This window comes from Ziziphus jujuba, chromosome 12 (assembly GCF_031755915.1).
Source record: "Ziziphus jujuba cultivar Dongzao chromosome 12, ASM3175591v1".
NCBI classification, from domain to species: Eukaryota; Viridiplantae; Streptophyta; class Magnoliopsida; order Rosales; family Rhamnaceae; genus Ziziphus; species Ziziphus jujuba.
The window spans coordinates 4,520,634-4,592,722 of NC_083390.1; the positions used below are offsets into that span (position 1 = coordinate 4,520,634).

Here is a 72,089-nt window from a genome sequence, read left to right on the forward strand (position 1 = left end):
AACTGAATATAAATATTGAAACAATATATATATATATATATATATATTGTATTTGTTTTATCTTAATGAAGTGTTTATTATTATTACTATTATTTTTTTTTTGGGTAAACTTACACTATATTTTACATTTATAGTTCTTTATTTATTTATTTATTTTCTTGAACTCCATATGTTCGCTTGGCTTCGCCTTAATCTTTCAAAACAAACAATTAATAAGTAATTAATCTCTCCCAAAAATGTGTCTTTTTTTTTGTTGTGGGGGTTTTGGGGGGCCGGTGGGCGGTTGTAATATCTCCCTAAAACGTGCTGGTTGCCAATAATGTGAATATCTGTACACTTAGCCCAAATGCCCTTGCAGGCCGCATACTGTGCTTTAAACTGCCCAATTTACTTAATCTTAAGCCCAGAGGAGTTAGCCCGATCATTTACAAGAGGAGAAAACAAGCTGGCTTGTTGTTGTCAATTTATACCTAATAACAAAAAAATTAAAATAGTAAATAATAATAATTATTATTATTTTTTTAAAAAAAAAGTGCTTATTTTATTTTGTATTTCCAGCTGAAAACCTGGTCTATTTGAGGTTGGAGCTCAGAAGGAGAATATCTCTGATCTGATATACACTATATTATTGCTTGTATAAATTATATTATACCATTGAAAATTTGGAATAGCACATTAAACTAAAGTAAGACATAGGATAGGATATTGAACTTTTCTTAGTCAACGCTCAACCAAAGTTGAGTAAGGTGAATTTTCTCCATGTAGATGTTTGAAACTTTAATACAAAACAAAAAATAAATAAAAACATAAAAATAATGTTTCATTTGACAGCCTACACAGAAAATTAAAAATTGAACATGTATCATCGGATACTAAATTAAAGTCAAAAGTTAAAAATATATAGATTTTCCTTTTATATATATATATATATATATATATATTTTATTGGTAAGCAGCTCACAATCAGGATAAAAACTAGCTGGGGAGGATTAAATGAGAATGGTCCAAGGGGCGTAACAATATATATAAAGTTGATAAGCAGCTCACAATCAGGATAAAAACTGGTTGGGGAGGATTAAATGAGAATAGTCCAAGGGGCGTAACAATATATATAAAGTTGACCTCCTGCTTCTGAACCTATAGGCGGTTCAGATCGACTACAACTAATGTATTTGACGATTTAGCTGGCTGAATTAAAGAACAATAACGAATATGCATAAATTATTCCCACAAAAAAAGAAAAAAGAAAAAAGAAAAAAGAAAAAGAAAGACCAATATGCATAATGGTCCATTTGGAGAGTGTCAAAGTTGAGAGGGAAAATGATTCTCGTGATTTAGTTTTCCGGGATTCAGTTTCCTGAAAATTAATTTTTCTCTTGGTTTGTTTGGTAAGTAATAAAAAAGTTGAGATTTATAAGTAATTAAATTTAAGATTATATGATAAATTAAGGGTAAATATGTACTTTAAAAAAATTTCAAAACTAATTTTTTTGGAATTCTCAAAATGACACCTATATATGTGGGAACAACTTTCCCACATATTTTCCTATATTGGTGGGAATCTAATTATCTGGACCCATACTTGTCTATCTTACAATAAACATTCAAATAAAAGAAAGTTATCACTTTTCTAAAAAAATTATATTCCCACTAACTTTATCTCTATCCAAACATGCCATAAAAGTCTAAGTTTTTTGATTGAGAGTTGGAAGAGCATATAAATGAATTATATATGGGAGATAAATAGTAGTAATAAATAACTGAAATTTCAAAACTATGTATAATAATATATGGTTTTTTTATTCATTAATAGAATGCTTAGATAGTAATTTCCATGCTGCATGTATAATGATAACAATTTATTATTAATTTTTCTCTCTTGACACTTCAAAAATTGCCTATGAACAAATTGTCACTTTATATGTTGGCTTTCCATCGGGCATTCGGTTTCCTATGGACAATGGAATAGCAATTCAAAAAGAGTTTGATGATTGTTTTTGGACAAAGAATTGCATTCGTTAGCTTTATTTTGGAGAGCAAGCACTCCGATGGTAGCAAAGAAGTTCAACCTCTAAATTTAAAAAGATGTGAAACTTTTAAAAATTGCTTTTTACCCTCGATGGTTCGCATACCTTGGTAGCCAAGGCTTGTAACAGCAGAGGATATTGTCAAATTCTGTTGGGCGCCATATTTCAAAGGTTTATAAGACTATAATGCTGCCCTATGTATATATGAAATGGCAGTTTTGGTGTCAAATAACGGCAAACAGACTTTTTTCCAGGACTCCATCCCATTCTCGATGCAATTTGCATGCACAACTAAAGCGTTACTTGAAGGCGGTTCCATAAATACCGGAAATCTTTCTCTCCCACTACATTATCTCATTTTCAAAATTTTCAAATTTTTCCAAACATAAATAGTTATAGCTCTCTCTCTCTCTCATCTCTCTAATCTCTCTCTAGTTGAGAATTGTAAAATGGCTGAAATATCCATTACTAGGTCATAATCTTCTTTTCTTCCGGCATACCATGAAGAAATAAAGAATATTTAATAAAACTTGTAAATTCTTATCTGTATCCTTCATTGAGAAAACTATGGTATTTGTACAAGAGAGAAGACCACTTCATAAGGCAATTTGAGAAGTGTCTTTAAGAAATTTCTATATACAAAAGAAAGATAAAAAATAACTCTTTGATAGAAAGCAAAAAATCCTAACGGGTATAAGTTGCCTTGCACAGGAAGTCAACCAACAGATTCTTAGAGAAAGTTTCCTTTTAGACAGAAACTTCCTTAATGTATTTTGCAATATCACTTCTTCCCTTGTTTGTTGATTTGAGTGTTTTCTTCCTCTCTAGACGTAGATTTGGTATTGATGGTGTGAGTGTTAGCTTATCTGGTGTAAGCCGATCTGATGTAGGCTGCGTATAAGACAGCTTTTTATCTGGTGCTGGTGTGAGCTGTAGATCTAGCTTCGTTTCCTTATCTACATTCTTGTCATACCGATTATCCGTTTGATTTCTTCGAGTTGTTGTTCTGGAAGTGAAGGAAGTAGAAATCACTTAGCAGGCCCTTCTTCTTCTGGTATAATCTGTGTTCAATTTTCTTGATGTTGTTATAGCGGATCGTTTAATGATGTATATGTAAAAGTTCGAATTGAAATCTCGTCCTTCTATTTCATATTCAAAAGAGGAATTAGATTATCTTATCACCACCATTTTAGATTTCTAATAGTTATATTTGTTTCTTATTCTGACACCGTTTTTTAGTCTGTGGTTTCAATTTTTGTTCAAAAATCAAACTCTTAGAACGCTCTGGCCGATACATTTTTCGATGTTCTCTAGTGATTACGCCGTAAGCAAGGTAAGAATAGGAAAGTAGCTCACGGATTATCCCTTATTAGCTCGTGATTGTCATTAATTTCTCTATAATTACAGATCGTTCATATGTTTTTTCAGGTTATTGTGCAGAAATAGGCAGAAACCACGAGTAGTACTCTTTTTCTTTTGGTAATCAGCTTTCCATTGATCATCTGATTTTTTTTTTTTTTGGTGCTATTGTTGTTATTGCGGCTGAATTTTCTAGCGGATTGTATTTCATGCAAACTTGATCTGTTTTAAGTTAATGTTTCTAATCCGTTCGTAACTCTTTGATTTCTCCGATTATCAAAGTTAATTTTCAAAATTTTGAGTGTGATCGTTTTTGAGTGTTTTGCGTTCTTTCTCATCGGTTTGTAACTCTTGAATTTTATGATCATCGCAGTGAAAAACAAATTTTTAGAAGACAAAAAAAACTCTCTTCTCCTATCTCTCTGTCTCTAATACCATTGCCGAAACCATGGTGAGAATTGGAACTCGCTAAATCATTTGTTTCTTCGAATGTACCATTTGTTGGTCATCTCTTGTCTTTTTCAGGTTACTGTTGAGAAAGTGATGGAAACAGAATCACCAAGCACCGCTTTCTTGTTCTGGTAATCAGCTTTCGCTCATCTGAGTTTTCAATTTTTTTTTTATTTTTTTTTTGGCTATTTTACTAGGTAATTTGGTAGGGAGTTCTAGTTGTCGTTATTGCCTCAATTTTCTTTTCTGGTTTGCAAAATGTTTTTCATGATCATATTAACTGTGAATGTGAATTTCATCCATTTTGAGGTTTTTTTTATTTTTTTTATTTTTTTCTTCTAAATTTTGAATTTTTACCATGTTAGTTGGTAGTGAGTCCTAGTTTTTGTTATTGCCATGCCTTTTCTTATCTAACTTGCTGAATTTTCTAGGTGATCTATCATATTTTATGTGAGTATTTTTTTGTTGGTTTGAAAATCTCATCCTTCAAAAATACAAAGTATATTATCTTATTATTACCATCATATATAGCTTGATATTAGATCCTTTTCAATGATCTCAGACGAGGAAACATTGCTGACCCAACCATGGAAGGTTTCAGGAATGATATTGTTGAAATAGTTGACAGAGACACTATAAAACCGTCTCCTCCAATCCCATCAGACCTGAAAATCTACAATATTTCTTGGTTCAACCAATCCTCCTCAAGAATATATATTCCAATTATCTTATTCTACCATAAAAGCCCCGCTGTCCACTGTCCAATCTTCTAGTCTTATGGTCAAGTGGATGAGTTGTGTCCACTATGTTACAGGTTCAAGAAGAGGTAGGCACAAAACAACCAGAAAAGCCCCGCTGTCACTGATATTCAACAATACTCCTTTTGCCCAAAAAAATCTCTGGCTGAAACCTTAAACAAGTTCTATTTGAAACAAGTTCTATTTGTTTGCTGGTGCAATGATAGAATCAAAATCAGAAGGACCTGATGGTGATGGTTTCAACCGATCAATAGAATGTAATACTGTTGATGTCATTGTCATTGAAGCCAAACTGAAATGGACAATGTCAAAACTTCTTAAGAACCCTAGAGCAACCTTAGACATATTATTTCCTAATAATTTGCAGTGTGTTAGATATAAAAAGCTTGATATACATAATAAACCCACATCCTACTAGCTTACGTTTTTATATCAGTGGTGTGTTAAATATAAAAAGCTTGATATACATAATAAACCCACATCCTATTAGTTTAAGTTTTTGGGATCAATAGTAATTCAACATGATATCATAGTGCAAAATCCTAGAAGCCTAGTTAAGAAGTTGACACTCATAAGTACCACCCATTTAAAACCCACATCCTACTAACTTAATTAGAGTACCACCCATTTAAGAAGTTGACACTTGTAAGTACCAACCATTTAAAACGCACATCCTACTAGCTTAATTAGCTTAATATACCACCCATCTATGACATCCTACTAGCTTAATTAGGTTAATTATAATCCATTTAAGAAGTTGACACTAATATGTATGACCAATTTAAAACCTACATCCTACTAGTTTAATTAGCTTAATTACCGCCCATTTAAGACATCCTACTAGCTTAATTAGCTGAATTACCACCCATTTAAGATGTTGACACTTGTAAGGATTAAAAATGGTCAGTTGACCAATTTAAACCTAGCTTAATTCGCTTACCACTCATTTAAGAATTTGACACTTGCAAGTACCACCATTTAAAACCCATTTAAGAAGTTGACATTTGTAAGGACTAAAAATGGCCAGTTGACTCATTTAAACCCACATCCTACTAGCTTAATTAGTTTACCACTCTATTTAAGAAGTTTACTAGCTTAATTAGTTTACCACTTTATTTAAGAAATTGACACTTGTAAGTACCATAATTTAAAACACATTTAAAAAGTTGACACTTGTAAGTACCAACATTTAAAACATATTTAAGAAGTTGACACATGTAAGTATCACCCATTTAAAACCCACATCCTACTGGCCTAATTAGCTTAAGTACCACCTAATTAAGAAACTGACACTTGTAAGGACTAAAAATTGCCAGTTGACACTTGTAAGGATAAAAAATGGCCTACAAGTCCCATTTAAAAAGTTGATATTTGTAAGGACAAAAATGGCCTATAAGTGAGCGGGAATGTTAGACACAAAAAGTTCAAAGACATCTTACTAGCTTAATTAGCTTAATTACCACCCATTTAAGAATTTGACACTTGTAAAAATAAAAAATGGCCAGTTGACACTTGTAAGGATAAAAAATGACCTACAAGTCCCATTTAAGAAGTTGACATTTGTAAAAACAAAAAATGATCTATAAGTGAGGGAAAGTATTAGACACAAAAAGTTTTAAGAAGTTTACACTTGTAAACATAAAAAATGGTGTATAAGTTACATTAAAGAAGTTGATACTTATAAGGACAAAAAATGGCCTATAAGTGAAGAAAATGTTAGACACAAAAGGCTTGATATAAATAATAAACCTACATTCTACTAGCTTAAGTTTTTTAGATCAGTATAATTCAACACAATGAAATGCTATGAATGGGGATGCTTTACTGGCTGTTCAGATTACCTGTTTTGATTATGGTGGGTTTTCACCGAGTCTGTGCTTATCTCACAAAGTTGCTTATTTAGCAACCACAGTAAATTTCTTACAGTATTGGGCGACAAACTTCCAAGTCTGGTATTGATCACCAACTGACTCTTCTTAATTTGTTCAAGGTAGAATTTCTTCTTCCTATGTATTACTTGATGCTTGTTGATGTTGGACCTGGTGATAAAAAATGTGTAACAAGGAGGTTTGTATTTGAAGCTTCAAAGATCTCTGTGTTGAAGAACTCCATAGCTTGTGAAGTTAAAAGCCCTTCTCGTGTAGAAGTTGTCATGGCTCTTTTGTATAAATGTGCCATCTCTGCTTCAACTAAAGGAAGTCCCATCATTCAGCTCCAAACGATGAATCTTAGACGAAGAATAGAACCGCCATTGCCAAACAATATTGTAGGGAATTTTATACAGCATTTTAAGATACCAACAAAGTATATTCAAAGGAATGAGGAGAAAATAGGTTGTCTGTATCTAATTTGTATTATGCATGCACTAAAATAGCAGTTGGACTCATATTAGTTTCATAGGCACATTACAAAATTACATACACATAATAAAAATTTAAACTACTCGTTTTATTTTTATTTTCCTCTTCTAGTAGATATATATTATTTCTATTCTTTTTTGCTTTAACTAAGTTTTATTACTGGTTCCTTTTCTTTTCAAATCGCTTATATCCATGCATAATTTGTGTGTGTATATATATAAATACAATTATGATCTAGTCAGAATATAGTTTCCATTTTATATTAGTACTTAATAATATGGCAAATGCTAAAGGTTATTACTTATTAAATTAAAATTTTAATATATAATTATATATTGAGATGACACCTTTAATATTTGACATGTTAACATATTTCCCTTATAATTGGAAGGATGTTTGCAATTGATCAGATCATTAATAATATGTACTAATATATATAGATATTTTTCTTTTTCAAACACGTTTGATGATGCTAAATGCTACTAATAGTGCGTACTATATCTCACTTGATTCTAGGCCTTAATCTACGTATCTTTATAAAGCTATTTTCTTTTTATATGATGACTCTACATAATCTTTAACATACTATTTTTCTAGTCTCCAAAAACTAATTTGGAATTTGTTAAATCCAATTTAATTATTTATTTTTAACATTGTTTATATATATTGACTTTTTTTTCTCATGTTGTTATTAATTAACTAGTTAAATGCAAAAAAGTTCTTTTCTTTTTTTTCAATATAATTAAGCAAAAAAATTATATTAATTTATTAGAGACAATTATTTAAGGGGATGTGTTCCTTTGACATAAGGACGGATATAAACTAATTCAAATCAACTTAACAAAACTAGTTATATTCAGTTTGGTTTTATTTTTTTTTATTTTTTTTATTTTATCTATAATCGGTTTGATTCGATTTGGATAATTTTTAATCCAGACCAAACTAAACTAAATCAATTATACATATGTATAATCTTTTAATATGTTAATTATAATTAATTATACTTTCATTATATAATTAAAAAAAATAACAATATTAATCTATTGGAGACAATTATCAAGAGGATTGTGTTCTTGTTATAGGTGTGGACATAAACCAATTTGGTTTTGGATCCATAATGGGTTTGATTCAATTTAGATAATTTTTAATCCAAATCAAACCAAACTAAACCAATCATATACATGTATAATTTTTTAATAAGTTAATTATAATTAATTATACTTTCAATGTATTTTTATGTTTTAAAAATATATAGTTTAAAATATTAGTAATACTAAATCCAAATTATTGAAAAATAATAATAACAATAAAAACCAAAACCACCAAATCTACCGAATCAATGCTGGTTTCGGTCATTTGGTTTGGTTTCTTCCTATGGTTTGATTCGGTTAAAAAATAAAAACAAAACCAATGATTTTAATGGTTATATATATATATACATATATAAAATGAGATTTTCGATAAGGTCAACCTGATAATTTTACAAACAAAGCTTCTTTTTCACACTATTGAATCGGTTCAATGGATGATATTAAAAAATTTGTTTATGATCATTTACTATTTTTCAAATTTTAACCTTTAAAGGGGATCAAAAGAATTTTAAAAATTATTACTACTATTATTATTAAGTGAGTTATCCCTGGTATAAAAAAATAACAAATAAAAGTGAGTTTTCCCTGCTTATGGACAACTATTTATTAAGTCAATTAAACAAATGGGTAACCAAAAATAAACAAGACAGACTTGACTGACCAATGAGAGGATGGATATATTGGGCAGCATCCGGTTTCGTGTATATGCATACATTACCTCATTATTCAATTGGGTTGGTTGAGTAGAAGCAATCTTCTAGTTGACAAAAATTATTATTATTATTATTATAATCAAATAATGTTTATGTGATAAGAGTTAAAAATTGTCACTATCTCATTTAAATTTAAAGAGTAGTATTTATATATATATATATATATATATATAAATTTTATAGTGTGAACATTTATAATATAGAAAAACTATATATATATATATATATATATATAAATATATAGATTTGTGCGATATGGGTGTGTAGCTATTTGCCTAAATAGATATATGGATTTCAGTGGCAGCTCCATTTTATTTGGATAATAGATAATAAATAAAATTAATTTGCTTTAATAATAGCTTACTCTTTTGAAAATAATGATAATTCAATATGCTATTAAAGTGCCCAAAGATACATAAAGGATAATAAAAATTTATGAAATTTGAAGGTGAAAATAAAAAGATATTTCTATTGCTAAAGATAATGTAATTTTTTTTACTGGTAAAATATATATTTTAATTGATGGAAATACCCAATTGAAAATGCCAAAGGAAAAATAAGCTACGAGAGAACTTTTTAAGCTGGACTAGATGTTTTTGTGTAATTTATTGAAAATATAATAAAAAAGGATGATGTTATTGGTGAAGCAATTAAAGAAGTGGTTATTATTTAAAAAGAAAATTTTAATTAAATATTACTACTTGTCACCATTATGGATGATGACCATGGATGAGCTGTAAAATAAAACAACAAAAAGTTAAAGTCAACGGTCAGTCGGTCACCATATTTTACGTTACAAGTAAGCTAGAGTTGAAGCTTTCTATGGCTTTGAATTATAAACAATTAACATATGAAAAACGAAATTTAAAGTACACAAGTCCTATAAAAAATACACAGATTTGATCTACGGAAATATTCATTTAATATTAGATAAATAATTTTTTTTTTCTGTCATATATGAATTTATTTTAATATTTATCAATTATTAGTCAATAATATACCCACATATTTGGAAAGTAGGTAATATCAAAACTGCATTTGTGTATAATATTGTATATAAAAGCTAGGCTAAATAGTTGCAAATACCATATCGTAAGTCTTCTCTGCCATCCAAATAAGGCACTAAAATGGCTAGAGATATGGAGATTGAGATCATTAGAAGAGAAACCATAAAACCATCAACTCCAACTCCTCATCACCTTAAAAGCTACAACCTATCCCTTTTAGATCAGTTTGGTCATCCAATTTATGGTCCTCTTGTTCTTTTCTATCCCAAAAATGAAATTTCACCTCAACAAAGATCCCAGAAGCTCAAGAAATCACTATCCCAAGTCTTGACTCTTTTCTACCCTCTTGCTGGAAGAACCAACAATAACTTCACCGTCGAATGCAACGACGACGGTGTTCATTTCATCGAAGCTCGAGTCCACGGTCTTCTCTCAAACTTTCTCCAAAAACCCGATTCCGATTTACTACATCAATTCCTTCCGATGGAGATGGAATCAAGAAAAGCCGGCACGGGGCCCTTTTTTCTTGTTCAAGCAAGTTTCTTCGACTGTGGTGGATTGGCAATTGGTACTTGCTTGTCGCACAAGTTAGGTGACGCAACCACAGTGCGCTTAATCCTAAAATACTGGTCTGCCATAGCTCTTGGCCACCATGACCATGCTGATATACCATGCTTGGATTCGGCGTCCCAATTCCCTCCAAGAGATTTCTCGATGCCGCATAGTTCTGCGGTGTTGGAAAGGACAAGGACCGTAACAAGGAGATTCGTGTTGGATGCATGGAAGATTGCAGCTCTTAAGGCTAAAGTTTCCAGCGCAAGCGTGCCCAAGCCTACTCGGGTTGAAGCCGTGTCCGCTCTAATTTGGAGATCAGCAATGGCTGCATGGAGATCATCAAACAAAGGGATAGCGAAAAAATCTGTACTAACACACACAGTGAACATTAGGAAATTGGCGGAGCCGCCGTTACCTGAGAATTCAATGGGAAACCTGATTGCGTTCTGGTCGGCACGAACAGATGAAAAGTTGGAGAGTCAAAGAGACATGAAAGGTTTAGTTGTTGAATTGAGGAAAGGAAAGAAGAAATTCAGTGAAAATGAAGCAAGAAGACTTGGAATATTGGAAGTGATATCTGGGTTAATCAAAGAGGCAGGAGAGACAAGGGGACGAGATGATACAAACAGCTTAATATTTACCAGTCTGTGCAACTTTGGATTATATGAGACAGATTTTGGGTGGGGAAAACCTATGTGGGTTACTGTTCCTAATCCTTCACATAAGAACTTAGTGACAATGATGGACACAAGGGATGGTGATGGTGGAGTAGAGTTTTGGTTATGTTTGAGTGAGGAAGATATGGCATTGTTTGAACGTGATCCTCAGCTTCTTGAATTTGCTTCACCAAATCCAAGTCTCTTACCCTTTGAGCCCCTCAAATGGAGCTCTGCTCTTTAAATTTCAAACAAATTGATTGTTCTGCTGCTGCTGCTTAGGATACATAAAGTATATCCTCTCTATATATGTGTCTCACCTCATTTGAGATCAGGCTGCTTATAATTGGGTTTGTGTTATATATATATATATATATATATATACATATAAATTTGGGCTAATCTATATATGAACAGATCAGGCTGCTTATAATTGGGTTTGTGATATATATATATATATATATATATATATATATATTTGGGCTAATCTATATGAACAGAATTATTTTTCATATGTGGTGAATGTATATTATTTCCCATATTCCAACGAGTAAAATGTTAATTAAGATTTTTTACTTTAGCTACTTTGTTTTGTCGTTTTTATTTATTTATTTTTTATTAATTTTTTGAATATATGTTTATACATTAATCTTTTCAGACATCAATTTAATTGATTAGTTCGAATAATAAATGAGAATTTCAATTGACAAAAAGTATATGACTTGCCAGTCGACGCTCTGATGATAGATTTACTATTTCTTTTAGACAATAATTTTGAATTTAAATATCCAATCTTCATTATCAAAAATTAAAAAATAAAAATAAAAACAGCTAATCCCCCTGCAAGTAATCATAAAAGTAATAATAGAGATGATCAAAATATATATATCAAATTTTATGTATCAATTTTTTATTAATTAACATATTAATTTAATCAAAAGACAAATAAGTAAATCAGCTAACTGAATATAAATATTGAAATATATATATATATATATATATATTTGTTTTTGTTTTATCTTAATGAAGTGTTTTATTATTATTATTATTATTATTCTTTTTTTATTTATTTATTATTATTATTATTATTCTTTTTTGGGTAAACTTACACTATATTTTACATTTATAGTTCTTTCTTTATTTATTTTCTTGAACTCCAAATGTTCGCTTGACTTCGCCTTAATCTTTCAAAACAAACAATGAATAAGTAATTGTCCAAAAATAACAATTAATAAGTAATTAATCTCTCCCAAAAATGTGTTTTTTTTTTTAATCTATTTATTTATTTTGGGAGGTACTATCTCCCTAAAACGTGTTGGTTGCCAATAATGTGTATATGTGTACACTAAGCCCAAATGCACTTGCCGGCCGCATAATGTGCCTCAAACAGCCCAATTTTGTTTATCTTGAGCCCAAAGTAGTTAGCCCGATCACTTAATAGCCTAACAAATTGAAATAGTAAATAATAATAATAATTATTATTATTTTTTAAAAAAAGTGTATATTTTATTTTGTATTTCCAGCTGAAAACCTGGTCTATTTGAGGTTGGAGCTCAGAAGGATAATATCTCTGATCTGATATACGCTATATGATTGCTTGTATAAATTATATTATATCATTGAAAATTCGAAATAGCATATTAACTAAAGTAATACATAGGATAGGATATTGAACTTTCTTAATGAAAGCTCAACCAAAGTTGAGATGAGCTGAATTTTCTCCATCTAGATGTTTGAAACTTTCATACAAAACAAAAAATGAATAAAAACATAAAAACAATGTTTCATTTGACAGCCCACGCAGAAAATTAAAAATTGAACATGTATCATCAGATACTAAATTAAAGTCAAAAGTCAACAATATAGAGATTTTCCTTATATAAATATATATATATATATATATTATTGGTAAGCAGCTCACAATCAGGATAAAAAATGGTTGGGGAGGATTAAATGAGAATAGTCCAAGGGGCGTAACAATATATATAAAGTTGACCTCCTGCAGTTCATGATCGACTACAACTAATGTATTTGACGATTTAGCTGGCTCAATTAAGGAACAATAACGAATATGCATAAATTATTCCCAAAAAAAGAAAAAGAAAAACCAATATGCATAAAAGTCTTAAGTTTTTTTTTTTTTAATTCTAAGTTGAAAGAGCATATATATAAATTATATGTGGGAGATAAATAGAGACATTTTCCTACTACCACCAGAGGAAGAAAGTTCCGTTTATTTGGTGACAATTCCTTTTATTATTATTATTATTTTATTTCAAAATTGAAAGTCCAACTTTGAAAGAATAAATATTAAATAAACTATCATCAACAAAATATAAATAAAGTTCCTATTTGATGTGATCCCGAGGGACCCAGAGCCGATTTTTAGTGACCCATAATTAATTCATTGAAACCCCAACTTGAACTTTGACAAATAAAATTGATATTCAAGAACTCCATATATTCACATTCAGTGGTTTGTATATGCACATTCAGTAGTTAGTCTTCCCCTCCCAATAAATAGCATTAAAAGCTATTGATTTCAACTCTAAATTATTACCTTTAGGATTCCAAACACAGCAGCGAAGATGAAGGTTGAGATCATCAAAACAGAGATCATAAAACCATCTTCACCAACTCCTCCCCACCTCAAAACCTTTAAGCTCTGCCTTATGGATCAACTTGCACCAGTAGTTTATGGTTCTCTGGTTTTTTTCTACCAAGCCAAGAACAACATCACAGTTCAACAGACATCCCAACATCTGAAGAAATCATTGTCCGAAACCTTAACTCGATTCTACCCTCTCGCCGGAACAATCAAAGGCAACAGTATCGTCGAATGCAACGATGATGGAGCTCATTTTATTCAAGCTCGAGTTCATGGTTTGCTCTCAACATATCTCCAAAAACCCAATTCCGAGCTACTTCACAGACTCCTTCCAATGGAGGTTGAATCTCCTAAAGCAGCCACAGGTCCTATCTTACTTATTCAAGCTAATTTCTTCGACTGCGGTGGATTCGCAATTGCTATATTCTTCTCACACAAGTTAGCAGACGCATCCACCGTAGGCATATTCCTCAAAGGCTGGTCTGCCACTGCTCTTGGCCATGGTGATAAAGTAGTTCCGGTTTTCAACGCCGCGTCGGAATTCCCACCGAGAGAATTCTCAACCCAACGGCCTGCGGTGGTGTTGGAAAAGGCTAAACCTGTTGTGAAGAGGTTCGTGTTTGATGGATCAAAGATGGCGATGCTTAAGTCCAAAGCTGCAAGTTTAAGCGTGCCACAACCTACTCGGGTTGAAGCTGTATTTGCCGTGATATGGAGATCTATAATTGCTGCATGGAAATCAAACTCAGGGGTTTCAAAGCACTCTGTTTTGACACAATCTGTGAACATTCGCAAACGGATTGACCCGCCATTGGAAGAGAATTGTACTGGAAATCTTGTAGGTTACTTGGCTGCAAAAACAGAAAAGGAGAGCGAGACAGAGGTGAGAAATTTGGTTGCTCAAATTAGGAAAAGCAAAAAAGAATTTGCTGAAAACCAAGTAAAGATTTTTAGAGACAAAAATGCATTTGAAATGTTATGCGAGTATTTTAAAGCAGCAGGGGAGATGATCAGAAGAGATGATATAAATTTCTTGATCACCACCAGTTTATGCAACTTGGGATTATATGAGACAGATTTTGGGTTGGGAAAGCCTTTGTGGGTTTCTATTCCTACCGGTTCGTCGAAGAACATAGTGGCGTTGATAGATACAAGTGGTGGTGGTGGTGGAATAGAGGCTTGGGTTTGTTTGAGTGAGGAAGACATGGCAGTGTTTGAACGTGATCCTGAGCTTCTTGGATTTGCCACACCAAATCCAAGTGTTTTAGACCCTGTCAAGTGGAGATCTGCCCTTTAAATTTTTATTAGTGGTGTTGTCAATTTGTGATGTTTCTCATTAGGTTAAAGTTCTGTTGTTGCTTTTTTTTTGGTTGGATAATAAAGATTTTAGGGGCAAGTTGCAGATCAAATTATGTACAAATATGGTAATTTCATATGTACAATATGGTAATTTCGTCTAATCTGTACCAAGGAAACAACTTGTTCATGTGTAAATTATTATTATTATTTTGTTTTGGGTAATTTGTTCCTGTGTAATTCAGATTCAATTTGTTGATGTACAAGGGATTTGTGTTGAGGAGTTATTCAATAGCCCAATCCATTCTAGACCCCTCTTTTCATATACGTGCCTTTTATGTCGAAGCTTCCAAAAGTCCAAATTAATTGAGAATCTAAAAAGTCCTAATTCGATATGTCTCAACTCCAAGTTGTGGGATGCCAATGGACCTGAATCATCCATCCCTTTTTAAGTCCCAATTCAATATATCTAAACTACAAATTCTATTTCAGTAAAGTTAGCTTCTTATATGTGGGATGCCTAGTAATGACAATGGGCCGGACCGGGCCGGTTTTTGAATTCCCATGTGGCTTAATGACAAAGTCTCAGCTGCTTGAATCGAGAGAGTGAGTGATACTTACCCAAAAAGGGCAAAAAAAAAAAAAAAAAAAAAAAAAGAAAGACAAGGGTGAATGGCCAGAATGCATATCTGGCTTTGAATGGAGCTGAGAAAAATGTCAATCGATCTGGCTTGAATAAGACAAAATAGAGAGCATTGGCCGGTGTGAATCCATCGATTGTTAACGCCCGGCGATCTATGTAGGTCGACTGGGTGGAGGCGGCGACGATTGGTTTTTGCTGGTCTGTGTATGGACCTTGTAGAAATCTTTTTTTTTTTTTGGGACAACTGTAGCAGTATATTAAAATAAAATGTAATATTTTTTTGAAAAATAATATATCTACATATACGGGCAGGGACCAAATTCCCCAGTTCCGCCCCGTTTCCATATAATTTTGCTTCGAATCTGCCTCAATATCTTTGATTTACCAGGAAAAACCGTTCTATTAGGGTTGGGGCACTTGGGTATCGATTTAAGCGGGGCAAATTGCCATTTTTAGGGATACCAATAGACCTGAATTTCTTATAACTTTTTAATTGATCTTATCCTTATAAACCATTTATATAATATCATCTCGTTTAAAAATATCAAAACATATATGATAAGTGTAATTTTATGTACATTAATTAAATATCTTTTACTTTACATTTTATGAATTTTTTGGAGTATTTTATGATTAATTGTTTGTTTTGAAAGAAATGTTAAAAGCACAAAGTTAGGAGTAGAATTTAAGCTTGTAAGGATGAGTTTTTGGTTTGCAAAGATAGTGGAAGTTAGCATAAGATTGTAGTAAAGAAGCCTTATGTTTCTGGAGCTGCGGCATTGCACATTGCATACCTGGTCCTGTGCACTGGCTGTGCTTCTTAAGACTCTTCTTTGGCGTTACAGCACCACAAAAGGCAGGGTTGTGGCGCTACGATTGGAATTTTAGCGTACTTTCTATGAAAACATAAGCCTAACTTGAGAATATTATAAATAGAGATGTCATTATGGAGAACTTTTGGATGACTAGAGACTGAAGAAGACAATGCAAGGAAGCAAGGAAAGAAGAGGAGATGAAGCCCAGAGATGGAATTCATTCATTATTCTTCATAATTTTCTAGATCTTTTTCTCTTTCTCTATGCTTAACAATATCTTCAGGGTTTTAATTTACTTCTGATGTTCTCAATTTCTTTTGTAGCACTACAATGTAGAATCATGACTATTTGGATTCTAGTTTTAATGAAATTGATGTTTGTTCCATATATGTGTTAAGTATTTTATTATGTTCTTAATGCTTGTAATTGTTTGACCGTCAATTAGAAGATTTATTATTTGATTTAAGACTGAAAGGTGAAAATTTAATTTGATTCTACTAAAAAGGATTGTCATAAGATAGGTATATTTTTAAGATGCTATGCAACATAATTGATTTCTTGTGCTTAATGTGTTCTAATAAATTCATAGTAACATAGAGTGTCTTACTAACTTATTAGAATATGTTGTTAATGCTTGAGAGAGATTAATAACCAACTTAGAGAAATTTGTTGTCAACATAGGGAAAAAAAATTAGTTCATTAATCTAAAGGATTCAAGTTGAATTAATCTTGGTTAATTAGAAACCCTAAAATTTTTAAACATTGGACTACTTTTAAATTTTAATTTCGTAGTTTGATTGGTTTTAGTTTAAGCAACTCCTTATTTTAGATTATTCAAATAAAATTAGTGTTAGATTAATTATGGTAGTTAATAATCACAGTCCTTAAGGGAACAATATCCTATTTATCATTATATTACTTGTTGAGATTCAGGTAGTTGTGATTTTGAGCAACAATTAATAAAATAAATTTGAAGGAAGAAATAATTGTTTGCAAATTAAGGTGGAATCCTATTTATGGTTAAACATAGGGACGAAAGATTTCCTCCCCATGCTGATATAGGGTCGGTTGGATTTTCGCCATTTTCCCACCACTGTTACTTACACGTGTTGGCCACCGTGATAGAACATAGAACAACAACCAAAACGATCAAATTTCACGGTCTAACTCCGCTAGATTTGTGACATCCCGTTCCAAAGTGTATCGGCATTTTCTTCACGTTGACCGAGATTGATCCGGTTTGACCGCCTTTGACCAAGGAGGGATAAAATCTTGAATTTTTGTTTCGGATGGAATTTTATATTGGCCAAGGCACCGTTGCAAATTAGGTGTCATCTCGAGTTCGTAGACTAGTAGCATGTCAAAATTAAAGCTACCATTTGAAAGTTATGAGCAAGACAACGTGCTGGCCAAATGGTCCAAGGGTGATAAGTTTGACTTTTTTATTTATGTAGAATTTTGATTTTACTCTTATATGGTTGTAAAGTACTATTCGATACGAGTCCATAGACTAGCGGCACAGTTAATTTGGATATTTCATTGAAAAGTTATGGATCTGCAAAATTTTTCAAATACTGTATTATTTTAATAATATTTTAAACTTGTATACATAGTGTGTGCCGTGGGTCACTCTCTCAGCCAATACCGTGAGTGAACCGTGTCACCCACGGGTGGCCTTTATTTAGCCAAAACCCATGTGGGCAGTGGGGAGAGACGAGAGAGGGAGGAGAGAGCCAAAAACTAGCCATCGCCGTTTCAACCCTTTCCAGTCATTTTTACCCTACATGCGACTGACCACCTTGTAGCCCATTCCATTTCTGGCCAGCCATCCAAAATCTACAGCCAATCGGCCATCCACGCGCCGGGATTGGGGTTTTTTTGTAGACAGCACGATCAATTGTTCCGGTGATTTCTCCCAAACTAATAACCCATTTTTGTCACCGCTGGTCCCATTAGAATATTCATCTTCCGATCTACTTCCCCACCAAATTTCAATGCCATTGGCCACCGAACACGCCACTGGCGGTGAGCTTTTCTGGTGGGGCACGGCGGCTCGTCGGAAAACACCATTCCAGTGAGTTTTTGGTGATCCCACCTACCTTTTCCCACTAATTCGACCTCCCTGAATCCAAATTTGAGGTCGGTTTCCTTCATTTCTCAACGGTTTGTGAGATTTGAAGACTTGAAATCTAAGAGCTTTCCGGTGAGATTCCGGCCATCACGGGTCCAATATCTGAAAGGTGAGACTCGATTCTTAGTCCTTGTGTTATAAGCTTCGTTTCAATATATTATTTGCAAATTTTGCATACCGCTTCTGTTAGCTCCCTGGGTACCGTTTATTATTTATCCGAATAAAATATTAATTTATTTGATCATTATAATTTTGATATTTTAGGAGCATGTGTGGGTCGTGAGACTAATCCTGTGAAAGATCTTGATTGGTATGAGTGCTCGAGGTGAGTGATCCACCTTTAAAAATTATTTTCGGGTATTAAATTATGAATTTTTGTGTTAATTAGATATTTAAATATTACATTCATGTATTAAATATTTATCTAAATTCTATTTGGAATTTTTATGCCAATTTGGGTGAAATAATTAGATGTGATTTTAAAAAAAATTATAATTTTTGACATTTAAATAATTATGAATTTAATTTTATTAAATTAATGCAGAAGTAAATTGTGGATTAATTACATTTGATAAAATGTTTTTATGTGGAATTATGCATTGTGAGTTTTATTGCGATTTTAATGTAATTTTATTTAAATTGATTTCTTTGAGAAATTGAGGAAATATATTATTTGGAATTATTATGCTTTAAAAATATTTTATCTAAGTATTTGATTATTGATGGAGTTTCAATCACTGGTTTTAAGTGATAAATTTTTACGGATGATTAAAAGAGAAATGTGAAAATATTATGGGTTTAAAAGGTGATGTGAACCAACGGATTTGAAAAGTAGAATTTATGAGATTTTGATATTTAAAAATATATTGATTTTATGATCTTTAGACGCACTCATACAACACTGGTGTTATGTACTGTATTTACATGGATATGATTAGCGTGCATGATTAGGCCAATAGACCTGATGGCTAGCAAGGTATAATGTACAGTGAGCATCAGCTGCCCCCTACATGGCCAGGATGACTGTTGATAGTATCGACCCGGTGGGACGCCACGGTGACAGAATGCAGGTTCTCTTTTAGCCTCCCGTCAGGCAATGCTTTAGGACACTGGACACCGTTGGGCATCACTGGTATATAGTATGGTGCGTCAGAATATTTTGATACGATTTCTTAAACAAAATCTGTTTTAAAATCATATTTTAGATTTTAATGACTTTATTGTTTTTTATCATACCTATAGTAATTGATGGTCTAAATTCTATTTTATTTTATTTACTTTTACTTCCTTTAAATTTATGTTTTGAATTGTGCTTATCATGCTTCTATTATTTATCCCAATTTGCAATTTAATTATAATTGTATTTATTTACCTACTTTTAGGAAACGTTTAAATTTAATTAATTAGCTCCTTCTATTATTGTTGATTTATTTGATTAATTGTACAACTATTCATTGTAATTAATTTTGCTTTCATTTAAATTTCTTAGTATAAGTTTAAATTATTGTACTTTCTTTATTTGCAATTTACTTAATTTATTATTTCTTGATTCTGGGATACAAATTATGGGGTTTTGCGAAATGTTTTAAAAGGGAAACATTTCTAACGGAGTGGATCGTAAGTGTTTCGAGTACAAATATTATTTTCAAATATTATTATTATTATTATTACTAGTTAGTAGACCGAGTTGCTCACTGAGATGATTAGCATCTTATATTTTTAAATTTCATTCCCTTAGGCTTAGGTGGTAGATATTGTTCAATCGGAGTGAGCTCGATGGCTTGATCATTTCTGAAAGTTTGAGAAGTTCCCTTTTCCTCATTTCCTCATTTCCTATCTTGTAATATTTCTTTCTATTTCGTGTTGTAATGATTATCATACTTAGAATTTTAGTAATGCTCTGTATATTGTATTTGATGTACTATTTAATTAATCATGCACTAAATCCCTGTTGTTTATTTGAAGTGCTGCAAATTTGTGGATAGAAGTTGTAGTAAGGTGAGAAGAATAAAGTGGTATATATAGAAGTATATTTTCAGTGCAGAAAATTTTGTAGTAAGTCCAACCCTTATGGGAGATGCTGCCGGATTTTCCATTGGAGGGTTCGGTAGAGTTTTCCATTGGGATTAGGGCTTGTCTAGGATTCTGATGAGGAATCTTGATTGGATCCTAAAAAGATCCTCCTAGATTGGGCCCGCGAAGTCGCAGGGGAGCCTTTGCCCCGTCGTCGATAGGTTGGCTGGATTTTTAGTCATTTTAGCTCAACTTGTATACCCTCCCCCTTCATTTTAGACCATCTGAATTCATTGATAACTTCCGTTTATCAAAATTCTTGATGATTTGAGAGATCCATCAACATTAAATTTGGTTAAGTTTTCTGACGTGTTTTCAGGGTACAAGTGACGTTTTTGGACCAAGATGAGTCTAGATTCTTGTTACCTATTCCATATAAGCTTTTACTAATATAAAGTTTGTAAATTTTGGATATCATTTGGTAATTTTTATTTTATTTTTGGATTAATTAGTTTAATAATAGATAAATTTGGACTGTCTTTAGATGTAATTTGACAAATTAGACAAAATTGACGTTGGATTAGTGAAATTAGGTGTTAATGGGATCCAGTAGAATATTTAATTTCAATAAATTTATTTCCGGATGAAAAATCCTAATTTTTGGATATCAGATATTTAGGATTCACAGTAGAATTAGACTGTTTTGTATCCAATTTAAAAAATTTTAGAGTTGTTAAAGTTATTTTGGAACATTGGTATACATTTAATATTTTTGGTTTAATTGTTAGAGCATATGAAATATTTTATTATTATTTTAGACACTCAGACTAATATTGAATGTGATCTAGCGGAGGAGCTAATGTGAGTGTTATCTATGAGTGAACTTTATTTTTCTTAAATGGTTTTTGGGAATGATGTGCTAGATTATATATATTATTTTTTATTTATTATTATTTTTAGAATTATTTAAAGTTGTATGCTTTATTTCATACTGTTAAAGAATTATTTTGATTTATTATACTATGGTATATTACAAGGAATGGGTTAGCATAAATAAATTTGGATATATGACTATATTAATTTATATGCATATGTGGATATTTGATGGAGTATTTTGATATGAAGAACATAAGTATTATTTAATAAATTATGTATATATATATATATATACTGGGTTATGAAATGTATACAAGATTGTGGATTATTGTGTATATTGTACCATGGTTATGGATTTATTAGATAATAATTACACGTACTTATTTGATAATTTCCTCCTTGATCATGTGTTTTTTAAAATTGGATGAAAGGTAGTAGTCTGCAACACTTATGGGATGCTGATGATCGCATTGACAGTTTCTCTCTCCCTAAGTAGTCAACGACATACTAAGATCCTAGTGTGGTCGGGCGATAGGTTATGCTAATAGATCTGATACACAGAGTTATTGTTGTTATATATGTTACAATATATAGTTTTTTATATTTTTTATGATCGATAATTATAATTCATAACTCATAAAAATATGATTTTATTATAAAGCGGAGGATACTATCTAGTATTAAATTTTTTTATCCTACGATTTATGAAATTGCGATGCCAAGAGAAATTAAGAGTTTTGTGAAAACTGTTTGACAAAACAAGAAAACTTTTAAAGAGCAAAAGTGAGATCTTGAGAGAAATGATTTTTAAGAATAATATTTATTTTCATAATATTGTAACTATTCACTCATTAAACTTGTCTCATAATTTTGTAATTTTTTTAAAACTATTTACCTTAGACCTCGACTAATAGTTGGTGCATACTATATTTGGGCACAGTTCCATCATCATCACCTTCATCGATTCTACCATTATAGCATCTTCATATTCTGCACCTTTCACTGCTAATGTACTCTTTATTTTCTACTTTCTTATGAGACCATTATATTTTGTGTTATTTATTCTTAGACTCATTTATTTTTCTTTGGTATGCTATGATGGATTGACTTAATATATATACTTAATTTATTTTTTATTTTTTATTTTTAAATTGGAACCTTTGATAGGTGTGGCTATGATTTTTAGAATTCCTATTAACAATGATTTTTTTTTTTCTTTTATGCTATTGGGTAATATTCAATTTATGGAAGATCCCAATGAATTCTTGATACCGATTTAATGGGATTCTCATAGGTAGGACTATCTTGGATGTCCGGAAAGGACCTCAGCAGCAATCCAGTCATTATCCTTTTGATATATTTATTTAAACATAACATCAAATGCCCCCATACACGATGTGCTTAGAGCGTCATGTAAGGGTTTCTTACATTAATATACTTATTCATTATAGTAAAATTATATATATATATATATATATACACATACAGTTTTCTATAATGGATGAATAATTATCAGCTTATAGTTATCAATATTTTTTTTTAAAAAAAGTATGTTTATTTAAAATTTATTTTAAAACAAAAATTGGTTTTATATATATTTGGGTACAACCATAAAAAGGTAAAAAATCTTATACTTTTTTAATCATTTATCTAACATTATAATAATAAAAATGTACATTTTTGAATACAACTAATAAAGGTAATTTCATACTTTTAAATATCTATTCCATTTGGTATTAATTAATAATTTGATAGGATCATAAATAATAAATAATTACAAAAAGAGAGATTTTTTTTTATTGATAATTTTGAAGAGAATTTGAAATGATAATATGATGACACGTGGCGCAAACTCTTCCTTTTTTATATATATTATATAGATGGGAATACTTTCACTTTTTTTTTTTTTTGGGTTACTTTTTTTATACAACAGTATTGCTAGGTCCACCATATTTTTCCATCAAATTTATTTTACCAAATAGTGTAATAAAAGATTAATTGAAAAAAAAAAAACCTTGGATTTATGGAAAGTTAATCCAATAAAATCTTGGTAAACAACAATATTTTACAATTGAATGCTTATTTTAATCTTTTTTTTTTTTTTGGGTAAAACAGCCCAAATAATAATGATAGTAATATCTCCTTAGTCCTATGTTCAAGATCTAATACTAAAATCTTCGTTTTCGGTTTATGAAAAAGAATATTTATTCTAAAAGCTGCTGTTATGATCATAAATCAGGTATTAAATGACAATATTTTATGTATATTTACTAATTCCAATGCCAGAGAGTGGCAGCATTTTAGTTAAAAAAAAATTGCCCTAATTACTTTATAGTGGCAAAATTAATAGAAAAAGGTCTCCAAGGAAAACTCATACCTTGCAGTTAGTGATCTTTAGTTACAATCTTACAGGGGCAACCCATGCCCAGATATTTGCTAAAATGTTTTAGTAGTAAAAATAAATGAATCAGTGACGATTCTAGCTACCACTAATTATGTTTTGTCTTGTAGTGGATGAGAAATCCTATTGAGATTTTTGTCGTTCAGGCAACCTTCACAATTTAATGGTAACAATAATATTAATGTTATCTAAATAAATATATCGAATTTAATTTATTTAATTTTTCAATTTATTTATTCATTTAAAAGAAATTATTTGAATATATTATATCAACTAATAATATATTAACATGTGTTATTTGTTAAAAATTTTTGTTAATATTTTAGCATTGTAACATTAGTGTAAGCATAAACATGTCATTACCAATTTAGATAACACACTTTCTTTTTTTTTTCTTTTTTTTCTTTTTTTTTTTTCAATCATTGGTGGTAATGGGAATTTGAACTTTGGAAACAATATTGTCCAAGGCTTTCCCCCATATAGATGCTATTAGATACCGCACCTTGGTATACGTGGTCTAAGGAATAAGTTTTCCAATAGAAACTAAGCACGTATAGAAAAGCATGTGGGAAAAATAGAATGTGAGAGAAAGAGAGAGAGACCGGGGGACGAAGGAAGAATTACCATTCCAGTTCTTCTATAAATACTTGTGAAAATCTGCTTAGTAAGTAACAACTAGTAAAGCTGAGAGAGTAGAAAGTTATGGAGGTGCCAATGATGGCTGTGAGAGTGGAATTCAAACTTTTGCCTTCCTAGGCGTTGTGAGAATGGTGATCAGAGCGTGTGATGCTCTAATTCTGAAGCCAAAGAGGCTGCGCTCCATTCTCGGAAAGCAAGGGATTAGAGGACCCCTCCCTTCCTTTTTACTTGGAAACATCCCTGACATGCAGAAGATACAAAATTCTAGCCAACCTTCAGATCAGTCGACTCCGCAAGTATCTGAACAAGGGATAACCCACAGCTGTGCTTCTGTAGTCTTTCCACACTTCCACCAATGGAGTAAAGAATATGGTACATATAATATATATAATATATATAATATATAGATAGATCTGTAAAATCAATTTTAATCATAGACGACAGGATACACACACATACACACATATGTACTTGGTTGAACTCTACTTATCATTATTATTATTCAATCTACACAGGTTCAACGTTCATGTTCTCGGTTTTGAACATGCAATTTTTGTACATGAACGATCCTAAAGTGTTGAAGGAGTTCAGCACTTATACTTCTTCAAACATTGGAAAGTCACCCTTGATAATGGAAATGTTTGATCCTCCCAAGGCATTGCCAACTGGAATGGGGAAGTTTGGGCTCGCCAAAGGAAAATCATCGCTCCTGAATTTTTTATGGATAAGGTCAAGGTAACCAATATTACAACTTTTATTCTATAATCTCTCTTTTCTTTTTTCTTTTCTTTTTATTTTAATTTTATCCTAGCTAACCAAAAAAGAAAAAAAAAAGAAAAAGAGTTATATTCTGTCCTTTTAGATTTTAGTGTTCCTGACCAAGCTCCCTAATATTGGAGTATTTCTGGTTCTCTGTTCCCTTGTTCATTTTTAATCTTGTATTCTAGTTTGTTTAAAAAAAAAAAAAAATCAAAATCTTGTGTGCTAATAATAATATTTTCCACATATATATATATATATATATGATTTAAAGGGTATGACAAAGTTGATGGTGGAATCGGTGGAAAATACAGTTGTAAAGCCACTGATTAGTTTGATTGATGGAGAAGGTGGAGTTGCTGATGTTAACGTTGATGAACACATGACCAACTTCGCAAGAGATGTAATCTCAAGGCTATGTTTCGGGAGCAATCATTCCGAAGGAGAGGGACATTTTCTTAAAGCTTGATGCTCTTGAAGAAATTACGTCGATGCAGGGCCCGATCAATTCAGCTTTACCTTTACTCAGATTGGTATAGTATACATTATATGCCATTTAAAAACTACAAAAATTATGCACAATCAATTTTAAATAAAATTCATCCTACTTTATTAAAACTTTTTTTAATAATTATTAATTTTTTATTCAAAAAATATGACTATAAATATTTGAAAGAAGTTTTATATATATATTTATAGAGTAATTTTAATTTATTAGAACAAGCGGATCGAATTACGTAGCATTCACTCTTGTACGATGTATAACATATATAATTATAATAGATGATTTAAAAAATAATCTATAATAATTAATTATATTTGAAAATTTATTTAAAAATTTTATTGTTAATAAGTATATTTGGATTTTTTTTTTTAATCTACACTATAAAAGTTTGTTAATACTATAAATTTGACATGCATATATAATACTATTCAATCATTAAATTCAAATTCAAATGTATTTTTTGATTTCTTGCAAATAATTAATTTTCATATATTAAATACTTATTTATTTATTTATCCTATAAATATCTTTTTACCTTATAATTAATTATTTATTTATTTATCCTATAAATATCTTTTTACCTTATAAGATAAATTATTCATGAAATTCAAACTAAAAAATATTTACATATTTAATTTTTTTAATCTATAAAATTCAAATTTAAACATATTTATATAATTTAATTTAAATTCAAATCTATTTATATAATATTTTTTATCTATGGAATTCAAATTCAAATTTAAATGTTTTTTTTATTCTTTGTAAATAATTAATTTTTGTATGTTAAATCCTTTTAATATAATTTAATAGTCCATTTTATATATACCATTTTAAGAAAAATACAAAAGTTATTGTCAGTTTATATATATTTATATAACAATTTACATCTATTAAAAACATTTTTTTTTGGCTTGAAATATTAAAAACATTATTTATGCTTTATGTTTAAAACCTATTAATTTGATGTGTAAAGTCAATTATTTGTCCACTAGATTTTTAATTTTAAATCACTAATGAGCTAACGCATTTAAAACTTGAACGTACATCATCAAGGTTCCTACCTTACCAAAGAAACAAAAATCCATATTATCAACATATTCTAACTCGTATAGTTTTTTTAGAACATTACAATTCCTGGCAATAATATTCATATATGTACCTAGCTTGCTTGAAAAATTGGAAATATTTTTTTATTTATAAGTTATTTATTTAATTATAAGTTAAATATGAAAATTCTATCTCCTGTATTAATTTATACACTTTACTTTAGTCTCTCGTTTTGGTTGATATCAAAAATGGGTGTGGGAATGTATATGAAATTATTTTGAGAAAAAAACATTTTCTATATTGAAGACCTGTACATTTTATAAAACTCGTGAATTGGAAATTGCACTTATGGGGTGTTTAGGTAGTGGTAAAATTAGTGGGAATCTAAAAGTTTCTAGGAAAGTAAAATTTTATCTTGTTTGGATAATTTTTAAGAGAAAGAATTTATGGGTCCTAGTGGAAACTAAATATCATAATATAGGAAACTAAAAAGGAAAGTGGATCCTACTAAAGAGGTGTCATTCTAAAATTTTCTGAGAAACTGATTTATATATTTTTTAAAATACAATTTTACCCTTTAATTTTAATATATTAATTTATTTTATTACTTGTAAGTCCTATTTTACTCTATAATTAACCAAACAGTATAAGAAGAATCCAAAAAAAACTCATCCTAAAAAAATTGAATCCTAAAAAACTGATCTTTGGGAGTCCGTTTCTTCCAATACTTTCCTTTTTATTAAACACCCTATTAGATGATAGTACTTTATATAATATTTTAATTTCAGTGCTTGTCTATCTGGTGCAAATTATATATATATATATATATATATATGGGAGGAGGTTATGGTGCGGTCTGTTCACATGCAGACTCGCACCAAAGCCGATGTTTTTTAGAAAAACATCAGCTTTGCTATATATGTGTACGCAACAAAATTGATTTTTTTTTTTTTTAAAAAGCATCTGTTTTGATGCGGATTTGTATGCGGATGGATCGTACCATAACCTTTCTCTCTGTGTATATATATATATATATATTGAAAAATTATATATATATATATATATATCTCCAGGTATATTCCAACCAAACGCAATAGAGAAATAATGAGATTAAGAAAAGAGATTCGAGCTTAATTCTTAAGATTGTGAAAGAAAGAAAAAAAGCGACTACAACACAAAAGGACATGCTACAAATGATCTTTGAGGCAGCTGCAAATAGCGGTTTAAGTCAAAATGCAATGGACACCTTCATTGTTGACAACTGCAAGAGCATGTACTTGGCTGGCTATGATACCACTGCCTCTTCCACAATGTGGACCTTGATGTTGCTGGCAATAAATCCCCAGTGGCAAGCTAAATCTCGAGCAGAAGTTCTCGAAATTTGTGGGGGACAAATGCCAGAAGTTAACATGCTACGCAACTTTAAAATTGTGAGTTTTTACTACAATTTCTTTATTTTCTTTCTTTATTTTTATTATATGTTGTTGTATACTTTTGAACCGTTGCTAACATAGTTTCTATTTGTACAAAAAAACAATGCTCTAAAAAAAAATTTTGTTCAAATCGACAAAATATTTTTGACAGTATATATTGCAGACAGATTCCATTTTCAATTTTTCAACAACTAAGAAAGAATAAAATATTACTATTTATTACATGATGCAATGATGATGAACACCATTAATAGTGACATATATCATAATTATTAATATTGACTTTATTATATTAGAAATTTTAAGTTCCCAAGAAAAAAACCAATATATATATATATATAGAGAGAGAGAGAGAGAGAGAGAACGACAATTACTAATGCCCATGCATAGTATCATGCCTGTCATATAATTGCTTATTACGAAAAGAACTGCAATTTATTATCAAACATGACCATGAGATCTACACTGATGTTTCGATTATATCAATCGGCTGTGCCGAAGTGGGTTGGCCTGGTGGTCAGCAAGCCACTACTTGCGCCCGTGGCGCGCGAGTTCGAGGCACCATGGGTGGGGGTGGAGGGCATAGGGGTTAGCAAAAAAATATCAATTGGCTGTATTTTAAATTATTTTTGAGCAAATAAATAAATACAACAGCAAAGATTTCGTCATCGATACGTGATACGTGATTCAGTGGCAAAACCAATAAAGATTTGGTTATGGATATGTGATTTAATGGTAAAATCGATAAAAATATTTAGTGATAAAATTATTAAAAATACACTTCCAGATTTAATTGAAATTACTAACATAAATGTGCTTTTATTTATTTATTTATTTATATATTTTTCTCATTCCTAAACTCTTTTCAATTGTATAGTTGACAATGGTAATTCAAGAGTCTTTGCGCCTTTACCCTCCGGCTCCGATTCTATCGAGGGAGGCATTGGAAGATTTAAAATTTGGAGGAATTGATGTGCCTAAAGGAGTCAACATTTGAACATCAGCGGTAGCACTGCACTATGATGAGGAAATATGGGGATCTGATGCTAATATCTTTAACCCTGAAAGGTTCGCTAATGGTGTGAATGGCTCATGCAAGAGCCCTCATGTTTATGTTCCTTTCGGTTCAGGATTTCGGATATGTCTGGGACAGCACTTTTCCATGATGGAACTCAAAATTCTTCTGGCTCTAATGCTATCCAACTTCTCATTTTCCTTGTCACCTAAATATAACCATTCCCCACGTTTGAAGGTGGTTATGGAGCCTAAAGACGGAGTGAATTTGATTATCAGTAAGCTTTAATTAATTAGAGTTTTTATGATGTAGGAGCTTTCAATTAAACAAGAAAAAATTAAATTTACCATTCACAAAACAACCAACAAAAGAAGCTGTTGGAAACTTAGCTTGATCACCAAGCTATTTCATATGTTGGAGAAGATCAAAAATTGTTTACCCGAAAGGTGGCAAACTATTACCGATCTGCCGAACTATGTTACCGATCTGCTGAACTATGTTGCTATTGTTCCTCTATCAATTCCTCCCCGATGTCAGGAAACTCATCCTCAAGTTGTAAAGAAAGAGTAGGTGAGTTATCTGGTGGAAGGTATGGGCTGAGGTCTGAAACATTAAACACAAGAGATATATGAAGGTCATCAGGGAGTTCCACATGGTATGCATTGTCTCCCACATGTTTGGTGATAGTAAAAGGAACAAGCTTGCGAGGTTGTAGCTTGTTATAGGTACCAGCTGGGAATCGTTATTTCCTCAAGTAAACCATAACCAGATCACCTTCTTTATATGTTTTGTGGCCACGATAAGCATTTGCAGCAGCTTTATACCGAAGGTTGGCTTGTTCAATTCAGTTTTGAACATCCCCGTGAAACGGAACATAGTTTTCGGCGAAGGTAGCAACTCTTTGGTGATGGGGAAGTGGGACAGACACAAGATCAATGGTGTTATTGGGCAACTTTATGTAGATAATAGCAAAAGGTTGAAGACCAGTAGAAAGGTTGACCATACTGTTATAGGCAAATTCCACTTGTGGTAACATGGAATCGCATTGTTTTGGCTTGTCTGAGGCCAGGCTATGAAGCATGTTGCCAAGAGTACAGTTGATTACTTCAGTTTGGCCATCAATCTGTGGGTGTTATGGACTGCTGAATTGAAGCTTCGTGTCAAATTTCTTCCAGAGAACCCTCTAGAAATGGGTAACAAATTTAACATCACAGTAAGATGTTATTGATTTTGGAATGCCATACAGACGGACTACTTCACGAAAGAACAAGTGGGCAACGTAACTTGCATCAGATGCTTTCTTGCAAGGAAGAAAATGAGCCATCTTGGAGAAACGGTCAACCATAATAAAAATGGAGCCAACACGGCGGACCATCATTGGAAGGCCCAGAACAAAATCCATGGAGAGGTCTTCCTAGATGGTGGCAGGGGCTGGCAAAGGGGTGTACAGACCTGTATTTTGAGATTGGCCTTTGGCAATTTGACACACAGGGCAATGGGCAACATAGGAGGCAATTTGAGCTTTCATCTTTGGCCAAAAGAAACGGTAAGTGACAGTTGCAATTGTTTTGTCACAACCGGCATGGGCAGCTAGACTGCCAGAATGAAGGTCATGTATAATGAAATCACGAAGAGAAGTTCTGGAAATGTAAAGTTGGTCTCCCTTAAACAGAAATCCCTCGGTGATGTGATAATCCTCCATGGCATTATGTAATTGACACTTTTCCCAGATGAAAGAGAAATCTTCATATGTTAAATACAAGTCTTTGAGATGAGCAAAATCTTTCAAATTGAACTTAAGAATAGTGAGTAAGGTATATCTACGACTAAAAGCATCAGCAACTATGTTTCAATGGCCTGCTTTATGGTGAAAAGCATAGTGGAATTTTTGAAGAAATTCAAGCCAACAGGCATGTAAATCATTGAGCTTCTTTTAGGAGTTGAGATACTTGAGGGGATGGTGATCATTATGTAAAATAAAGTCTTTTTGAATCAAGTAATTTTCCCAGTGATCAAAAGCTCTAATGATAGTATATAATTCTTGCTCATAAGTGGACCATTTGTGTCTGGCAGAGCAAAGCTTCTCACTAAAGAATTCAAATGGGCGTCCCTCTTAAGTTAGGACCGCTCCAATGCCCATTTTAGAAGCATCGGTTTCAACCTCAAAGACTTTATGAAAGTTTGGAAATGACAAAACAGGAGCATTAGTGAGCTTTTTTTTTTAGCAAATTGAAATTGTCTTGCTGGAGCTGCTCCCATCGAAAGTCATTGTTCTTGAGGCTAGCTGTTAGATGAGCTACTATGTCATTAAAATTTCGGATGAACCTCCTATAGAAAGTGGAAAGGCCATGGAAGCTGCGAAGTTCGGTGATATTTTGGGATTGAGGCGAATCAAGAATAGCTTGAATCTTTTTTGGATCGGTGTGTATGCCTTCTTTACTTATAATGAAACCCAAAAAAAGGAGTTTGTCAGTGAAGAATTCAAATTTTTGTATACTAAGGTACAGGCTATTATCTTTTAGTATTTGGAAAACTGGCTTCAGCTGAGATAAATGATCTTCCTCAGAGCGGCTATAGATTAGGACATTATCAAAGTAGACAACCACAAAATGACCAATGAAAGGGTTTAGGACTTTATTCATGAAGTGCATAAAAGTGCTTGGGGCATTACAAATACCAAATGGCATGACCTGCCATTCATATAAGCCTTCCTTAGTTTTGAAGGCTGTCTTCCATTCATCCCTTGGACGTATCCTTATTTGATGGTAGCCACTTTTGAGGTCAAGCCGAGAGAAAATTGTGGAGCCCTCAAGCTTGTCTAACATATCTTCCAACCTTGGGATGGGAAACCTGTATTTGATGGTAATTTTATTGATTGCTCTGCTATCCACACACATCAGCCATGTTTTGTCTTTCTTTGGGACCAAAAGGGTTGGAACAGCACATGGACTAAGGCTAGGCTTGATCAAGTTCTTAGTGAGCAGATCATCCACAATTTCTTGAAGAATAGCATTCTCTTTGGAACTCATATGATAGTGTGATAGATTTGGTGATCTAGCTCCTGGTATGAGATCAATATTATGTTGAATATCTCTTAAGGGTGGCAGCTCATTTGGTAATTCATGAGGAGATATATCACTATACTCTGTTAAAAGAGCTTGAACAGCCGGAGGAACCAGGTTAGTATTTGGAGTATGGCTATCTTTGAGGATGAGGACTAGGATTAGGGTAGTGTGGTTGGTGTGGCTTGGAAAATGGTCAACACCAGTAGTGAGGATGTGGTCTCGGAAAAGGTAGTTGGATGGTTGTTTGGCATTGTGTTTCTTTGTAGAATTCTCAGCTTGGGAAGAAGGTGGCAAGAGAACAATCTTTTTATTATGCCAAATAAAAGAGTAAGTATTTTTCCTCCCATTGTAACACCCCGTCCCGAACCATGTCGGAATTTTTGCACGTTGACCGAGGTTGACTGTTGACCGTTGACCGAAAGGGTCAAAAGTTGACTTTTTGATCCGATTGGAATTCTAGGTTGACTGAGGTACTGTTACGAAGTACACGTTGGCACGAGTTCGTAGACTGGTAGCACGTTGAAAACGGAGCTACGATTTGAAAGTTTTGAGCAAAACAAGTTGAGGTCCAAACTGTCCAAGGGGTGCCGGAGTTGACTTTTTATTCATGCAAGGTTGAGCTTTGACTCATGTATGGTTGTGAAGTGCTCGTCGATACGAGTCCGTAGACTAGCGGCACGTCCGATTTGGACATGTGGTTTGAAAGTTATGGACCTGTAAAGTTTTTCAAATACTGTATTATTTTAATATTATTTTTACACGCATAACGAGGTGCCACGTGTGACTCAATGAAGGTGGCCATGTGTCACCATGGTGAAATGCCACATGTCAACCATGTGAAAAAAAAAAAAAAAAATTCAAATTATTTTATTATTTTTGAATAATAATATTATTATTAATATTATTTAATTATTTCTTTTTCTTTTCCTTTTTCTTTCTCTTTTTCGTTTTCTTTTTCTTTTTCTTTTTCTTTTCTTTTCCCCACGTGGGAAAACACCACCATTTCTTTTTCTTTTTCTTTTTCTTTTTTTTCTTTTTTCCCTTCTTCTTCCCCGAAACACACACGACACACACAGTTATTTTTCTTCCCTCCGGCCGTCCCTCTCTCTCTCCCGTGTTTTTGAATTCCGGCCACCCATAGCCCTCACGCGCCAGCCACCAAGGAAGCCCGCCACCTCGCGAGCTTGGCCGCCAAGTTTCACGACCAGCCGCCGCCGGACGCGCGCCGATCGGGCCGGAGAAGCCGCCGGCCGGCCAAGTTTCTCTCTCCTCTTTTCTTGTGTTTTCCGGCCAGCCCACTCCCAATTGAGCCTCCTATCCCCCTATTTTGGGTCCTCTGAATCCAAAAATGGCCTCCAATCCCAGAAATTCGAAGCGGTTTGCGAGATATGGGGAAGTGAACACCGGCCGAACCTTTCCGACCAAATTCCGGCCACCTCCGGCGGAATTGGGGTCGACGGAGACCGGATTGGTGATCCTCGTTCCACGAGCTTCGATTCGGTATATCATTCGACCATTTTGGTTAACGTTTGCGTTTAAGCCCCCGGGTACCGGGTATTATTTACCCGAATAAAATATTAATTTATTTGACTGTCTGTGAATTTTGTTCTAGGAGCACCGGTGAGTCGTAGAATTGATCCCGTGGTGGATCATGGGTTAATTGCGTGCTCCAGGTGAGTGACCCACCTTTAAAAATATTTTTGGGGTAATTAATTGTATTTATGTGGTATTAATTTGGTATCTGTAAAATTGTGCTCATGTGGTGTATTTTAAATATAATCGGGAAAAATATTATTTTATATATATGTATACCCATTGGTGCTAAATAAATTTTTGGGGTCATTAGAAAATTCTCGATTATTATTTTATTGTAATTAAACGGTATTTATTACACATGAGTAAGTATTTTCAGTAATTGTTTGTGTCTGGGTTTTATATCATTTTTGGTCAATTAATTATGTTTAAATTGGTATTTCAATTATGCTCATGTGGTGTGATTTAATTATGAATCATATTGTGGTTTAATTTATTATGCATGAGCAAAGTGAATTTTGGTGGTATCTGTACGTGGTTTTAAATTTGATTTTCCGGGCATAATTGGGTTAAATATTTTACGAAAATATTTGGTTATATTTTATAAATTATGCCCGCGGTATTTTTATGGTTGCATCTCGTATTTCGAGGAAAATTGTGGTTTGTTGATTATCGCTGTTTCGTACCGGGTTATTGGATAAAATATGTGGGATGGTGTTTTGTGAAATTTTGGTATACTTCCCACGGTGGTTTTTGGAAAAACGGTACGGTTGGTTATTATTATTTATTTTTAGACGCACTCATACAGTATTGGTGTTCTGGTGTATGGTGTATGGACACGTGGTAGTGCGCGGTTATTATTTGGTTTAGCGCACGGTTATTACTTCACCCGTGAGTTGCCATTGGACCGTGGGCAGGCAAGGTTATTGTTGTGCACAGCCGCCCCCCTCCTTGGCCGGGTTGATGGTTTTTAGCAGTCGGTACTGTCGGGACGCCGAAGTGACCACTGCAGGTTTCTCTCTTTAACCTCCCGCCAGTCGGTGCTCGGGACGCTGGGTATCGGAGGGCATCACCGGTATATGGTGTGGTGCGTCAGGTGTAATTGTCGGTGTAAATTGCAATTAAAGTTTAAAACCCCAAAGGTGTTCAAAAAATTATTTATTATAATTTATTGCAGTTATTTATATTTGGGGTATTTATGTATTTATTTGTTTATTTGTTGTTTATTAATTTGTTTGGTTCCTTGGTTTTTGGGAAGTACGTACAAGGGTTTTGTGAAAATGTTTTAAAAGGGGAACATTTCAAACAGAGTGAATAGTGAGAGTTTTGAGAGAAATTATTACTTTAAATATTTATTTATTTATTTATTTAATTGTTCGGTATTGCTTAATTAAATTCCTTTATTTTTATATTATTAATATTAAAGGTGTATAGTAGTTATGGTCACTCACTGAGATGATTAGCATCTCACACTCTTAAATTCCGTTCCCCTAGGTCCAGGTTGGAGACGTTGATTGTCCGGGGCGAGCCCAACGTCTCAGTTCGTTGCCGAAGGTTCAAGAAGTTTTTCTTCCCTTTTTCCTCTCTATCCTGTATTGCTTCTTTATCTGTCGTTTTATAAATTCCTCATGTATCTGTATAATGCTCTGTATACTGTATTGGACGTGTGGTTGTTATTTATGCACTGGGTTGCTGCTGTTGTTTTATTTTTGAAGTGCTGCAATTTGTGGAACAACTTGTAGTTTGTGGGAGGAATAAGGGGATGTTTTTAGAAGTGTGTTTTCAGTGCAGGTAAATTTGTGGTAAGTAAATCCCTTAGGGGAGGCTCTGTCGGATTTTCCGTTGGAGGGTCCGGTAGGGTTTCCCTGAGATCAGGGCTGTCTAGAGTTCCGGGGAAGGAATTCTGGACGGGTCCTGACACCCATTATGTTGTACATCTCTATCAAACAACCATGGTTTTCCTAACAGCAAGTGACAAGCATCCATCTTAATCACATCACAATCTAGGGTGTCCACGTAGTTGTTTCCAATAGACAAAGTCAAATTGCACATTTCTTGAACCTTAATGTCTGAATCTTTCTTGGCCCATCCAATTTTGTATGGCTCTGGATGTGGTTTTGCTTTAATTGGATTTTGAAGACCATGTATGTACCTAGCTACTTGCTGCCTCTATGTTTCCTGTAAATTATTATGTGAGCTAAGCCGAAAGAGCTCTATTGTATATTCATTCATTGTTCTAGTGCCTTGTTGACAACTATGATATTGCTCATAAAGTATTTGATCATAGTCCTCAGGTAAGAAACAAGCCTTCAAGAGTTGTTTCATCTTGTGCCAAGATCTAATGGGTTCCTTCCTATCTTTCCTTCGATTAGCTTGTAATTGCTTCCACCAAGCAGAGGCACCTCCCTTGAGCTTCTAAGCCACCAATTTGACCTGTTGTGTTTTTGAGATATTCATGTAATTTAAGAAGGACTCAACATTGTGGATCCAATTCAAGAAACTTTCTATTTCAACTTGCCTACCAAACGATGGCAGATCAATTTTAATTTTATAATCTGTTTCTTGGTTGAAATTGTACTTGGGTGGTTATGGTGGTCCTAGATGACCGAAATGGTGGTTTGGAAGGAAGTCTCCAGGTCGTCGATGAGGATTGTAAAAAAGAGTGGCTTCAATATCATCATCGGAGTCAGCATTTTCTAGAGGCAACTGAAAGTGATGATAATTTGGTGGAGAGTGAGGTGGTGGTGGCAGATCTGTGACTAAGGGAAATTCTAGTCGCAGTGGTGGGTGTTGTGTGGTTGGAGTTTGATGAGCCACTAAAGGGTGATGAGCTAACTCTCTGTCCCTCGATCCAATGATGGGTGGAGTCATGGATGGTGGTGTTGAATGTTAGAGCAGGGTTTGTTGAATTACCTTTGTCAGATTTTCGATCTGTTGTTTAACACCCCGTATCCCTGTCAATACAGCTTTGGTATTTTGATCTTCATAGGTGGTCCGACTACTTCCTTCTTCAGAATTGGCCATGGCAGATTTCTTGGCGATCTCCGAGCTCTGATACCAATTTGATGTAGGAGCTTTCAATTAAATAAGAAAAAAATGGTAAATTCAATTAATTTTTACCTTTGTAGTAGAACTGCAAGTAATAACCCAAACCATGAATTTCATGGGGTTGGGCTGACAAGTTCTGTTTCTTTCATAATATGATTTGAGTTGCTAGTTTCTTTTCGTTGGACACATTTTGATCCCTTTTATTTTTTTATGTATTTATAATTTAGACTCTTAATTAGCATGTTCCCGTTATCATAAGTTTTAGATCAGTGGGATTTGATAGAGTAAGTTAAAAACAAGGTTATCATTGTATGGGCATTCTCTATGGCAAATAAGGACAAAGTAACATTGGAAACAAGTGATTTCTTATATGGTAACCTTGTTAAATCTGATATTCAAATTCTGGACTCAATTACGCGATTACATGTGGAGTTTAAGGATGCTATATAGAGGGAGAGTCTACACCGTCCACACCAAGTACACAAACACTGGCAACCACCTCAGGAAAACAATTTTAAAATAAATGTGGATGCCTCTGTCAAGGATGGTACAAACAAAGTAGGTATTGGTGTGGTGGTGCGAAATTCTTCTGGTGAGTTAATGGGAGCCTTGGCAAAACCTTTTGAAGCTTGCTGGTCGGTCCTATATTCGGAACTCACAGCCATTCGTGTGGCACTAGATTTCTGTTTGGAGGCAGGTTTCTCTCATGGTGAAATTGTCAGTGAATTGTATTGTGGCTGCTCATGCTGTGAATGATGTTACACCGGGTGTTAATTTGGACCAGCACTGTTTTTTCGTAGAGAGCTTAAAAGAGCTGCTCTCGTCTTGTCCAGGCTTTACAGTTTCTTTTGAGTCCAGAGAGTTAAATAACGTGGCCCATGGTCTAGCACAATATGCCATAAGTCTGTCTGGCTATGAATCTTGGCTTGAGGATGGCCCACAATGGCTTACTAATTTGCTTTATACTGATATATGTAATATTTTGTCGTAATATATGAAATTTCTTCTCCAAAAAAAAGAAAAAAAAAAACATTGGAAACAAGTGCAAAAACAAAATAAAATATTTTTTTTAAAAAAAAATGGAAACCATCGAATCTTGTCATTGAATTCAGTGAGAGTAATTGCTAATTTTTTTTTTTTTTAATAATTGAATACTAAAATTTGGATGAGAGAAAAACAGTGGTTGCTGAATAAATGCTAAACTTTATTTTCCATTTTACGAGAAAATTAGTAAAAGAAATCGAAAATTACATTCTCAACCTTTAGTCAAACTAAACACTTTTTTAAGTGTGGCCGCAAACATAGGAAAAGCCTTTTTTTTTTTTTTTAAATGTGAAAATGATAATCTCATAGTCTATTCGGAGGTGTTTGGCAGGTGAGACAAAGTGGGACAGGAAAACTTTTGGACAACACGTTTCTCAACTACCTTTGTTGTTTATTTCTTTGTTCCCTTGTTCATTTTTAATCTTGTATTCTAATTTGTTTTTTTTTTTTAAAAAATCTTGTGTGCTAATAATAATATTTTCCATGTGTATACATATATATAAATGATTTGAAGGGTATGACAAAGTTGATGATGGAATCGGTGGAAAGGTCAGTTGTGAAGCCACTGATTAATTTGATTGATGGAGGAGGTGGAGTTGCTGATGTTAACGTTGATGAACATATGACCAACTTCACAAGAGGTGCAATGTCAAGGCTATGTTTCGGGAGCAATAGTTCTGAAGGGGAGGACATTTTCTTAAAGCTTGAAGCTCTTGCAGAAATCATATCGAAGCTAGGCCCAATCTATTCGGCTTTACCTTTGCTCAGGTTTGGTTTGCGTATTTCGATGGTCCAGTATATTATATATCATATGCCATCTAAAAACACACACAATCAGCTTCCAATAACGTTCAGATTATTTAAATAAAATTCTTTTTGATAATTATTGAATTTTTCTTTATAATAAGGCTATAAATATTTGAAAGAAGCTCTAAACATATTTATATAGTAATTTTAATTTATTAGCACAAGCGGATCGAGTTAAGAAAGGCTCAAAGGGGCACGTGCCCTCCTTTTTGATTTTTTTTTTAATATGATTTCTGCTTTTTAAATTTTTTTTTTATCTAGTTTAAATTATTCCTTTGCCTTTTTTAATCAAAAAAATGCTTCTTCCCATCCAATTACTTTTTTCGTTATTAAAAAAGTTGCGAATTTCAATAGTCCAGTTTATATATGGCATTTAAAAAAAAATTACAAAAATTATCGTCAGTTTATATATATTTATATAGCAATTTTAATCTATTAGAAACATTGTTTACGTATTATGTTTAAAATCTATTAATGTAATTTGTACTAAAATTCATTATTTATCCATTAGATTTTTTTTTTTTTTGGTTGTGTTCAAATCATTGATGAGCTGACACAATTTAAACTTGACATGTACATCATCAAGATTCATACCTTACCTAAACAACAAAAAACCTTATTATCAGCATAGTCTTTACTCGTATATTTTTTTAGAACATTACAATTCCTCACAATAATATTTATATATGTATCTGACTTGCTTGAAAAATTGGAAATATCTTTTATTTGCAAGTTACTTATTTATTTATAAGTCAAATATGCAAATTCTGTCTTCTGTATTAATTTATACATTTTACTGTAGTCTCTCGTTTTGGTTGATATCAAAATGAATGGGAATATATATGAAATTATTTTGAGAAAAAAGCATTTTCCATATTGAAGACCCGTATGCTTTATCAATATATCTTTGTCACATCACAATAACAATTTCTATAACAGTTTTGTAGTTTCACATATGACATTTTCTTTCTTATCTTACAGTTTTCTCGTCGGGAAGCAGGGGTAACTCATGTCTTAAGGACACTAAACAACAAAAAAGAGCATCACTAGGGTCTCGGAGACATCAAAATCCAAATACAGACAGGAAGTGGAATCAAAGGAAAAAAGAAACAAAAGGCCCAGATCAGAGAGTTAGTTACACGTCCGTTTGGTCAACAAGAAACAAGCAAAAGAGAGAGAGAGTATTGGGAATGAAGAATTACCTGTTAGATACGGTCACTGGCCTTGGGGATCAGCAGGGTGGAAGAGTGGGCAATGAGGGATTGGGGAAAGGCAAGGGAAAAAGAAATGAAATGCTGGAATTTCGGAGTTGGGAGAGAAGGCCGGTTGCTGAAATGCTGAAATACGCAAAGATATACGATTACAAATTTAATAATTCAAAAATAAATAAAAAAATAAACCACAAATCAAGCAAAGATATCGGCCACTCATAGTGACAAAAAAAAAACCAAACGATGCCGTTTCACGAGGTTTGAGCTCTTGAGGAGTTTGGCGATGATAGAAAGGGCGTGGAGTCCAGATTGGAGCTCGTCAGCCAAGGCGTCATAGACCAAACGATGCCGTTTCACGAGGTTCAGGCCTTCGAATTTCGGGGAGACAATCTTGAGGTGCAAATGGGTTTCGCCGGCGGCAGAGTTAGGGTTAGCTTTGATAGCTGCGTGGCTGGCGTGCTGGTAGGAAACGTCTTCGAGGTCAAGAATTGTGGCTTCAAACCGAAAAGAAGTGGCGAACGGGTGTGAGAGGCTAAGAGGTTGAACTCATCGAAAGAGGGCAGGACAAAAGTGACCCAGGTGTTTTGATGGGTCAGTTTTGTCCCCTTCGTTTCGGATAATTTGATTAACGGGATAAATGTGTCCCGTCCTTCGTTTTCCTTCCCAAACACCAGATTAGGACTCTATCCCATCCGGTCCTGGCCAGTCCCATGTAACAAACACCACCTATGAGTTGGAAATTGCATTTAGATGGCAGTACTTTATATAATATTTTAATTTCCGTATTTTTTTACTTGGTGCAAATTATATATATATATATATATGTACCTTTTTCGTTTTTGAAGAATTATATATATGTGTGTAATATATATCTTCAGGTATATTCCAACTAAAAGCAATAGAGAAATAAAGAGACTGAAAAAAGAGATTCAAGGCTTAATTCTGAAGATTGTGAAAGAAAGAAAAAAAGCGATGACAACAGAAAAGGACTTGCTATAAATAAGCAGCCGCAAATAGCTGTTCAAGTCAAAATGCAATGGACACCTTCATTGTTGACAACTGCAAGAACATATACTTCGCTGGCTATGAAACCACTGTCTCTTCCGCAATGTGGACCTTGCTGGCAATAAATTCCCAGTGGCAAGGTAAAGCTCGAGCAGAAGTTCTCGAAATTTGTGGGGGACAGATGCCAGATGCTAACATGCTTCGCAACATGAAAATTGTGAGTTTTTACTATAATTCCTTTTTTTTTTCTTTCTTTTTTTTATTATATGTTGTAGTTATATAACTTTGAACTGTTGCTAGAATAGTTTCTATTTGTACAACAAAAACAATTCTCTAAACAAAAATTTTGTTCAAATTGACCAAATATTTTTGACAGTATATATTGCAGATAAAGTACATTTTTCAATTTTTGAACGAACTAAAATACTATTTGTTACATATGAATACCACTGTTCATATATGTCATAATTATTTATATTGACTTCACTATATTAGAAATTTTAAGGCCAAATAGACAAACCAATACATACATATATATATATATATATATAAAGAGAAAGAGATAAAATGACAATTACTGATGTCCATGCATAGTGTCATACCTGCTCCGATAATTGATTATTACATAAAGAATTGCAATTTGTTATCGCACATCATCATCATCATAGAGATCCACACTGACGTATCTACATTGATGTATCGATAATATTATTTGGTTGTATTTTAAATTATTTTTTAATTTTTTAAATTAGAAACTTGAAAATGAACCGTTAAATGCGGCTAATTTAATAAATACAACATAAGTAAAGATTTTGCTATTGGTGTTTGATTCAATGGTAAAATTATTAAAATACATCAAAATACATCTCCAGATTTAATTGATGTCAATAACATAAATGTATTTATTTTTATTTATTTATTTATAACTTTTTCTCATTCCTAAGCTCCTTTCTACCGTATAGTTGACAATGGTAATTCAAGAGTCTCAGCGCCTTTACCCTCCGGCTCCAGTTCTATCGAGGGAGGCATTCGAAGGTGTAAAATTTCAAGGAATTGATGTGCCTAAAGGAATCAACATTTGGATATCAACGATAGCACTGCACTATGATGAGGAAATATGGGGATCTGATGCTAATACCTTTAACCCTAAAAGGTTCGCTAATGGTGTGAATGGCTCATGCAAGAGCCCTCATGTTTATGTTCCTTTCGGTTCGGGACCCCGGATATGTGTGGGACAGCACCTTGCCATGTTTGAACTCAAAATTCTTCTGGCTCTAATGCTATCCAACTTCTCATTTTCCTTGTCACCTAAATATAACCATTCCCCATGTTTGAAGGCGGCTATGGAGCCTAAAGATGGAGTGAATTTGATCATCAGGAAGCTTTAATTAATTAGAGTTTTTAATATTTACCTTTGTAGTAGTACTGGGAGTAATAACCCAAGCCATGAATTTCATGGGGTTGGGCTGACAAGCTTCTGTTTGTCTCATAATATGATTTAGAGTTACTAGTTTCTTTTCGTTGGACACATTTTGATTCCTTTTATTTTTAATGTATTTATAATTTAGATTCTTAATTAGCATGTTCCACTATGCGAAAATTGATATATAACAACACTCACTTTGCAAGGCTACGAAACAAACGCATCTGAAAAAAATAAAAGTGCGACTTTAAGGTTAACGAGTCAGTAAAAATTCAATAAATATATGATGCATCCCAAAACAGTCCATGTCAAACAGTCGCTAAAAACAACAACATGCGACACATCCATTAAGAATCGCTAAACATGCGGCTGAACAGAGTCACCTTTAATACTGTACGTATATTTTATCTGAATTGTATTGTTTAAATGCTAGACTTATGAAAAATGATTAACCATCCATTTATCTATGTTCACATAATAACAAAATTTAATTATATGAGATTGTTGTTCAATTATATGATTTTTCATGTACAGTTTATTCTTACAAATCTCTTAAATAATATTCTTTTTTTTTTTAAAGCTATTGGTAACAGGCGACGCACAAAAATCATTTCGAGTCGCCTGTTCGCCTTTTATTTATTTATTTTTAATTAACTTGATTTTCTTTAAAACTTCAAATAATCAGTGAAAATATTTAAGCAACATAATTGAGCTGGTTTTTTTTTTTTTTTTTAATATAGCAACAGGCGAGGCATAATCTTCTTTATGGGTCATCTGTTCTCCTCTTCTTCTTCTTTTCTTGTTATTTTAATCAATCTAATATTATTTCAACTTCAAATAACCAGTGAAAATATTAGAGCAGCATAAATGAACTGTTTTTTTTTTTTTTTAAAAAGATATTGGTAACAGGAGATGCACAGGCTTCATTGTGGGTCCCCTCTTTTTTTTCTTTTTCTTTTTTCTTTTAATCAATCTAATTTTATTTCAACTTCAAATAACCAGTGAAAATATTTAAGCAACATAACTGAGCTGGTTTTTTTTTTTTTTAATATAGGTAATAGACGACCCACAGTCTTCTTTATGTGTCGCCTGTTCCTTTTTTTTTTTTTTGGTTATTTTAATCAATTTTATTTTATTTCAGCTACAAATAACTAATGAAAATATTAAAGCAATATAACCGAGCTGTTTTTTTTTTTTTTTTTAAGATTTTGGTAACAGGCGACACATAATGAAGATTGTGTGTCGCTTGATCTCCTTTTTTTTTTTCTTGATTCTTTTAGTCAATGTAATTTTATTTCAACTACAAGTAACCAGTGAAAATATTAGAGCAATATAACTGAGCTGATTTTTTTTTTTTTTTTAAGATTTTGGTAACAGGCGATGCACAATGAGGTAATAGGCTATGCACATTGTGCGTCTCCAGTTAGTAATAGGCGACGCATATTGTGCTTCTCCAGTTACCAATATCTTAAAAAAAAAAAAAAAAAAAGAAGCTCAGTTATGTTTTTCTAATATTTTCACTAGTTATTTGTAGTTGAAATAAAATTAAATTGATTAAAAGAACAAAAAAAAAAAAAAAAAAAAAGAGAACAGGCGACGCATAAAGAAGACTGTGGGTCGCCTGTTACCTATATTAAAAAAAAAAAAAAAAAACAGCTCAGTTATGTTGCTTAAATATTTTCACTGGTTATTTGAAGTTAAAATAAAATTAGATTGATTAGAAGAAAAAAAAAAAAAAAAAAAAGGAGACCCACAATGAAGCCTGTGCGTCGCCTGTTACCAATATCTTAAAGAAAAAATCATCTCAGTTATGTTGTTCTAATATTTTCATTGGTTATTTGAAGTTGAAATAACATTACCCATCTCAACAATTGCATCGCCTTTTATTTTTTTCAATTTTTTTATTTACAAATATACAAACCCATAAAAAAAAAAAATCAAATAGGGCCATGCCAACAATTGAACCCAGGATCTCTTACACTCTTAAGGAATCACCACATTACTAGACCAAATAACTTTGATGTAATAATACAACAAGAAATAGTTAATATAGTTTTAGGCGACTCATTCTTTTACCGAATAGTTGCCAAATAGATTAAAATATGATGCATTTTTCAACAACTGCATACCTTTTTTTTATTATTTTTTATTTACACATGTACAAATCTATAAAAAAAAAAAAAAGAAATCAGATAAGGCTATGTCAAGAATTGAACCTGGGACCTCTTACACTCTGAAGGAATCACCACACCACCAGGCCAAATGACTTGGATGTAATAATATAATAAGAACTAACTAATATAGTTTTAGGCAATGCATTCTTTTAACAAATAGTATCAAAATAAATGAAAATGTGACGCATTTATCAATAACTGCATCGTCTTTTTTTTTTAATTTTTTATTTAAACATGCATTTGTCAACAACTGCATCACCTTTTCTTTTTTAAAAAAAAAAAATTTATTTAAACATGTACGGTGACGCATTTATCAACAACTGCATCGCCTTTTTTTTTTTTAATTTTTTATTTAAACATGCATTTGTCAACAATTGCATCACCTTTTCTTTCTTTTTTTTAAAAAAAAATTTTATTTAAACATGTACAAACCCATAAAAAAAATAAAATCAGATAGGACCATGTTAAAAATTGAACACAGGACCTCTTACACTCTTAAATAATCACCACAACACCAGACCAAATGACTTTGATATAATAATACAATAAGAAATAGCTAATATAGATTTAGGCAATGCATTCTTTTAACAAAGATCGCCAAATAGATGAAAAGGTGACTCATTTTTTCAACAATTGCATCGCCTTTTTTTTTTATTTTTTTTTAAACATGTACAAACCCATAAAAAAAAAATTAGATTGGGCCATGTCTAGAATTAAACCCAAGATCTCTTACACTCTCAAAAAAGCACCACACCACCAGACCAAATGGCTTGTATGTAATAATACAACAAGAACGAATTAATATAGTTTTAGACGATGCATTCTTTTAACAAAGAGTGGCCGAATAGATGAAAAGGCGACGCATTTATCAACAACTGTGTCGCCTTTTCACTCAACCAACTTTGAACTTTTTTGAATTTGAAAAATTTTTTTCGTAATTTTTTTTAATTTTGCAAATATGCTTTTTTTTTAAAAAATTTATAGATGAGCAATCAACAAAACTAATTAAAGATTAAGAAAAAAAATAGAACATGGAATAGGTGACGCATTTTAATGGAATTTTTTTATTATTTTTTATTTAAGAAAAAGCAATTTAATAGACTTTCAATTTTTAAAAATAAGTAAGCTATCATTGACCACAAATACATGAAAGTTAAGCTCTTTTAACATACTTATGTAGATAAATTGGTCAATAAATACCTGTTGAATTAGAATTCTATATTCGGTACCCTATCTCAAATTAGATCTTGAGATATTTTGTGTCTCGTCTATACACATATATATGAATAATTGAGAAAAACATTGACAAAACTATTTTGCATTTTTAGATCAATAGAATTTATGTTCATTGGATTGCTACATGAATATATTTATAGATGAACAATTAAAAAACTATTTAAAGACTATAAAGAAAATATAAAAATTGGAACATGCGACATTTTTCGACCATAATGCGTCGCTTGATCCTACAATTCAAGAACAGGCGATCCTTCTTGAAGATAATGCATCGCCTGTTCTCTCAATTAAAAAAAAACAAAAATTTTAAAAGACATGCAAATTTTATAAACAATAAAGGTACACTTGAAAAATAGAAAAATAAACAGCAATCTTCGATATTTTGCTTTGCAGTTTTAAGAAATATTTTCAATTTTTATTTGTAGATGAAAACTAAAAAATTAATCAAAGAAAAAAAAATGAAAGTGAGAGAAAAAGTGTGTTTTTGCCATTTTTTGAAAAATTTTGGTGCGTTTTAAAATTTTTACACGCGCCTTTGAATCTCTTTTTTTTTTTAAAATTACATCAAGTGCACTATCTAATAGATATTAGATTTGGAAGCAATCTAAGAGAGACTCGAAGAGTGAGATATTTCAGGTTTCATTTTTTATTTGCCTATGTTGTTGTTGGCCGGGAAGCTGGATTTCTCTGTGTTGCATGATTTTCTGGGTTTCTTCTTTCTTCGTCTCCATCGTTTAGGTGAGTTTCTTTTTTCTTTGTGGTTGGCAGAGACATGTGGTAAGTTGAAGTTTTTTTTTTTTTTTTTTTTTTTCATTTTAACCGCAGGTTAGGTTCGTTGGGTTTTATTAATCTTGCTTTTGTAGAAAATTTGTTTGTAATATTGCTTGATATTGTTTTGCTAAGTTCAACAAGTATTTTATGTTGAAGATCAACTTGATTTGAGATGGTTTGTTGTCTTAACTTCACCACAACATCATATTTTTGTTGAAGAAGATGTTCTTGGAGATACTACGATGGCCCACAATCCATTTGTGATATACTTGTCAAGTATCAATGAAAATGATAATGAGGATGAATGTGAGAGTAACTATGTTTGTAATGACTATAAGGGGATATGGATAAACAATATCTTTTAAATAAATTGGTACGTATATTTATTAACTTAGGTTTTAAGTAATATATAGAACATTTATTATTATTCATTTAATTATTTTTTTGATCCGCTTCATTATGTGTTTTTCACTTTTAATTAGGAGAAATGCGCCTCACTAAATCTTAAGAATGATGGTAATATTCTTTAAATTTTCATTTACTAAATTACAAATTTAATAATGATTAATATTTTATTTATTTTGCATAAGTGTTAATAACTTTTTTAATTTTTCCATATGCAGTATGAGGGTGTAATATCGTCAACAGGAGGACGTCAACATCCATCTCAATGAGTGTACATTCATGGAAGTTTAATTAATATTAAATTTGTTATGAAAAAATACAATAGTTTACAAATTATGTAAAAATATGTCGATGAGATAATATTTAATTTGTTTGATAATTAATTTGTTATAAAAAAATATTTATTTTAAATTTTTGTATTCTAATTATTTTAGATGAAGCTAGTTTTAGTTTTTCTGTATTTTAATTATTTTTATATTTTTACTATTTTAATCACTTTTCACAAAATAAAAAAAAAATTTATAAAAAAAAAAAAAAGAAGGGGCAACGCATTAACACATAACAACGTCGTCTAACATATTTTTAACGACTCATATATTTACCGATGCTTTAAAATAAATCGCTAATAGCTTTTTTAGCAACTCTCTCGAATAGCGTCGCTATAAGTGGACCATCAAATCTGACACATTGCTGAGAGGGTTGCTAAAAGCGTCAATGCATCGCTAAATAGGTGACTCATTAGCGACGAATATATTTAACGACACTATATGAAACAGTCGCTAATATATTTTTTGCGACATTGTGATAAAGCGTCGCTAAATAATGAGTCGCTATAAGTGGATTGAAAGAATGCGTCGACAAAAGTCAATATGCGTTGCTAAATACTCAAAGATAGGTGACTCTCATACTGCATCGCCTGTTGTCTTATGGCTCTAGCGACAAGACGTCAATCAATTTAAATATAGTACGATGCATTTATTGCATCATTTATCAATGCGATTTTAGTAGTGTTCCCTTTATAATCAGTTTTAGTTCAATGGGATTTGATACAGTAAGTTAAAACACGGTTATCATTGTATGGGCATATTTCTCGTACCGCCAAAATACGTCAATCAATTTAAATATATCAGCATTTAATACCATAAAACCAAATCTATAATTATCTGAACGCATGAATATAATTGTTGAGCATAAACAATATTCTTATAAAATTTGTCAAGATCAATTTATATCAAAAATAACATTAAAATCACATAGATTGATATATAATTAAATTCATATAAATACATTCATTATGCGTTATAAATTCAACAATAAATTTAACAATAATTTAAAATCCATAATTTTTGTAAACCCAAAGTTATAAATTCCATACAAAACATATACAATTCAACATAATTTTTGACATCATAAAAAAAAATTAACAATTTTAATTACATATAAATATTGTGTTATTGGAATTTATGAAAAATATATATATTTATATATTCACAAAGTATATATATAGATATCAATCTAGCACATCAATAATGTACACACTTACACACACACACACACACACACACACACACACACACACACATATATATGAAATGTATATATTTACAAACATACACATTCATATGTATACATAAATATGTATACATACAATCTATCTCAATTTTTCACATTTAATATAATAATTTATTCAAAGATGGTAACTTTTTAAATACACCATCATAATTCAAAAACAAGATACCAATAGAAAGCTAAAGAGGTGAAGAATATGTTACTAACTTTCATTGACCTCAATTTCGCTTGCGGTGGTTGAAAAATGGCCAAAACGTTTAAGCTAAACTTTCCTTCTGTGTATCTCACAAACGACTTAGAATTTGGACGAATCTAGGTCATTTTTTAGATCAGAAAATTGAAAACTAAGGAAAGGGATTGGTCTCACGGCCAAGAATTGCCGAAAAACTGGCCAACCAAGGAAATGTTGGTTGTCGATGTTGGGTTGCCGATCCTGGTACCTCCGTAGGCCAAACAGCCAAAAATCAGATGGTCAGGGTCACCCTGCAGTGGATCACCATGCCAATCGGTGCATGTGGCTATCCAGCGGCCAGAAAAGGAAAATACATGGGACCCAAGAGAGAGAGAGCAAGAGAGCAAGTGAGAGAGAGAGAGAGAGAGAAGGGTGTTTTTCTCACGTGGGGGAGGAGGAAAAGAAAAAGAAAAAGAAAAAAATAAAATAAAATAATAGTATAATATAATATTATAATAATATAATATAATATAATATTTTACTAAGGATGATACGTGGTACTTTCTTATCAGAACATGAGGCATCTTTGTAAATGTGACACATGGTGCATCCCAATTGGAGACACATGGCACAATCAAAAACTCCTTTAAATATTCCAGTACCTGGTAAAATCAGTATTAAAAAAATAAATACAACTTTACAGATTCATAACTTTTCAACCATAGATCCAAATTAAACACTAATCTACATATTCGTATTGAGGAGCACTACCATATAGTACAGCAATCAACATCAAAATCCATATAAATAAAAAGTTAACTCTGAGCTCGGCGATTAGTCTGGATTGTATCTTGTTTTGACTTTAACTTTCTACTCTTAGCTTTGATTTAGGTGTACTACTAACTTATGAACTCATGTCGACAAGTACTTTGTCATGGTATCTCAATCAACATGAAATTTCTTTCACGGTAAAAAATCAACAATGGGACACACTTGGTGAAACGACTAATAAGTTTTGTTATCTATCCGTATAAATTTTTAATATTTAATTATTAAGTAAGGTGACATCCTCAATTTTTTATATGTAAGCATTTTTTTTCTTCTTTTTTTTTTTTTTAATTCCAGTTAAGATTATAATATTATTATATTCTAAAGGAGAAGAAGCATGAGTCAAACCACAAACTCCAAGATTGGGATGTGGGTGAGAGACACACCACAAAAATTTAGGACATTCTTAGTATACAGAATAAGCATTCCCTTAAAACTAGGAATAACTATTCATATAAATAGAAAATGAGAAAAGAATTAATAATTTCAATTTCTATGTTTAGTAATATTAATTAAAAATCAAGGTTTAGCATTCATAAATATTTTTTTTCAAAAGTATTCAAATTTTGGTAAAAATTAATTAAAAATTAAATTTTGTATTTATTTATATATTTTTAATATGTGATAATCAATTTAAATTTAAATATGATAAGTATAATTTAAAATTTATCCATATTAAAAACATAAAATATAAATTTTGAGATTTTAAAAAAGAATGGATATTCCTTCAAATGGAAGTATATCTATTATTATAAAATAGCTATTGTCAAATTCAAAATGTTAGGACCCATCCAAGATCCCTCACCAGAACTCTAGACAAGCCTTGATCCCAAGGAAACCCTACCGGACCTTCCAATGGAAAATCCGGTAGAACCTCCCCTAAGAGTTGGACTAACCACAAATTTTCTGCACTAAAAACACACTTCTATATATATACCGTGTTATTCCTCCACCTTACTACAATTTAATTCCACAATAATCAGCACTTCCATAAATTAAATAAGGAACTAATGCAGTATTTAATAAAATATATCCAATACAGTATACGGAGCATCATAGGGCACAATTAAGTATGGAAGTTATACAACAAAAGATGGAAAGAAATATTACAATAGAAATAAATGAAAAGAAAGAGAAATCCTCAAAATATGACAGCAACGAAGGTCAAGCTTGCTCCGGATGAACGTCTACCAATCCTTGTACCTACGGGAATGGATTTAAAAATATGAGATGCTAATCATCCAGTGAGTGATCCTATCTACTATACAATTATAATAGCAATGATAGTCATAGTACACTTGAATAATTAAGAATAAATAAGTAAATAATTAATAATTAATTGAAAATAATATTTTGCTCTCAAAACCCTCACCATTCACTCCGTTTGAAAGGTTCCCCTTTTAAAACATTTTCACAAAACCCAATCTTTTAGGACCAAAAAATCAAGTAATAATTAATTTAATAAATAATTAAATATTCTAAATACAAATAAAATACAATAAAAAAAATTAAAATACTTGCATTAAAGAAATATAATACAAAAGTGAAATTCAATATATAATTCGTAAAATTTGATTTAAATAAATCAAAATAAACAGTGTCAAAAATATAATTTAAATAATTATAAACAGTAATGTAGAATAAGTAGTAAAATATTATAATATTCATTTTGAAATATTCAACCAATCTATATAATAATTTTATGGCAAGATGCATTTTAAAAACACTAATTTAAAATAAGTGACATAAAATATGAACAAATACATTTTAAAAAATACTAATTGGAAATAGGTAAATAAACAAATTATATACATTTAATTTAAATACGGCTTTAAAACTTTAGGATTTGAAATTTATATTTGAAAAATAATACTCGACGCACCACACTATACACCAGTGATGCCCTACGATATCCAGTGTCCCAAGCACCGTCCGGTGGGAGGTTAAAAAGAGAAATTTGTATACGGTCGCTTTGGCGTCCCGACAGCGCTGCTGCTTAAACCGTCAACCCGACCATGGAGGGGGGCGGCTTATGGCCAATATCAAACTTGCCTGCCCTCGGTCCGATGGTAACTCACGGGAGACATTATAACTTATGTGCTCATCCACATACACAGTACAGAACACCAATACTGTATGAATGCGTCTAAAACAAATAACCATATTATTTTAAAAAAATAATAAATTTTTTTCCAAAACCTATCGTGGGAATCATACCATTTTTCAAATCCACAATCCCACATTTTTTCTTTAATATCTCCAGTGTAAAACCATCAATAATAATATACAATAACTTTTTCCAAATCATAAAATCAATCCAATAATATTTCAAGGGCATAATTATATAATTTGAAAGCACCAAACTTAAACCAATATTTTTCTTGAAATATTTAAAATCGAATCATGCCCAAAAATAATATTAAAATCCAAATACAATTAATTAAATGAAAACACCTTACCCATGTGTAATAAATTCAATTAAATCACAATAACAATAATCAAGAATTCTTAATAAACCAACCTTTCATTTAGCATCAATAAGCATATATATATATATATATAAAAGAAATCACCAAAATTGAGAATACATTTTACCACAGTTATAAATAAATTCCACCACATAAGCATATTTTCTAAATATTAAATTAACACAAAATAAATATAATTAATCACCCCAAAATAATTTTAAAGATGGTCACTCACCTCAAGCACGTGTATCAATCGAGATCCTCAGCAGGATCAACTCTAGTACTCACACGTGCACCTAAAATATCCACAATACACAAAACTAATTATTTTAACATTTTAATTGGGTAACTTCCAAATGGGTACCCGAGGAGCGAACACAAAGGACAACCAAAATTTACGAGTGATATACCGAATCGAAGCCTGTGAAACGAGGATTACGAATCTAGTCTCACTTTCAGGAGATCGAACCCGAGGTGGCCGGAATCTCATTGAAAAGGTGTTGGGTTTTGGATCCTCGGATCTCACAAACCGCCGCGAGTTGGAGGAAACCGACCTTAGTTTTGGGTTTAGAGGGTCAAAACTAATGGGAAAAGATGGGCGGTGTAACTGAAAACTTGCCGGAAAGTCGATTTCCTGACGAGCCACCGTGGTCACGAGAATCTGTCACTGCCAGCGGCGCATCTGGTGGCCACTGGTTGTGATTTTTGGAGGAAATGCAGAGCGGAGGATGGACGAACGGATGGGACCGGCTGTGAGGCAAACAGAGGTTGGATCTGGGAGGAATCTGGGTTTGAAGCAATCGGCCCTACCAGCGTAAAAAGTCTCGATCCGGGCATATCGGCGGTTGGGTGGCTACGAGATTTGGCTGGCCGGCCGATTTTCAAGTGGACTTCAAGGTGGGATGGTGCGTGTACAGAAAGGGTGGCCAAAAAATGGCAAATCGACGGTGGCTGATGGTGGTCTCTCCTCTCTCTCTCTCCGGTCGCACGGCTCACACACCAGTTTGAGCCAATAAGAAGCCATTCCGTGGGTGCCACTGTGCATTTATGGGACAGGCTGAGGGCTTGACACGTGGCGCACATTTTTCACAATAACACCATTTAATTAAAAAAATAATATAAAAGAATACTGTATCAGAAAAATTTTACGAGTCCATAACTTTTTAACTTGATGTCCAAATTAGGCGTGCCATTAGTCTATAGACTCGTTCCGACGAGTACTTTATAACCATACAAAGTCAAATCAAAATTCTATATAAATAAAAAATCAAACTTGGCACCCTTGGACAAAGTGGACCGCAACTTTTCTTGCGCATAACTTTCAAACAGTAGCTTCGATTTCGACGTGCTACTAGTCTACGAACTCGGGATGATACGTACTTTGAAATGGTGCCTTGATCAACACAAAATTTCATCCAGAACAAAAAGTCAAAATTTTGACCCTCTCGATCAACGGTCAACCTTGGTCAACGTACAAAAATTTCGACGTATTTTGGGACGGGGTGTTACAATCTTCCCCCCTTACAAAAATTCATCCTCAGAATTTTGCACATCATTGGAACAGATAGGGATACTGGTCGCGCATCTGCGCCTTGGGCTCCCTTGTCGCTTCCTCGACCAAGTAATTCCGCCATAAGACTTTGACTAAAGGAATGATCTTGTTATGCAGCACTCACTCCTCACGGTTCAAACTCTGCACTGGCTGCTCCACGTACGATAGATCTTCCCTCAACTCGATGTTAGGAGTATCGAGTATGTGTGATAGGTCTGTAATATATTTCCATAGCATTGAAACATCAAATATGTTGTGCACTCAGGCTAGCTCTTCTGGTAATGCTAATCTATATGCCATGGGGCCAATCCTCTCCGTAATCTCATAAGGCCCAATATAATGAGGACTCAACTTACCTTGTCGACCAAAACATACTACTCCTTTCCATGGAGATAACTTTAAGAATACCTAATCTCCTACTTCAAATTCCAAATCCTTCCTATGCACATCGGCGTAACTCTTCTATCGATCTTGGGCAGCCTTCAATTGATCCCGGATGATCCTTACCTTATCCAAGGTCATCTGTAAATACTCAGATCCAACCGCATTATGTGCCATAAGGAGTCTCTCTTTTCCTACTTCACTCCAGTATAATGGTGTCTGATATTGCCTTCCATATAACGCCTCGTACGGGAACATCTCAATACTTGCTTGGTAGCTATTATTATAAAAAAATTCTATCAACGGCAGTTGTTCATCCCAGCTTCCGTGAAATTGTATAACACAAAATCTTAGCATATCATCTAATGTCTGAATTGTGTGCTCAGCTTGTCCATCAGATTGCGGATGAAGGGTGGTACTGTAGTTGAGTCTTGCTCCTAACGCATCAGCCAACTTCCACCATAATCGTGAAGTAAAACGTGGATCTCGATCGGATATGATGGCGATCGGTACTCCATGAAGACTCACAATACGTTGTACAAACAACTGGGCTAATTTCTCGGGTGAGAAACGCTCTCGTACCGGTAAGAAGTATGCCGACTTGGTAAGGCGATCAATGATCACCCAAATACCATCGTATCTCCTAGGTGTAGGGGGAAGCTTGAACACAAAATCCATATTGAGTTCTTCCTACTTCCATACAAGAATAGGTAAGGATTGGAGTAGCCCTGAAGGCTTCTGTCTTTCTTCCTTTACTTGTTGGCAAATTAGGCATTTTGATACAAAATCTGCCACTTCCCTCTTCATGCCAATCCACCAATAATACTTAACAAGCGTTCGGTACATTTTGGTACTTCCAGGGTGCATCACATACATCGAGCTATGTGCCTCCTCTAAGATCTCCTTCTTGAGTTCTGGAATATCAGGAACGCAAAGTCTTCCTTTATACATAAGGGCTCCATCCTTCCTTATGGAAAACTCCGGGTCAAGACATTCTTGTACCTTGCTCTTAATTGTTCTCAATTTAGGATTTTCCATTTGAGTCTCCAATATACGATCCACTAACACCGGTCACATCTGAAAACTAACTATAAGGACTTTAGAAGGATGCATATGCATTAACACCCCCATTTTCTTCAACTCCAGCATAAGAGGTAGTTGGATGGCTTGAATATGGGCAAGCGATCCGATAGTCTTCCTACTCAGAGCATCTGCTACTACGTTTGCCTTGCCCGGGTGATAATCAATCACACAGTCATAATCCTTCAACAACTCCATCCATCTCCTTTGCCTCATATTTAATTCCTTCTAAGTGAAAATGTACTTGAGGCTTTTGTGCTCGGTATAAATTTGGCATGTGGCCCCATACAAGTAGTGTCTCAACTTCTTTAGAGCAAAGACTACTGCCGCCAATTCTAAGTCATGTGTAGGGTAGTTTTGCTCGTGCTGCTTCAATTGCCATGAGGCATATGCTACCACCCTTTGATTTTGCATTAGCACGCAACCCAAACCTTGATGGGATGCATCACAATATACTTCAAAACCCTCATTCCATTAGGTAAAGTTAAGACAGGTGCGGATGTCAACCTTTGCTTCAATTCCTAAAAACTCTGCTCACACCTGTCCGTCCATCTAAATTCAACATTCTTTCGGGTTAAGTTGTGAAGTGGTTTGGCAATTCTCGAAAACCCTTCTATAAAATGACGGTAGTATCCCGCTAATCCAAGAAAACTTTGTACTTCCCTCACAGTAGTAGGGCGCTCCCAATTTAACACTGCCTTCACCTTATCAGGGTCCACATAAATATCTTCTGTTGACACAATGTGTCCAAGAAAACCTACTTGATTTAACCAAAACTCGCACTTATCAAATTTAACATAAAGCTGATGCTGTTTTAGACGTTGGAGCACTCTCCTCAAACTCTCGCCTTCTGGCTTCACGATAGGCAGGAGGGCAGTACTCTGTGGTGAACGCAATCTTAAACTGATCCCATGTGTGCCTCCTACGAGTCTTTTCCACCTTCCACCACTTCCTGGTGTCACCTTCTAGTATAAAGCCGGAGATCCTAATCATATCTTCGTCGGGATACTGCATCCCTTCTTCTAGGATCATTTCCATATTAGATAGCTAATTCATAGCTGCAACTGGACCTTAGGTCCCATCAAAACTCAGACTCTCAATCGTCGAGCTTGGTCCACGGAATGATTACCAGAGCTTGAACTCCCTAAGGCTCGAGTTAGTTGAGACACAAGATTTCTAAGGCTCGATCTGCTTCTCGTGTACTACGTGCGTCCCGCCTATGTATCGTAGCAAATTCTGAAGAAACAAACATGAGTTTAGAGATAAAAACACTTAAGCACGATTACAAAAAGGAGAAACTAACGAATGGGATGTACAGCAATGCACAGCCTTTTAGGAAAACAAGAACCTATGCTCTGATACCAATCTGCCAGAACCCGTCCAAGACCCCTCACCGGAATCCTAGACAAGCCTTGATCCCAGGAAAACCTTACCAGACCTTCCAATGGAAAATCCAGCAGAACCTCCCCACGGGTTGGACTTACCACAAATTCCCTGCACTGAAAACACACTTCTATATATATACCGCCTTATTTCTCCACCTTACTACAATTTAATTCCATAATAATCAGCACTTCCATAAATTAAACAGGGAACTAATGCAGTATTTAATAAAATATATCCAATACAGTATACGGAGTATCATAGGGTACAATTAAGTATGGAAGTTATTAACAAAGGATGGAAAGAAATATTACAATAGAAATAAATGAAAAGAAAGAGAACTCCTCGAAATACGACAGCAACGAAGGTCAATCTCACTCCGGACGAACGTCTACCAATCCTTGTACCTAGGGGAGCGGATTTAAAAATATGAGATGCTAATCATCTCAGTGAGTGACCCTATCTACTATACAATTATAATAGCAACGATAGTCATAGTACACTTGAATAATTAAGAATAAATAAGTAAATAATTAATAATTAATTGAAAATAATATTTTTTTCTCTCAAAATCCTCACCATTCACTCTGTTGGAAAGGTTCCCCTTTTAAAACATTTTTGCAAAACCCAATCTTTTATGACCCAAAAATCAATTAATAATTAATTTAGTAAATAATTAAATAATCCAAATACGAATAAAATAATTTAAAATACTTGAATTAAAAAAATATAACATAAAAATGAAATTCAATATATAATTCGTAAAGTTTGATTTAATAAATGAAAATAAACAGTGTCGAAAATATAGTTTAAATAATTACAAGCAATCATGTAAAATAAGTAGTAAAATATTATAATATTTATTTTGAAATATTCAACCAATCTATATAATATTTTTATGGCAAGATGCATTTTAAAAACACTAATTTAAAATAAGTGACATAAAATATGAATAAATACATTTTAAAAAATACTAATTGGAAATAGGTAAATAAACAAATTAAATACATTTAATTTAAATACGGCTTTAAAACTGTAGGATTTGAAATTTATATCTGAAAAATAATACCGGATGCACCACACTATATACCAGTGATGCCCTACGATACCCAACGTCCCGAGCACCGTCCGGTGGGAGGTTAAAGAGAGAAATTTGCATACGGTCGCTTCGGCGTCTCGACAGCGCCGCTGCTTAAACAGTCAATCCAACCATGGAGGGGGGCGGCTTATGGCTAATATCAAACTTGCCTGCCCTCGGTCTGATGGCAACCACGGGAGACATTATAACTTGCGCGCTCATCCATATACACAGTATAGAACACCAATACTGTATGAGTGCATCTAAAACAAATAACCATATTATTTTAAAAAAATAATAATAATTTTTCCAAAACTCACCGTGGGAATCATACCATTTTTCAAATCCACAATCCCACATTTTTTCTTTAATATGTCCAGCGTAAAACCATCAATAATAATATACAAATAACTTTTTCCAAATCATAAAATCAATCCAATAATATTTCAAGGGCATAATTATATAATTTGAAAGCACCAAATTTAAACCAATATTTTTCTTGAAATATTTAAAATCGAATCATGCCGAAAAATAATATTAAAATCCAAATACAATTAATTAAATGAAAACACATTGCCCATGCATAATAAATTCAATTAAATCACAATAATAATAATCAAGAATTCTTAATAAACCAAACTTTCATTTAGCATCAACAAGCATATATATATATATATATATATAAGAAATCACCAAAATTGAGAATACAATTTACCACAGTTATAAATAAATTCCACCACATGAGCATATTTTCTAAATATTAAATTAACACAAACTAAATATAATTAATCACCCCAAAATAATTTTAAACGTGGGTCACTTACCTCAAGCACGTGTATCAATCGAGATCTTTGCAGGATCAACTTCATTACCCACACGTGCACCTAAAATATCCATAATACATAAAACTAATTATTTTAACATTTTAATCGGGTAACTCCCAAATGGGTACCCGGGGAGCGAACACAAACGACAATTAAAATTTACGAGTGATATGCCAAATCGAAGCTTGTAAAACGAGGATTACCTATCTAGTCTCACTTTCCAGAGATCGAACCCGAGGTAGCTGAAATCTCATCGGAAAGGTGTCGGGTTTTGGATCCTCGGATCTCACAAACCACCGTGAGTTGGAGGAAACCAACCTTAAATCTGGGTTCAGGGGGTCGAAACTAGTGGGAAAGGAGGGACGGTGCAACTGGAAACTCATCGGAAAGTCGATTTCCCGATGAGCTACTGTGGTCACCAGAACCTGTCACTGCCGGCGGCGCTGTTGGGGTGAGAAGGTTATGACCAAGAGCAAGCTAGCTTGAAGTGTTAGCAACAAGCAAGCTTTTGGTGATGCTCTTGGATATGGTTATGTGTGAGTTGTGTTTTTAGGTTTTGGTTATGGTGTTTTCTGGTTTTTAGGGTTCCTAGAGTGTTCTAAGGTGTTGAAGAAGAGATAAGAAGAAGGGGGCCACGTTGCTTTTGAAAAATGAGGCTTGGATGTGTAGCCATTTCATTCATTTTACAATATAAGCTTGAAATTACAACTAGTTCACACATGCCAGGCATGTGAGCTTACAAAATGAGTAAAGTATTTGATATTTAAAAAGTAAAATGGTCAACACCTAAATTTTCATACACAAAAGAGGTCAAAAACAGCTGCAACATGTCTATTCCAAATATAGTAAAAAATGGCACATGGTTTGAACTAAGTTCCTATTGTTTAACTAGTTTGGGTAAACAACCAAACTAGCTTCACCTACTTAGTTTCCCTTTGTATCTGCCTATGAAACTTGGTTTGAAGCATCCTTGGTCATCAATAAATATTGTTCCAAGAGCTAGGAATGTTCTGGAACCGGATCATGGGCCAAACAGCTCCAAAACTGACCCATACTCTGCATACTGGGCCCATCAGATACAGTAATCTGTTTGGAATAGAAAATGGACTTTCCCATGTCATTTGGACCTGAAATTTGAACCATAGTCTTCTATATATGTCTGTAGACATCCCTCAAAATTGTAGCCCAAAAATCCATTTGCAACCTGAGATATAAGATAAATAGTAGAACTATGTTGCTGGAAATTATGAATCCAGCACCATAGGCATTTCAAGCATAACATTCCTACTCTTTTGTGCATAATCTTGCCTATAATTTTGCATACATAACTTAGGCACAAAACATTATCAAAATATACCTTGCATCAATTAAAAACATACAAAGAAATATAAACTCATAAAAGGAAATGATTTAATACCAAGGTGTGCATGCTAGCCGGTGACATGCACCATCAAGTGGCAAAATTGCCACACTTCAACACTCCTCCTTGGCAATTTTGTATGAGACGTTGAGAAGTCCTCTCAATATCTCAAATCTCTTCTTTCCCAATGGCTTGGTGAAGATATCTGCCAAGTTCTCCTCGGAAGTCACATACTCCAACTTCACTTCACCACTTGCTTCAAATTCCCTTAAGGAATGATACTTGATCGGTATGTGCTTGGTCCTCCCATGTTGGACTGGATTTTGTGTAATTGCTATTGCTGAAGTATTGTCACACAATATTACCGTGGCTTCCTCTTGCTTCAAGCTCAAGTACTCCAATAATTTCCTAAGCCAAACACCTTGATTAGCACAACTTGAGCAAGCAATATACTCGGCTTCCGCGGTGCTTTGTGCAACGGTTTGTTGCTTCTTGGAATTCTATGAGAAAGGACTATTTCCAAGAGTGTAAATGTAGCCCGATGTGCTCTTGCTATCATCCAAAGAACCAGCCCAATCACTATCACTATAACCAAGCAAAGCTTCATTCATGCCATCCTTGTACCATATACCAAAATCACTAGTACCTTTCAAATACCTTAGGATTCTTTTTGCACAACTAAGATGATTTTGTGATGGACTATGCATAAATCTTGACAAAACAGCCACACTAAACATGATATCCGGTCTAGTAGAGCATACATATAAAAGGCTACCAATTAAACTTCTATAGATGGAAGGATTTACCTTTGGAGAATCATCATCCTTCACCAACTTGGTGCCTTCATTCATAGGTGTGGCAACGCTATTACAATCTTCCATGTCAAACTTCTTGAGCAGCTCCTTCACATAGCTTTCTTGAGATATGAAGATGCCCTTGGATGATTGGACAACTTCAATTCCAAGAAAGTATTTCATCTCTCCAAGGCTAGACATCTCAAAGTTCAATTCTAGCTCACTTTTGAAATTGCTCACTTCTTTCTCATTACCATCGGTCACTAGCAGGTCATCAACATAAAGAGAAACCAACACCATGCAACCATGAGTCCTAATATACAATGTAGGCTCATTAGGACTCCTCCTAAATCCATGCTTTGTCAAAAAACCATCTATCTTGGCATACCATGCCCTAGGAGCTTGTTTAAGGCCATACAAGGCCTTGTGTAGCTTGTATACCTTCTCTTCACTTCCTTTCTTCACAAAACCTTCGGGTTGCACAACATAGACCTTCTCCTTCAATATTCCATTCAAGAAGGCTGACTTCACATCAAGGTGATATACTTTCCAAGACTTTTGTGCCGAAATTGCAAGAAGAAGTCTTATGTGATACGAACCTAGGACGACCTGCTCCTAAACCCGTATTATATTAGCCCGGATCTTTAATTAAGTTCAAGTTCTAATGGAATGGACCTCAACCCCTAACCAACCTGTGGTTAGAAACCTTGGTATAATGTAGACGCCACAATAGGGGATGGAAAACCTATTGATAAGTCAAGCTAAAACAACCAATTCTCTAATGGTGTTTTAGGTGTTCTCAAAGAACAAAGAGATAATTAATCTCACAAGTATTTTCTTAATCAAATCAAAGTTTAAAGTTATCTTATTAATGAAAAATAAGCCTTTAAATAGGCTTTGAAAGAAACAACATAAACCCTAAAAACCCTAGGAAAAACCGGCCACACAATGGAGAATCCTACCTTGGCCGAAACTTTCCTAATCCTAAACTAATTTGGATTAATTAATTCCTTTATTTTGAATTTAGGAATTAATTAATTTACAATGAAAATAATAAAATAAAAACTTTCCTAAACTTATTTATCCAGAAAATAAATAAATAAAACTTAAAAAGTAAAGGTAGTTTCCTAAAACAAAAAGTAGAATAAAATTAGGAAACTATAATACTAGCTTTTTGACTAATTTGACTTTGACTATTCTTTGACCAAATTAATCTCCAAATCAGCTTCAATATGCTTTGTAGGTTGTCAAATAAGCTTATTGTGAAGTTCCCCACGTTGCCCTTGCTTGGAAGTATGAAAAAAGGCCAATACAGTAAAATACAGTAAAACCCGCGGAGAATACAGCAAATCCGGCCCTTTCCTTCTCCTTGTGCGCAAACCACCTTGTTGGTCGGCTTTGAAGCTGCTTTGGCTGGTTTCTATGACTCATCCTCCATATGAATTGAACCCATAAAGATGGGGTTCCAATTCATACAACCCGGCCTCTTTATTGTTACCAAAAACGTCACCCGACCCCGTTTTGGCTTCTATTGCTTGTATGAGTAACACAGGCCTTTGTTCTTTAGATATGGCCAACCCCTCTTGGCTGTGACTTATTCCTTGTATGAAGACAGCAAGATTGTCCTTGAACCTCTTGGCTTGGGCCCTAGTGATCGGCCTCACCTTCATTTGTATTGGGTCAGCACCCCAGCGGGTTGTTGGTCGAGCAGTCTCGGGTGGATTCGCATCATTCCCCTCCTCTTGAAAAGGATTTGTCCTCAAATCGAAGTCATCACCTGCAGCAAAAGGAGATAAATCAGCAACATTAAAAGAGGCACTAACATTATACTCACCCGGTAGATCAAGTTTGTAGGCATTGTCATTTATCCTCTCCAAAACTTGAAAAGGTCCATCACCCCTCGGCATGAGTTTTGATTTCCTTTGTTCGGGGAATCTTTCTTTCCTTAAGTGCAGCCACACCCAATCTCCAGGTTCAAACACCATTGATTTTCGGCCTTGATTAGCCACCCTTGCATATTGCTCGGTCCTTCTCTCAATGTTTGCTCGAGTCTTCTCATGAATCTGCTTTACAAAATCAGCTTTTTGTTTTCCATCTAGATTAGCACGCTCACTTAAAGGCAAAGGTGTTAAATCTAATGGAGTCAAAGGATTAAAACCATAAACAATTTCAAATGGAGTAAATTTAGTTGCTGAATGTAAAGACCTATTATATGCAAATTCAACATGTGGCAAACATTCTTCCCAAGTCCTTAAATTTCTACTAATTAATGCTCTCAATAATGCAGACAAGGTTCTATTTACTACTTCGGTTTGTCCATCAGTTTGTGGATGACAAGTAGTTGAAAATAAAAGCTTAGTACCTAATTTAGCCCACAATGTTTTCCAAAAATAGCTTAAGAACTTAGCATCCCTATCCGACACAATAGTTTTTGGCATACCATGTAATCTCACAATTTCCTTGAAAAATAAATTAGCAATGTTGGATGCATCATCAGTTTTATTACATGCAATAAAATGTGCCATCTTAGAAAACCTATCTACTACAACAAATATTGAATCCTTACCTGTCCTTGACCTAGGCAACCCAAGAATAAAATCCATAGACAAATCTATCCAAGGATAGGTAGGAATCGGCAAAGGCTTATACAATCCATGCGGTTTCAATGTTGATTTTGTTTTTCGGCACTTCACACATCTTTCACAAATTCTCTCAACATCTCTCCTCATGTTAGGCCAATAAAAATGTTCTTGCAGCAAGGATAAAGTCTTTAAAACACCAAAATGACCCATTAAACCACCCCCATGTCCTTCCCGAACCAATAATTCCCTAATACTACAATTAGGCACACAAAGTTTGTTTTCCCTAAACAAATATCCCTCAAATATGTAAAATTTATTAAATCCATGTTTCAAACAGGTTTTAAAAATTTCTCCAAAGTCACTATCATGCTCATAAAGTTCTTTCAATTGTTCAAATCCAAGCAACCTAGCATCTAAGGTAGAAAAGAGCACATACCTTCGGGATAATGCATCGGCAACCACATTTTCCTTACCTTTTTTGTAGCGGATCACATATGGAAATGTTTCAATAAATTCAATCCACTTAGCATGCCTTCGGTTGAGCTTTCCTTGACCCTTGATATGCTTCAAAGACTCATGATCCGTATGAATCACAAACTCCTTTGGCATGAGATAATGCTGCCACGTCTCCAAAGCCCTCACCAAAGCATACATCTCCTTGTCATAAGTCGGGTAGTTTAGAGCAGCTCCATTCAATTTTTCACTAAAGTAGGCTATGGGCCTTCCTTCTTGCATTAAAACAGCTCCAATACCTACACCCGAAGCATCACACTCAATTTCAAAAGTCTTAGAAAAATTTGGCAAAACTAACAAAGGTGCATTACACAATTTTTCTTTCAACAAATTAAAAGATTTTTCTTGTACTTCCCCCCATTTGAAGCCAACATTCTTCTTGACAACTTCATTCAATGGTGCTGCTATGGTACTAAAATCCTTGACAAATCTCCGGTAAAAGCTTGCCAAGCCATGAAAGCTCCTCACTTGGGTAATGGATGTAGGAACCGGCCACTCTTGGATTGCCTTCACCTTAGCTTGATCAACTTTGATTCCTGCAGCACTTACTACAAAACCTAGAAACACAAGCTCTTCTTTGCAAAAGTCACATTTTTTAATGTTAGCAAATAATCTTTCCTTTCTAAGAACTTGCAAAACTTGCCTAAGTTGATCCACATGGTCATCTAAATTTCGGCTATATATTAAAATGTCATCAAAATAAACAACCACAAATTTACCAATAAATGGACGCATTACATGATTCATAAGCCTCATGAAAGTACTAGGTGCATTGGATAATCCAAAAGGCATAACTAACCATTCATACAGTCCATATTTAGTTTTGAATGCGGTTTTCCATTCATCACCTTCTTTCATCCTAATTTGGTGATAACCACTCCTAAGATCAATTTTTGTAAACATGCAAGCACCATGTAACTCATCAAGCATATCATCTAATCTAGGAATGGGATGTCTATATTTGATGGTAATATTATTTATAGCCCTACAATCAACACACATTCTCCAAGAACCATCCTTTTTAGGTACCAACAAAACAGGAACAGCACAAGGACTTAAACTCTCACGAATATATCCTTTATCAAGCAAATCACTTACCTGTTTTTGCAGCTCCTTTGTTTCTTCGGGATTGCTCCTATAAGCTGGTCTATTTGGTATGGCAGCCCCCGGAACAAAGTCAATTTGATGTTCTATCCCTCGAATAGGTGGTAAACCACTTGGAATCTCATTTGGGAAGACATCTCCAAATTCCTTCAAAAGAGAAATCATTGAACTTGGCAATTCAAGTTCTTCAAAGTTAGTTTGATCATTTAAATAATTTTCTTTGTAAAGCATGACCAGCAAGGGTTTCTTACACTCAATAACCTTATTAATATCCCCTAAACTCAAATAAAAATTCTGGTTTTTCCTCTCTTTTCTTTCTTTTCTTTTTCTTCCCTCGGTTTGGCTCTCATTGGCGGAAATTTCCGGATTTTGTAGGCTCTCGGGTTTGTTCTCTTTTCTCACCTCTCTCTCGGCTTTTTCTTGGTCTTTCCACTCAATATGAACCTTAGAAACCTTACCTTGGTCAGCAACCTCAACCTTACCTTCTTGAATGGATGGTGAAGCCGTTGGTGCCATGCTTGCTTTTTCCTTGAGCTTTTCGGCTTTTCTCCTTTGTTGCATTTGTAATTGATCCTTGTAAACCTCTTTAGGAGATAATGGTTCCAACTTGATCTTCTTCCCTTTAAACCTGAAAACAATACTATTTTCTCGACCAAAATGATTAGCATCTTTATCAAATTGCCATGGTCTACCTAATAGTATATGTCCGGCAATCATAGGCACAATATCACATAAAACTACATCCTCATATCTACCTATATTAAATTTTACTTTGGCTTGTTTGTTTACTTTCATCTCACCACTATCATTAAGCCATTGTAATCTATAAGGTTCTGGATGTTTAATTGTTTTCAAGCCTAATTTATCAACTACAAGATTACTTATCACATTAGTACAACTCCCACTATCTATAATCATGCTACAAATTTTACCTTGTATTTTGCAGCGAGTGTGGAAGATGTTTTCCCTTTGTATCTGCTCTTCATCTTTGTAGACAGTAAGTACTCTCCTTGAAACCAAGCTCAACTCGACATTAGATGTATCCACAGGTTCGGATTCATCTTCATTGCGATCCTCCTCTTGCTCGGTTTCAGCCCCACTTTCTTCACTTGCGGATTCCAGCTCACCATCACCCTTTAATACCATGATTCTTCTATTTGGGCATTGGCTGGCTATGTGTCCTCTTCCTTGGCACTTAAAACAAATTATTTCTCTGGATTTTTGAGGTTTAGGATCAGATTTTACCTCACCTCTAAGTGCTTGGACAGATTCGGTCTTGACCTCCCTTCTTGGCCGGTTGGTAGATTCTTCTCCTAATTTCGGCCTCAACTTGTTTTCATAAGTGGAATTGTTTTTCCAGCCACTTGAAATTGTCCTTCCACTGCTAGAAACTCCTCCAAACCGTGTACTAACACCCCTCCTCTTGAATTGGTTCTCAAGCTTAATGGCTACATGCAACATCTCCTCCAATTCCAAGTATTGTTGTAATTCAAGTTGGTGGGCAATGTCACGGTTTAACCCTCCAAGGAATCTTGCCATTGTTGCCTCTCTATCCTCCCTCATGTTTAACCTCATCATTAGCATCTCCATCTCTTTGTAATAATCCTCCACGGACCTACTCCCTTGAGACAAAGATTGAAGCCTTTGATGCAGCAACCTTTGGTAATGGGATGGCACAAACCGCTTCCTCATGACTCCTTTCATTTGTCGCCATGTTGTAATTAAGTCTTCACCAACCCTCCTTCGGGTGCTTTGCTCATTTATCCACCATTGGAGTGCATAATGGCCAAACTCCATTGCTGCCATCTTCACCTTCTTACCTTCCGAATAGTTGTGGCAGTCAAAAATCATCTCCATTTTCTCTTCCCACTCCAAATAAGCTTCAGGATCACTTTTACCCATAAAAGGTGGGATATTAACCTTGATATTTCCCAAATCTTCATCTGTATCCTCCCTCCTATATCTCCCACGGCCAGCTCTATCTTGGACAGCAAAGGTTTCGTCCATACCTTCCTCAAAGTCACCGTCCAATGGCTCCTCATCAAATTCCTCTCTCGGCCTCTCGTGACCTCCTCGTCCTCGGCCTCGTCCTCCATGGAATTCTTGCCTATTTCTTGTATTCAGCCTTCCTTGTGAGGCTTCTAATCTTCCCACTCTTTGATTTACATGCTCAAATTGAGCACTCATCCGCTGTATTGATTCCAAAATAGTTCTCAAGTCCACTTGGTCTCCACTTCCGGTAGCTCGGTCATCGCCATGAAATGCTACGGACTCTTCCTCATTGATCCTCAAGGGTGGATCCCCTCTTCTTATTCTAGAATCTGCCATGTTAGTAAAATACTGCAAAAATAAAATAAATCCTCACAATATTCACTCCCTCACATGTTTCACTCAAACAAGGTCTCGACACTCGTGTTTGCACACTAGTTTCGGCTTTTACCCTTTTTTAAGCTCACACACTCTTGCCTTTTTCCACTCAATGAATTATCTCAAAGTTCTAATTAAAACACCCACAAAACAGAAATTAGATCACTAGTATGTTTTAATTAAACTTATCAACAAAACAGTAGCAAAAAGTAGGCAATACCGAAAGAATCCAACAAATCCTAATTTTTCGGCTTTCTAGACAAGAAAACACAAAATAATGGAAAAATGTTGGAATTTTTGAAAACTGCACCAGATGGTAGTAGATTATGAGTTCAAGAATAAAATTCCAGAAAAAGAAATTCAAATACGAACAAGAATCAAAGAGAACAAAAATATAGAAAACTGTTGGTTGTTGTTCTTGTAATTCAAGTTTTGTATCAATTCCTTTAACTAATTTTAATCCAAAAAATTTAAGCACCCAAAATCCAAATATCCAGCAGCAAAAATAATTCTCCAGCAACTCAAATATTGAATAAATAATCAAAAAAAACAGCAGCTCCAACAAATTTCCAGCAAACAAATCAAACTCCAACAAACCGAAATACTTTTCTTTTTTTTTTTTTTTAATTCGGCTTTACCTCTTCTTTTTTTTTTTTTTTTTCACTCACAGAACATAAACAACTGCAGTAGCAAGAATAATTACCAAAATTGCAATTCCAACTCCAAAACAAACACCAAACCCGTGACCTCCAAATAAACAAAATGTGCAGTTTTTTTTTTTTTTTTAAATGTTGCCGCAAACTTTTTTTTTTTTCCTGTTTTCTTTTTTTTTTTTTTTTTTTGAATATATGAATGCAAATATTTAAGACTAAAACAGCAAAGAAAAATCAACAAGAACCAAATTAACAAGAACAATGATAAAAGAGAACCAACAAACTAGGAAACAAAAATACGATAAAACTAGGAAATCCTAATTCAACTAGGAATGAATTTTTTTTTTTTTTTTTTTAAGATGCTGAACGTGTATAGGATGGATGCAACCTTAACCTAATGTTAAAATTGCAGAATAACACAAAAACAAATAAAGAAAATAAAGATAGATCAAACCTGAACAAAATTTAGCTCTGATACCAAATGATACGAACCTAGGACGACCTGCTCCTAAACCCGTATTATATTAGCCCGGATCTTTAATTAAGTTCAAGTTCTAATGGAATGGACCTCAACCCCTAACCAACCTGTGGTTAGAAACCTTGGTATAATGTAGACGCCACAATAGGGGATGGAAAACCTATTGATAAGTCAAGCTAAAACAACCAATTCTCTAATGGTGTTTTAGGTGTTCTCAAAGAACAAAGAGATAATTAATCTCACAAGTATTTTCTTAATCAAATCAAAGTTTAAAGTTATCTTATTAATGAAAAATAAGCCTTTAAATAGGATTTGAAAGAAACAACATAAACCCTAAAAACCCTAGGAAAAACCGGCCACACAATGGAGAATCCTACCTTGGCCGAAACTTTCCTAATCCTAAACTAATTTGGATTAATTAATTCCTTTATTTTGAATTTAGGAATTAATTAATTTACAATGAAAATAATAAAATAAAAACTTTCCTAAACTTATTTATCCAGAAAATAAATAAATAAAACTTAAAAAGTAAAGGTAGTTTCCTAAAACAAAAAGTAGAATAAAATTAGGAAACTATAATACTAGCTTTTTGACTAATTTGACTTTGACTATTCTTTGACCAAATTAATCTCCAAATCAGCTTCAATATGCTTTGTAGGTTGCCAAATAAGCTTATTGTGAAGTTCCCCACGTTGCCCTTGCTTGGAAGTATGAAAAAAGGCCAATACAGTAAAATACAGTAAAACTCGCGGAGAATACAGCAAATCCGGCCCTTTCCTTCTCCTTGTGCGCAAACCACCTTGTTGGTCGGCTTTGAAGCTGCTTTGGCTGGTTTCTATGACTCATCCTCCATATGAATTGAACCCATAAAGATGGGGTTCCAATTCATACAACCCGGCCTCTTTATTGTTACCAAAAACGTCACCCGACCCCGTTTTGGCTTCTATTGCTTGTATGAGTAACACAGGCCTTTGTTCTTTAGATATGGCCAACCCCTCTTGGCTGTGACTTATTCCTTGTATGAAGACAGCAAGATTGTCCTTGAACCTCTTGGCTTGGGCCCTAGTGGTCGTCCCCACCTTCATTTGTATTGGGTCAGCACCCCAGCTGGTTGTTGGTCGAGCAGTCTCGGGTGGATTCGCATCATTATGGTTTCCATCCTTGCAACCGGTGCAAAAGTCTCTCCATAATCCACACCGGCTTGTTGTGCATATCCTTTGACAACAAGCCTTGCCTTGTGCTTATTTATGGACCCATCCGGATTGTACTTGGTCCTAAAGATCCACTTCACCCCAATAGCATTCTTTCCTTTCGGTTTTGTTACCAAGCTCCAAGTGTCATTCTTGTTTATCACATCGACTTCATCTTGCATGGCTTGTCTCCACTCTTTTCTTGCCATAGCCTCATGGACATTGATTGGATCACTCAATGCCACATTACACCTTTCATAAATCTCATTAAGAGGTCTTGTGCCTCTCACACCATCACCAATCTCCAAATCAGCCCCTATGGAGATTTCTAGCTCATTCTCATCATATTCATCATCATGGGCAGCACCTTCATCATTTCCTTGTTCCTCATCATTATCATGAGCTTCAAGCCGATTGTCTTCATCCATACTAGCCAACTCCTCCTTACTACAAACCCATTTAGCTTCCTCATCAACTTTCACATCTCTACTTATCACAAGTTTCTTGGTTTCCAAGTTATACACTCTATATCCCTTGGTCACATCACTATAGCCAACCAAAACACCAACTTGTGACCTTTCATCAAGCTTTCCTCTCTTCTCTTGTGGTACTAGGATGTAACAAATGCTTCCAAATACCCTTAGATGATCAAGAGAAGGCTTATATCCAAACCAAAGCTCAAATGGGGTTTTACTCCTCAAAGACTTGGAGTAAAGCCTATTTTGGATGTAGATGGATGTATTAACTCCTTCGGCCCAAAACTTCTTTGGCAAGCCACTTTCAAACAACAAACATCTAGCCATCTCCATGATGGTACGGTTTTTCCTTTCACATACACCATTTTGTTGTGGTGTGTATTGTGTAGTGAATTGATGAACTATACCATGATCCTTACAAAGTTGTTTGAAAGCCTCACTTGTGTATTCCCCACCATTGTCCGTCCTTAACACCTTTATAGTGCAACCGGATTGATTTTGCACTAACTTCATAAATTCTACAAACTTCTCCAAAGCTTGTGATTTTCTTTCAAGGAAATACACCCAACACATTCTTGAGTAATCATCAATGAAAGTTATGAAATACTTGCTGCTATTTAAGGATGGAACACTCATAGGACCACAAATATCCGAATGTATAAGTCCTAACTTCTCCTTTGATCTCCAAGAACAAGATTGAAATGCTAGCCTAGTATGCTTTCCTTTTTGACACACTTCACACACATGTTCTTGCTTCTCCACCAATGGCATGTCTCTAACAAGTTCATGTGTGCCTACCAATGACTTAAAGCTAGCATGGCCTAGTCTTTTATGCCAAAGTTGAGAGGTGTTCTCAACTTTGGTGTTCAATGCAACCGATGCACCATTTTCATCCATATTCAACCTAAAATTCTTGTTCTTCATTCCAACACACATTAATTCATTTCCATGTGGATCAACTATAGTGCATGTCATGTTTGAGAAGTGTAATGCATATTTGTTCTCAAGCATTTGACCTACACTAAGTAAGTTCTCATATAAAGAAGGTACATAGAGAACATCATGGATAGTTTTGATACCTTTGGTGGTGTGTATCACCACATCTCCTTTGCCTTTCACTTCCATCAAGGCTCCATTTCCAATTTTGACTTTGTTGTGGCTGCTCCTATCCAAGTTTTTGAACCACTCATGCTTGTGAGACATATGGTGTGTTGCTCCACTATCAATGATCCATCCTTCATCATTCTTGATGCTACTAAAACAAGTAGCAACAAACAACTCTTCGGATTCACTATCACTTGCATTATCTTTAGCAACATTTGCTTGTTACTTATCTTTCTTGGTTGCCTTGCATACTCTCTCCACATGACCCTTTTGTTGGCATTTATGGCAAAATGCATCCGGCCTCCACCAACACCTTCTTGGATGATGACCTTTCTTCTTGCAATGGTGACAAGGTTCATAGGACTTCCTCTCGGGTTTGCTAGTTTCACCTTTCTCCTTTATGACCTTAAGCTTGTTCTTCCTTTGATTTTGTGTCTTTTGATGTTGTTTAGACACAAATGCAGCCTCCATTGATTCTTCATGTCTAATCCTCCTCCTTTGCTCCGTAGCTTGCAAGGCATTCACCAACTCGGTCAAGGAAATTTCATTTAGGTTCCTTGACTCCTCCAATGAAGATATCTTAGCTTCAAACCTCTCGGGCAAGGAGACCAACACCTTCTCCACAATCCTTTGGTCATTTAATCTTTCACCTAGCACCCTAATTTGATTCACCACATTAAGAAGCCTTGTGGTGAACTCCTTAACCGTTTCTTTGTCTTTCATCTTGATAGTCTCAAACTCCCTCCTTATTTTAAGGATTTGCATTTGTCTTGTCCTTGCACTCCCTTGGAACTCATCTTGAAGTTTGTCCCAAGCTTCTTTGGCACTCTCACATGCCATTATCCTTGTGAAAATGGTATCACTAATACATGAATGAATGGCGGTGAGAGCCTTGAAACCTTTAGCCGATTCCTCCTCATGGTGCTTGATTTGGTTGACCGTTGCCCCTTGTCTCAAATGCTCGGGTTCTTGGGGATTTATGGTGACCTCCCAAAGACCATAAGCCTTCAAGTAGGCTTGCATCTTGATACTCCAAATGTTGTAGTTCTCCCCATTGAAGATAGGAGGAGAAGGAGTTGAAAAACTTGAAGAAGCCATGTGAATGTTGCTTTCTAGTATGAAGGAATATGAAAATATATTTGTGCTTTCAAGTATCTCTTCACTCTCAAGGAACGAACCAGCCCAAAAACCTCACAAATCTCACAAAAATGTGCCTTGCTCTGATACCACTTTGTTGGGGTGAGAAGGTTATGA

General features: G+C 33.8%; 3 protein-coding genes and 1 long non-coding RNA gene across 4 annotated transcripts; all 4 read left to right on the plus strand.

Moving 5' to 3' along the window:
- Positions 1-9,885: 9,885 nt before the first annotated feature.
- On the plus strand, positions 9,886-11,220 carry LOC107428422 (stemmadenine O-acetyltransferase). Its single transcript, XM_048461954.2, has one exon. The coding sequence runs from the start codon at positions 9,886-9,888 to the stop codon at positions 11,218-11,220; it is 1,335 nt and encodes a 444-aa protein (XP_048317911.2).
- Positions 11,221-13,412: 2,192 nt separating this feature from the next.
- Positions 13,413-15,167, plus strand: LOC107428421 (BAHD acyltransferase BIA1). The gene has a single exon (XM_048462230.2). It carries the CDS (start codon positions 13,565-13,567, stop codon positions 14,879-14,881), a length of 1,317 nt encoding a protein of 438 aa, XP_048318187.2. The 5' UTR covers positions 13,413-13,564; the 3' UTR covers positions 14,882-15,167.
- An 18,050-nt stretch (positions 15,168-33,217) lies between these two features.
- On the plus strand, positions 33,218-35,999 carry LOC132800294 (uncharacterized). The gene is made up of 3 exons (XR_009635297.1): positions 33,218-33,722; positions 33,835-33,895; positions 35,250-35,999. It is a non-coding gene; the product is annotated as an uncharacterized LOC132800294 (long non-coding RNA).
- Positions 36,000-38,364: 2,365 nt separating this feature from the next.
- LOC107428414 (cytochrome P450 714C2-like) lies at positions 38,365-42,258 on the plus strand. Its single transcript, XM_060813118.1, is given in 4 exon segments — positions 38,365-38,579; positions 40,711-40,866; positions 40,868-41,087; positions 41,833-42,258. Coding segments are annotated over 4 exon segments (1,017 nt in total).
- Positions 42,259-72,089: the final 29,831 nt, after the last annotated feature.

Excerpts from the sequence above, each read along its gene's own strand:
- LOC107428421 (XM_048462230.2), top strand. The coding sequence starts at position 13,565 with ATGAAGGTTGAGATCATCAAAACAGAGATCATAAAACCATCTTCACCA.
- LOC107428422 (XM_048461954.2), top strand. The coding sequence starts at position 9,886 with ATGGCTAGAGATATGGAGATTGAGATCATTAGAAGAGAAACCATAAAA.